The sequence below is a fragment of the Cuculus canorus genome, chromosome 21, assembly GCF_017976375.1.
Source record: "Cuculus canorus isolate bCucCan1 chromosome 21, bCucCan1.pri, whole genome shotgun sequence".
NCBI classification, from domain to species: domain Eukaryota; kingdom Metazoa; phylum Chordata; class Aves; order Cuculiformes; family Cuculidae; genus Cuculus; species Cuculus canorus.
In genome coordinates this window covers 9245917-9296794 of record NC_071421.1, presented here as the reverse complement: position 1 = coordinate 9296794, position 50878 = coordinate 9245917, and the positions used below count along the sequence as shown (strand labels likewise).

The following is a 50878-nucleotide window of genomic DNA, read 5'->3' as shown; positions in this document are numbered from 1 at the left end:
GATGACCTGCTGCGTGTCCTATCCCGGGCACCAAGGTCGGGACTGACAGGCCTGGAGTTCCCCCTCACTTTCCCCCTCACTGACAGGCCTGGAGTTCCCCCTCATTTTTCACAAAATCCTTCTTGTAGTGAGGGCCCCCAAAGCTGAACCCAGGATTCCAGACGTGGCCTCCCCAATGCCCAGTACAGGGACACAATCCCTCCCCTGCTCTTGCTGGACACACACAGAGCTCAGCCCTGCTGGCTGTTCGGAGCACCAGACGGCCTTGGGAATGGCTCCTTTCACTCCTTCTCATTCAGTGCCAACCTCACCTCTTGTTCTGCACTTTCCCCTCACACGGAAAGGCATCACTCACCAGTCGATGTTGGGCAATCTCCTGCACCTCCGCCAGCTGTTCTAGTAGGGAGAAGGTTTTCTCTCTGGAGCTGGGCCACTTGCTCCCGCAGTTTCCCTTGCCTGCCCTCGGGCCGACGCAATTCTCTTTCCATCTCCTCTGATAGAGACAGCTTTGCACTCGAGGGCCTTTTTCCAGCTTCTCGCTTTCCTTTCAGCTTGCTCTCCTGCATGAGACAAGCTCGGGTTGGTTTCCATACCCTCACACAAGCACTCACACACACTGATGCCCTCGCTCACGTCCCCTCAGCAACATTTGTACCTTGGCACTTTACGATGGTAGGGGACTACCGGGGCTGAGGGGGGAACGGGAGGAATCTGGCCCGGCCATCGTGTGTTGCAGCTCTGACGCCTTCTGCCTGCTCAACGGTAAAGAACACAAATTGACAGGACCTTGGAAATGAGCTCAATACAGGAGGTGGGGCAGTATTTTTGGATGGCCAGAAGAGGACCGGCACCGGCCTGACCTCAGAATAGAATGAGTTTTCCAGCCCCCTGCCCTTGGAATTATCCACGGAAAAGTCTGGTTTGCCTTGTGGCTGGAATAGAACCCCCCCAGTGAAGGCTCTAGTGTCAAATCTTTGGCTGTACAAACCTCCATCCCAGAATCACCAGCACCACTCGAAGCACAAGGAGGAACCAGAGCTCCCAGCATTCCCTGGGGCAGGAAGGGACCACAGCTCCCAGCATTCCCTGGGGCAGGAAGGGGTCCACAGCTCCCAGCATCTCTGGCACTGGCAATGACTTCTGAATGGGAAACTCGAGGATTTGCAGCAAAAGAGACTTTATCAGTCTGCCTGACTCTTTGTCGCTGGCAGCCCTTGTTTTCCAGACCCTTCCACAGCTGTGTTCCTCTCTCTAGACATGTTGGAGCCCCTCACAGTCCTTCTTGTAGTGAGGGACCCCAAAACCAACCCAGGATTCCAGGTGCAGCCTCACCAATGCCCAGTGCAGGGACACAATCCCTCTCTGCTCTTGCTGGCCACCCTGTTTCTGATCCAAGCCAGGATGCTGGTGGCCTTCTGGCCGCCTGGGTCACTGCTGGCTCATCTTAAGCCACTCACAACCACCACCCTCAATGTCCTTCTCTGCCAGGCAACTTTCCAGCCACCCTTCCCCAAGCCTGGAGCGTGCACGGGTCGTTGTGTCCCAAGTGAAGCACTCGGCGGCTTGGCCTCGTTGAACCTCATCCCGTTGGTCTCAGCCCATTGATCCAGGCGTGTCCAGATCCCTCTGCAGACCTCCCTACACGCAGCAGGTCGACACTTCCTCCCAGCTTGGTGTCATCTGCCAACTCGCTAAGGGTCCATTCAACCCCCTCATCCAGATCGTGGATAAGGAGATTGAGCAGAACGTGACTGAGCCCTGGGGAGATGATGACCTGCTGCGTGACCTTCCCTGGCACCAAGGTCGGACTGACAGGCCTGGAGTTCCCTGGATCCTCCCTCAGATCCTTCTTGCAAATGGGTGGAACTGCCCCAGTCAGCCAGGACTGCTGGAAGGTGATGGAGAGGGGTTTGGTGAGCCCTTTGCCCAAGGGATGAGCCGCTTCCTAGAGCCCCTCTGGGCATCAGCCTTTACGCTCTTCTGCTGCCGCACACATAAAGGCCAACGCATGCTGGAGCGTTCTCTATAGCCCTGTGACTCTAACGGTGACTCGATTGTCCCCCTCCTTGTGGGAGGAGGAGTCTGTCCATTTCTCCACAAATTTACCTTTATTCTCGCATTCAGCTTTATTATCACAGAGCAAGGGAGGGACCAGAGCTCCCAGTGACCCCGGGCGAGGCAGGGACCCCAGCTCCCCCCGTGCTGGCCCCTCTCTCTCCACTCTCCAGCCCAGCCCGGGTCTTTTCCTTCCGCTCCCTGTGGCCGCACACCCAGCCCAATCCTCCAGCTCCCGGCCCAGCAGGAGGGAGCAGCTCTGGGCTGGGACCCCCCCGACTCCCTGGCCCGGCAGCCCATCCAGCAGAGTCCCTGGGGGAGCCCGGGAAGGGGAGTGCTCTGAGGGCTTTGCTGTCCCCAGGCACGGATCCCTGTGGACTCCCAGGCTGGGGTGGCTGCAGCAGGGACAGTTGATGGCAAAGCACGGAGAAGGGAGCAGGAACGGCGTTGTCACAAGCCTTTGCTGAGTGGTTCCTGCCACTTCAATCACTCTTCTTCAAAGCATTGTGCTGGCGCGGAGCGTCCCTGGAAGGGGATCCTGGACTTCATGTCTCTTTGGCATAAAGAGCTAAACAAGTCCCTAAGGGACAGCGATGGGAAAGCACGGGAGATTGGCGCAGAGAAGGAATTTCCACAGCCTGTCATGTGTTTAATAATTTAATAATTCTTATCTCTGTATAACAACTTTATCTGAAACAATCTCTAATGGTTTGTCTTTAACAATAGACGCTAAAATCTAATACCCCTATGCAACACTGTAATAACATTTTCTAAAAATATAGAACAGATAATTACACCAATTCAATCCCTCCTAAAATTCTTCTTCGCAAGTTTTATCTTGGGCCGTCTATCCCCCAAAGGGGATCCTCCACTTCGTGTGCATTCTATGAGAGAGCTGAGGGTGTCCAGGGAGAGTCCACGGCAGCTGTGGTTCCACGTTCACCTGTGCCCGGAAGAGAGAAAGCGAGATCCAATGTAGATTTCCAGCAGCCCCACCCCACCAGTCCAAGGACAGCTCTCAAGTGTGACCGGACACGGGAAAGACCTGGACATATTGAAGCCCCCCAGGGGAAACAAAGGATGAAAGGGATGCATGCGATGGAAGAAGCAAGATCTTTCGTTCCTTGCTGGAGACAGAGAGAACTTGTCCTGCCACAGCACTCACTCCCGACACCACCTTGGGCAGACAGAGCCTCCCAAGACAATCAGCGCTATTGCACCTCGGGGTTCCTGAGGAACACTGGGCACGGGACGGGATCAGTTCTGCCTGGGAGAAGTGGCTCCTCTTTTGGGTTAGCAACTAATTGGACCGCCTGGTGCTCTGCAGGAGAAGCCTGGATCATCTTTCTCCTGGTTCCACATGGCCACTCTTTGAGTAGCACAGGCAAATCCCAACTGCAGTCCCTAACGCAGCTGCCCTTTGCAGAATCCCACCTGCAGCTGCTTACCTGGCTCCCGTGGCTCAGACTCCTTCCCTGGTGCCCTGTGTCCGAGCGGCCGCTCCTATGAGCTCTCCTCTCTGTGAGCTGCCAGCGTAGCAGGTGCCCTGTGGGAAATGGCAGGAGCTGCCAGAACGGCCATGGCACATCTGGGCACAAAGCTGCTCCCCAGGTGTGACCGTGCCCTCTGGGACTGGAGCACACGGACTTCTGAGCCACCCAAATGTGCTGCTACTCCAGCTTCCCAGCAACCCAGGTGGTAGCTTTGAAGGTGCTTTCCCAGGAGGTGCTGAGGACTGGAGTCTCCTTCCCTCCTCCCATGGCAAACACCAAGTGCAGCTGCACTGCCAGAACGGCAGCAGAAGAGGTTCCTCTTGTCTCCCGGGCTCCTGTTCTGGCCAGATTCCATTACAGGGCAGGGAGGAAGAAGGGAAATGGTTGGGCTTACTTTTTGGATTTCTGTCTACGTTCCATGAGACTTACTTGGGAGCTTTTGAGCTCAGCCTGCACAGATCGCAGCTGCTCAGTGACCTGCTTCAGCGTGCTCAAAATCTGCTCCATCTCAATTGCCAGAGCTCGATCTCTCTCCTTCAGCTGTTTCTCCCTTCTTGCTCTGGCTGAAGCAGGTGACTTAGTAGTGTTACTGCCATCTCTCCTCTTGGTTCCGGCCGCAGCGCCTGCCCCTGTCTGAAGCACAAGATGCAGCTTCAAGGAAGAGGGAGAAGAAGGCAATGTCCACCCCTCTCACAAACCCGGCTCCTCCTGCCCTTTCTCCATACCGGCAGCATCTAAGAGCCCCGGCACCACACGGAGGAGGAGGAGGAAGAGCTGCCATGGATTCCATGCACACAGGTCCAACGCATGCATAAGAGCACTTTGTGGCAGCCGCTTGCAGCTGCCCGGCTTCCTCACAGCCAAGGCAAAGCCGCAGCACTAACGAGGGCAACTGGATGCCCAAGAGAAAAAACCCCAAAGCCATGACCACAACCACAGCCGAACGCGACGCTAAATGCTCATCCAAATGGAACCTAACCTGACCTGCCAGCCTGGGCAAAACCAATCTGCCTTGGGCTGAGGGGCCCCACAGGGCTGTGAAACCGAACACTGAGTTTTCAGGGTTATAGGAGAGCAGGCAGTGACGAGAAAGAAGGTGAAAGCACCCTCCAGGCTCAAAAACCACTGCCACTGATGGTTAAGGTCCCAGCTTCCACAGACAAAGATGTCCCGGAGTTGCTCTGAGACTCTGCTCTTCTCTTTCCTCTTGGAAGAAGAACAGCTTCCAATCTAGAGACAGGCTGATGAAGTCTGCCTACCTTGGCCTCAGTCTTGTCCGACTCCACTCGGTGGCAGGAAAACCGATCGAAGTACTCATCTATGCGTCTGCAACCTTTCAATGCTACTTCCGCAATTAACTGCTTTTTACGAGCCTCCTTGAGGTCTTCCTCCAGCTCTGCCACTTTTCCCTGGGGAAACAAGGGCACAGGAGTACGGACAGGAAGGTCAGAAGCTAGAATCTGCATTTGCCCTTTCAGTTCAAAGAATCATAGAATTGGTTGGAAAAGACCTTTGAGATCATCGAGTCCAACCGCACCTGCCCGCTACTAAACCTGATCCCTAAGCACCTCATCCACCAGCCTTTGAAACGCCTCCAGGGATGGAGGCCCCATTCCCCTCTCTGAAAGCGTTCCAGCACCTCAAAATCATTCTTGTAGTGAGGGCCCCCAAAGCTGAACCCAGGATTCCAGACGCGGCCTCCCCAATGCCCAGTACAGGGACACAATCCCTCCCCTGCTCTTGCTGGACACACACAGAGCTCAGCCCTGCTGGCTGTTCGGAGCACCAGACGGCCTTGGGAATGGCTCCTTTCACTCCTCCATCAGTGCCAACCTCACCTCTTGTTCTGCACTTTCCCCCTCACACGGAAAGGCATCACTCACCAGTCGATGTTGGGCCATCTCCTGCACCTCCGCCAGCTGTTCACGGAGGGAGAGGTTTTCTCTCTGGAGCTGGGCCACTACCTCCCGCAGTTCCCTTGCCTGCCTCGGGCCTGACGCAATTTTCTTTCCATCTTGTCCAATTCAAACATGTTTTCATGTAGGGCTTCACTCAGCATTCTCATTGTACATTTGCTCTCCTGTTGAGACAAGCTCAGGTTGGTTTCCAACCCTCACACAAGCACTCTCACAAACACTGACGTCTCGGTCACGTTCTCTCAGCACCGTTTGTACCTTGACATCTTCTGATGGGCAGTAACTCAATGAGCAGAGGAAGGGATCTGGCTTGGCTGTGGGTATTGGAGCTCTGACGTCTTCCGCCTGTTCAAAGTGAAGAATCTCAGTTGACAGTACCTAGAAAATGAGCTCAAAACAGGAGGTGGGGCAGCTTTTTGGCTGGCCAGAAGAGGACTGGCACCAGCCTGACCTCAGAGGAGAAATGAGTTTTCCAGTCCTCTGTGTTTAGGAGTATTAATGGAAAAGTCTGTTTTCCCTTGCGGGTAGAATAGAACCCTCCAGTGAAGAGTGTAATCCTCTAGTGTAAAATCTTCACTTCAAAGAATTGTATAGTTGGCTGGAAAAGACCTTCGAGATCATTGATCCAAAAATACCGGAGAGCCCCACTGGGCATCAGACTTTGCACTATTTTCTGCCCCACACATGAAGACCAAAACATGCTGAAGCATTCTCTCCACTCTTGTGACACTAAGGGTGACTCGAGATTTCCAGAACTTTCCACAGCAAACCCAGCAAAACCCAGAACCAACGTGAGGAATGGACTCCCACAGACAGAGCTCATCGCTGCTGGCCATTAGAAGCACCAGATGGCCTTGGGAACGGCTTCTTTCCCTCATTCTCAGTCGGTGCTCACCTCACCTCTTGTTCTGCCCTGTCCCCTTCACATGGAAAGGCATCACTCACCAATGGATGTTGGGCACTCTGCACCTCCAGCAGCTTCTCACAGAGGGAATCTTTTTCCCTCCGGAGATGGGACAGTTGCTCCCACAGCTCCTCTGTCTGCCTTCGGTCCTCACGGAGTTCTCCATCCATCTTCTCTAAAGCAGATGTTTTTACACTGAGGGCTTCTTTCAGCTTTCTCACTTTCTCTTCAGCTTTCTTCTCCTGCTGAGACAAGATCGGGTTGGTTTCCAGACCCTCAAATGAGCACTCACGCACACACAGCTCTCGGTCATCTTTAAATTCTCTCTCTACTCTCTATTAATTATCATGGCAAACTCGTTACGCTCTTGGGAGCTTTTGAGCTCAGCCTGCAGAGTCCAGCTGCAGGGCGCTCTGCTCCTTCATGCTCAGGGCTTTCTCCACCTCCAGTTCCAGAGCTGTAATTCTCTGCTCCAGCTGCTTTATCCGAGTAGTGTTACTGGTGATTTTTACATCGGTTGTGGCCAGTGTGGCTGTCCCTAACTGAAGAACAAGATGCAACTTCAAGGAAGAGGGAGAACAAGGCAATGTCCACCCCTCTCACCCCGCACACAGGTCCCATACACGTTTAGGAACACTTTGTGGCAGCCGTTTGCAGCTGCCCGGCTTCCTCACAGCCAAGGCAAAGCTCTCTTCAGAAAATCATAATTCTCACTGGAAACTTTCTGCCACATTTCTGCTATGAGCTGATTTTCAGCAGCATCCCTGATCTCTCCCTCCAGCTCTGCCACTTTTCTCTGGGGAAACAAGGTCACAGGAATATGGACAGGAAGGTCAGAAGCTAAAAATCTGAATTTGCCCTTCCAGATCAAAGAATCGTAGAATCAGTTGGAGAAGACCTTTGAGATCTTTGAGTCCAATCGCACCTCTCCGGTACTAAACCAGATCCCTAAGCACCCCATCCACCAGCCCTTTAATTGCCTCCAGGGATTGTGACTCCACTACCACCCTGGGCAGCCTCTGACAGTGCCCGAGAACCCTTCTGGTGAAGACATTTTTCCTGATGGCCAATCTAAACCTGCCCTGAAACAACTTCAGGCCATTCCTTCTCATCCTATCGCCTGTCACTTGGGAGAAGAGACCAACACCCACCTCACTATCACCTCCTTTCAGGCAGTTGTAGACAGTGATGAGGTCTCCCCTCAACCTTCCTTTCTCCAGGCTCAACAAACCCAGTTCCGCCAGCCCCCTCTCATAACCCTTGTTCTCCAGGCTCTTCCCCATCTCCATTCCCCTCTCTGGATGAGCTTCAGCACCTCACAGTCCTTCTTGTAGTGAGGGACCCCAAAACCGAACCCAGGATTCCAGGTGCAGCCTCACCAATGCCGAGTGCAGGGACACAATCCCTTCTCTGCTCTTGCTGGCCACCCTGTTTCTGATCCAAGCCAGGATGTTGGTGGCCTTCTTGGCCACCTGGGTCACTGCTGGCTCATCTTAAGCCACTCACTACCGACACCCCCAGGTCCTTCTCCGCCAGGCAGCTTTCCAGCCACCCTTCCCCAAGCCTGGAGCGCTGCATGGGTCGTTGTGTCCCAAGAGAAGCACTCGGCGCTTGGCCGTGTTGAACCAAGGTCCATTCAACCCCCTCATCCAGATCATGGATAAGGAGATTGAGCAGAACGTGACTGAGCCCTGGGGAGATGATGACCTGCTGCGTGACCTTCCCCGGCACCAAGGTCGGACTGACAGGCCTGGAGTTCCCTGGATCCTCCCTCAGATCCTTCTTGCAAATGGGTAGACATTTGCCAACCTCCAGTCAGGTGGAACTTCTCCAGTCAGCCAGGGCTGCTGGAAGGTGATGGAGAGGGGTTTGGTGAGCCCTTTGCCCAAGGGTGAGCCGCTTCCTAGAGCCCCTCTGGGCATCAGCCTTTACGCTCTTCTGCTGCCGCACACATAAAGGCCAACGCATGCTGGAGCATTCTCTATATCCCTGTGACTCTAACAGTGACTTGGGACTTCCAGAACCTTCCACAACAAACCCAGCAAAACCCGGAACCAACGTGAGGGATGGACACACAGAGCTCATCCCTGCTGGCCGTTAGAAGCGCCGGAGGGCCTTGGGAACGGCTTCTTTCACTCATTCTCAGTCGGTGCTCACCTCGCCTCTTTTGCTGCACTGTCCTCCTCACAAGGAAAGGCATCACTCACCAATGGATCTCGGGCTTACCTCCAGCAGCTGCTCATGGAGGGAAAGGTTTTCCCTCCGGAGATGGGCCAGTTGCTCCTGCAGCTCCTCTGCCTGCCCTCGGACCTGACGGAGTTCTCTTTCCATCTCCTCTAAAGCAGATTCTTTTACACTGAGGCCTTCTTTCAGCTTTCTCACTTTCCTTTCAGCTTTCTTCTCCTCCTGAGAAAAGATCGCAGACCCTCAAATGAGCGCTCACACACACAGAGCTCTCGGTCATGTTTAAATTCTCTCTCTACTCTCTGTTAATTATCATGGCAAGAGACCAGCATCCACCTTGCTACGACCATCTTTCAGGCCGTTGTAGACAGTGATGAGGTTTCCCCTCAGCCTTCTTTTCTCCAGGCTAAACAAACCCTGTTCCCTCAGCCGTCTCTCATGACCCTTGTTCTCCAGACCCTTCCCCAGCTCCATTCCCCTCTCTGGATGTGTTCCAGCCCCTCAAAGTTCTTCTTGTAGTGAGAGACTCAGGATGGAAAGTGCAGCCTCACCTCTACCCGCTGATTACAGAGGGAAATGTATTCCCTCTGTACCTGGATCAGTTCCTCCCGCAGCCCTTCTGCCTCCTTGATGGCATCTTCTCTCTCTTCATCTTTCTTAACCAGTAGAGCACGCAGCTCTTCTGCCTCCTTTGTGGCCCGACAGAGCTCTATTTCTGCCTCCTCTAAAGCAGATGTCTTTTCACAAAGGGCTTTTTCCAGCTGCTCCACTCTCTCCTTCAGCTTTCTTGGTTTCCTTTTGCCTTTGCTCTCCTGCTGAGACAAGCTTGGGTTGGTTTCCAGCCCCTCAGATGAGCGCTCACAAACACTAAGCTCTCGGTCGTGTTCCCTCAGCTCCTCTAGTGTTAAATCTTTGGGTGCACAAACCTCCAACCCAGAGCTCTGGCTCTCCTTGACGGCTTCTTCCTCTGCCCAGGACTCATGAATGGCTCCTTCCTCCAGGATGTCGGCGAGCTCACCTACATGAAACCACAGATTGTTGGAAGCAGAATGAGCTCCTTCAACCCCTTGATGCCCAGCACGCTTTCGGAATCATCACGTTGCCGTAGACAACCTTATTGTTCCCCATCGCCTTCTCCCTGCAGCAGAGTCCTACCTTGTCTCCACAGAGCGTGTGTCCGCCGCCTGACTCCAGCAGCTCCTGCCCCGTGGGGAGCATTGGATGCCGACACCCCGTGTGCCCGGCAGGGAGCAGCTTCTCCCTTGTCCTCGTGCTTCCTGGGCTCCACATGGCATGCGTTGCAGCTGCACCTGGAGAGACAGAAACACAACCAGTTGGAGCTCTGCCGGTCACCATCCGAACGGCCCAGGATTATCCCCCCTTGCCACAGTGACCTCTGTGGGGCAGGAACACCTCCCGGCACAAAGCTGAGCCCCAGGGCAGGAACAGAGCCCACAGCCCTCCCAGCAGCGCTCGGTACCCAATACCTCTTGGCTGTGTCCCAGCAGTCAGTGTAGCGCTGCCATCCCAGCAGCTTCTCCGGGGCCAAAGCGCCTCTGACGTCCGCACGGTGGTGCTCGTCCTGTCCCTTTGTGCAGTGGTGACAAGTGCAGCTCCTGAAGGACACGGAACCCTCGTGCACCCACCAGCCCCGCAGGAAATGCCTGATCCGCTTCAGGGCTCTCTGGGAATGAGCCCTGAAGCAACTGCCTTCGGCTCGCCTCTCCGCAAGGAGCGGTGGCTGCAGGACTTTTTGGAGCTGAGGAACTGAGCCTCGAGGGACAGCAGGGACTGGGCAGCTGCCTACGGCTGGGCCACCACTGCACCACCAGCAGCAGCTTCACCACCACCTCAGGCACCACCACTGCAAGCTCTACTGGCTGCACCAGTGCCACCAGCTTCACCAGTCCAACATCCACTGGAAGCAAGAGCACCACCAGCTTCACCAGTCTAAGGTCCACTGGTGAAACCTGCACCACCGGCTTCCCCACTTCCAGCTCAACTGGCGGCACCAGAACCACCAGCACCACTAGCGCTGTACCCACTCAGCACCAGCAGTGCCACCCCGCACTGTGTGTTCAGGGTCTGCGCCAGTGCCACAGCTCTGGAAACCCTCTGTGACATCATGAATGGCTGATGATGTCATGAACTGGAGGTGGAGCAGGACTGGGGGCTGGCAGGATGGAGGGGCCACGTGCTCAGAACTTCTCTGCGTGTACGCGGCCCCGTCGCCGAGGGATGCGGCCCCTGGCTCTGGCTCTCCATGAACAGGAACTTCCAGAGGCGATTTCTAAATCGTGTCCAGTGTTGGTACTTCAGGAATCAATGGTGGAAGGGGCACAGCAGGGGAAGCAGCACGGAGCCTCCCGGATGATTTTCTGCAGGAAAGATTGCTGCGCACACAGTGTTTGCATCTTTTCCCTAAAAGCCCTTTCCCAGTAGGGACATTCCAGCAGCCAACAGAGAATCTGAGAGAGCTTCGCAGAACAAACCCATCTCCCGCAACAGCGCTGGGCTGCAGCGCCCTGACCCACACCCCAGCTCCCCTCCTGCTTCCCACTCCCCATGGGGTTGGTGTTTGGGACAGCCTGGACCACTCTGTGTTCCTCCTGGTACACCTACACCCGTGCATGTGCCTTTCCGTGCACCCCAAGGTGTTGGGGGGACTCTGGGGACATCCTGACCCCACGAGGGGAATTTGGGTGGGCCCTGGACCTTTGCCGTGCTCTCGCTGCATGCCCAGAGAGCCCTGGCTGTGCCTTTGGGAGATCCCAGACCCCTGGGACTCCTTCCTAGGGCCGGCATCTCCATGGACCTGTCCAGGAGAGGAAAACCCACAGCCCTGTGTGTCGTTTTTAAGAAGTACATATTTATATCTATTGGCGCACTCTTTCCCTAATTATTTCTGCCCTGTTCCGGCTGGATGTCTGGGAGCTGCAGTCGTGCACCCATGCTGTCCTGCCTCCTGTATCCGTGGTCTCTGCCCTCCCTGCAGGGGAGCAGGATGCGGCCGCAGGAGCTCTGGGCAGCCCCCTCCCACTGGTGGCTGCCACCTCCTTGCTGCAGCTTTGGGGTGGAGGCTGCTGCTTCCCTGGAGCCACCTCTGCCGGAGGCTGCCAGAGGCTGCCGTTCCATCCTGTCCCTCTGCTTTCATGCCCGAGCTGTTCTTTTGTGCCTCGGGGCAAACGGCCTTATCCACGGGCAGCGCTGCTGCTCGGCCTCCCTGTGCGTTGCCGCCATTGCCAGCAGGGAGAGGCACTGGGGTGTCCGAGCTGCCCCCTAAGGGCCCGTCGGCATTCTAAAGGGATGGGGCCGGGCCTTTGCCGTAGGGTTGGACTCTGTTGGCAGCTGGGATGAAGCTGAGGCCCGAGGAATGGCACCCACAAGGGGCCGGATGCTTGCTTGGGTTCCTGGTGGGCTTGAGGGGTGAGCGCCGAGCGCTCTGCCAGAGGCTGAGCTCCGGATTTGGAGCCCCCTTGCCAGCCCCCACTGGAGAGAGCGGATGGGGGTGGGCTGGGAGCTGGGACTCGGGAATGGAAAGAGGGTCCCCAGTGGAGACCCTCTGGGGTAAAGCGTTCCGTGTCCTCTGGCTGCACACAAGGGCTCTTCCCTCCTGGGAGATGCAGTGGGGACCCAGAGGGGCACATGGGGAACGGAGATGGCAGAAGGAGTCCTGTCAGGGTCTGGATGGCTCTGCACGCCCTCCCTGCGCCCCCCCCAGCAGCTGCAGGACCCTGTAGAGAAGGCCGGCCCTGCAGCGGGTCAGCAGCTCCCCCTCTAGTTTGTGTCACCAGGAGACTCCCCAGGAGCGGGATCCTCCCCGTTATCCCGATGGTTAGTAATGATGTGAATCGGGATTGGCTCCACCGTCAGCCGCCAGGAGATGTGACCTTCTCCAGCTGAGCTTTGGTGCGGCCAGTGACCGCCCGCTGGGCTCGGCCCCCTGCTCCCCAGGTCCCCGCAGCGTCCGGGGGCAGCGAGGAACGGCTGCTCCCTCTGGCACTGGGAGCTGAGCGTGATAACACGGCCCCCGAGCCTCGCCCCGCAGGGCCCAGCGCGCAAGGAGCCACCAGCAGGGCAGCGGGGCAGCCCCGGAGCGGGGTCAGGCTCAGCCAAGGGTGCAGAACCGGAGACATCGCACAGGGCCCTTCCCTCTGACCACCTTCCCTGGCCTTGGAGGCCGTCTGCGCTCCTGAGGGTTCCTGTGTGCACAGGAAAGGAGAAGCCACGTCTGTGTTCAAGCCACAGCTCCCAGCAAGCCCGGCGGGGGGGAAGGGGGATCCTGGACATCATTGATGTTTGGTCCTGGGCTGGACGTGTCCTCGGCTGGAGAATCCACAGCAGCTCTGTTCCCACCTTCTCCAGTGCCGGCGACAGAGAACCAATGAGCGAGAACCAATGTCAGGTCTCCAACAGCCTCAGTCTCACCAGTCCATGGACAAATCTCAAGCGTGACCGGACACAGGAAAGACATGGAGGGATTGAAGCCCCCCAGGAGAAACATAGGATGAAAGGGATGCCTGTGATGGAAGAAGCACAGATCCATTGTTCCCGAATGGAGACAGAGAGAACTTATCCTGCCACAGCACTCACTCCCGACACCACCTTGGGCAGACAGAGCCTCCCAAGACAATCAGTGCTATTGCACCTCGGGGCTCTTGAGGAACACCGGGCACGGGACGGGATCAGTTCTGCCAGGGAGAAGTGGCTCCTCTTTTGGGTTACCACGTAACGGGACCAGCCTTGTGCTCTGCAGCAGAAGCCTGGATCATCTTTCTCCTGGTTCCACGTGATCAATGGTCTCAGCCCATTGATCCAGCGTGTCCAGATCCCTCTGCAGAGCCTCCCTACCCGCAGGCAGGTCGACACTTCCTCCCAGCTTGGTGTCATCTGCCAACTCGCTAAGGGTCCATTCAACCCCCTCATCCAGATCATGGATAAGGAGATTGAGCAGAACGTGACTGAGCCCTGGGGAGATGATGACCTGCTGCGTGACCTTCCCCGGCACCAAGGTCGGACTGACAGGCCTGGAGTTCCCTGGATCCTCCCTCAGATCCTTCTTGCAAATGGGTAGACATTTGCCAACCTCCAGTCAGGTGGAACTTCCCCAGTCAGCCAGGACTGCTGGAAGGTGATGGAGAGGGGTTTGGTGAGCCCTTTGCCCAAGGGATGAGCCGCTTCCTAGAGCCCCTCTGGGCATCAGCCTTTACGCTCTTCTGCTGCCGCACACATAAAGGCCAATGCATGCTGGAGTGTTCTCTATATCACTCTGACTCTAACGGTGACTCAAGACTTCCAGAACCTTCCACAACAAACCCAGCAAAACCCAGAACCAATGCGAGGGATTGACTCCCACACACGGATCTCATCCCTGGTGACTGTTCAAAGCCCCAAGCAGCTTTGGGAATGTGTCATTTTACTCATTCTTGGTCAGTGCTCATCTTTCTCTTTTCTTGATCTTTCTTCTGCCTGGATAAAGTGAAAGAAGAGTAAGCTGCTACTCCAGCTTCTCAACAACCCAGGGATTAAATTAGTGTAATTATCTATTCTATATTGTTATAAATATTATTACAATAATATTATTATATTATTAAATGTTATGGTGGTACTCAGCTGGTGTTGAGTGGGTGCCGTGCCAGGGATGCTGCTGTGGTACCAGTGGTGCTGGGGATACTGGTGGAGCCGGTGGGGTCTGGTGCTAGTGCTACTGGTGGTGCTTCAAGTAGCGGAGCTGCTGGTACTGGTCAAGCTGCTGCTGGGGGTACAGGGGGGGCTCAGCCCGTACGCAGCCACCTGGGTCCTGCTGCTCCTTGGGGCTCGGTTCCCCTAGTTGTGGCCAACATCTGGAAGAACCATCCAAGTCCCGTGGCCACCGCTTCCTGCGGAGAGGTGAGGCGAAGCCAGATGGTCCAGGACCCATTCCCAGTGAGCCATGAAGAGGATCTGGTGTTTCCTGCCAGGCCGGAGGGCACAGGAGGGACTCCTGTCCTCCTGGAGCAGCAGTGCCCAGTATGGCCGGTTGGAGGAAGAGGATAAGCTGTTCCCTGTGGATGCCAGTGATGCCCTTGCCCAGGAGCAGCCATTGGCGAAGGAGCAGGACAGCAACTGCCAGGACATGGATAACAGGTACTGAGCGCTGCTGGGAGGGCTGTGGGCTCTGTTCCTGCCCTGGGGCTCAGCTTTGTGCCGGGAGGTGTTCGTGCCCCACAGATGTCACTGTGGCAAGGGGGGATAATCCCGGGCCGTTCGGATGGTGACCGGCAGAGCTCCAACTGGTTGTGTTTCTGTCTCTCCAGGTGCAGCTGCAACGCATGCCATGTGGAGCCCAGGAAGCACGAGGACAAGGGAGAAGCTGCTCCCTGCCAGGCACACGGGATGTCGGCATCCAACGCTCCCCACGGGGCAGGAGCTGCTGGAGTCAGGCAGCAGATACACGCTCTGTGGAGACCAGGTAGGACTCTGCTGCAGGGAGAAAGCGATGGGGAACAATAAGGTTGTCTACAGCAGTGTGATGATTCCGAAAGCGCGCTGGGCATCAAGGGGTTGAAGGAGCTCATTCTGCTTCCAACAATCTGTGGTTTCATGTAGGTGAGCTTGCCGGAGGAAGGAGCCATCCATGAGTCCCGGGCAGAGGAAGGAGCTGTCAAGGAGAGCCAGAGCTCTGGGTTGAAGGTTTGTACACCCAAAGATTTGACACTAGAGTCTTCACTGGGGGGTTCTATTCCACCCACAAGGCAAAACAGACTTTTCCGTGGATAATTCCAAGGGCAGGGGGCTGGAAAACTCATTTCTATTCTGAGGTCAGGCCGGTGCCGGTTCTCTTCTGGCCATCCAAAAATCCTGCCCCACCTCCTGTATTGAGCTCATTTCCTAAGTTCTGTCAATTTGGGTTCTTTCCCTTCGAGCAGGCAGAAGGCGTCGGAGCTGCAACACCGATGGCCGGGCCAGATTCCTCCCGTTCCCCCCTCAGCCCCGGGAGTCCCCGACCATCGGAAAGTGCCAAGGTACAAATGTTGCTGAGGGAACGTGACTGAGTACTCAAAAGCTCTCTGCATGCACAGGGCCCCTTGGCCAAGGGAAACGGCCCTCCCTTGAGGAACTTCCAGAGGCAATTTCTAAAGTGCATCCAGCGTTGGTGCTTCAGGATTCAATGATGGAAGGGGCAGGAAACAGCACAGAGCCTTCCAGCTGATTTTCTGCAGGAAAGATTGCTGCGCACATAGCGTTTCCGTCTTTGTCAGATGGAGCTGCCTTGTCTCGTTCCCAGCCTGGAGCAGCTTCTCCCATGTTTCCCTCTCCTTGGTCTCCACATGCCGTGTGCTGGGGCTGCATCTGGATGCACAGCAAGCACACAGGTGGCAAAGAGAGAAAGCCCAGGGCCCCTCTCCAAGGCTCCTGCCTCCCTGCATGCTCTCGGCAACCCCAGCCCTCCTCTCCTCTCCCAGCTCCTGGCAGAACGCACCTGCGGGGCAGACGGATGGGCTCAGCAGAGCCAGCTCTCACCTGGAATCACAGAATCATAGAATCAAAAGGTTGGAAGAGACCTCTTGTATCATCGAGTCCAACCATTCCTATTTGCCACTAAACCATGTCCTTGAACACTTTGTCTACTTGTCTGTTAAATACTGTTGCTGTTGCTTTGAGGGCTCCCCAAGCATTCCCTGTCCATTTTGAGGTGTCCTTACGCCTTGGTTTGCTTTTTGGTGTGCCCAGTCCCCCCAGACATGCCTTTTGGTGCACACTGCAACCCTGGCCATGCCACTCTGTTCCCCTAACACCCTCAATGTGCCTCTTAGGGTGCACAGCACTTCACAATGTGATTTTCAGTGTCACAGATCCTTGGATATGCCCTTTGGCTCCTGCGCATACCCCACAGTGTGGGTCAGCGGTGCCCAATCTTCACATTGTGAAGTTCAGTGAAACCTCACAGTGTTTGGTGCCCCTAGGTGACCCAGAGCCCTGGCTGCACATTTCGGAGCAGCCCAGACACTGATGTTTATTTCAGAGTGTCCAAATCTCACAGGCTGTGCGTGCCAGGGCATAAATAAGGACATGGAGCTGTTGAAGTGAGTCCAGAGGAGGGTATGGAGATGACGCGAGGGCTGGAGGAAACTGGGGGTTTCCATCTGCTCTGCAGGTGTTGGCACAACTGAGAGGTTCTTCCCACCCAGGGTGGTGGAGCATGGCAACAGCTCCCAAGGAAGCAGTCACGGCACGGAGCCTGACAGGATTCCAGCAGCATTTGGCCAAGGCCCTGAGCCCCACAGTGTGGATATTGGGGTGACCTGTTCATGATCTAAAGGTGCTGGAGAGCGTCTAGAGCAGGGCACGGAGTTGGAGAAGGGTTTAGAGGGGAAGCGTGTGAGGAGCAGCTGAAATCACTGGGTCTGTCCAGTCTGGAGGAGACTGAGGGGAGACCTCATCGTGCTCTGCAGCTTCCTCACAGGGGGAGGAGGAGGAGTAGGCACTGAGCTCTTCTCTCTGACCTGAGGGAACAGCAGGAAGATGCCAGGGGAGGGTTAGGTTGGACATTAGGAGAAGGTTCTTCCCCCAGAGGGTAGTGGAGCTCTGGAACAGCTCCCCAGGGAAGTAGTCACAACCCCAAGCCTGACAATATTCCAGGAGCATTTGGCCAAGGCCCTCATCCCCACAGTGTGAACGTTGGGGTGTCCTGAGCAGGGACAGGAGTTGGACTTCATGTCCCTTCCAACTCAGGACACTGTATTGTTCCATGCACTGAGGTGGAAGGCTGGAACACTGGACCTGGTCCTGCCCAGCTTCCCAAGAGGCCCTGGTGGACAGGAGCCATCCTGGGGGGCAGCGCGGCCCTGGGAGTGCAGGGACAGGGAGAGAGGGAGATGGACGGGAGTGAGATGGAGGGAGAGGGACAGAGAGGGATGAAAGGGAGAGGGATGAAAGGGAGAGAGACAGAGGGAGAGGGATGGAAGAAGAGGGATGGAGAGAGAGGGATGAAAGGCAGAGGGATGGAGGGATAGGGATGAAAGGGTGAGGGATGAAAAGGAGAGGAATGAAAGGGAGAGGGATGAAAAGGAGAGAGATAGAGGGAGAGGGATGAAGGGAGAGGGATGGAGAGAGAGGGATGAAAGGGTGAGGGATGAAAAGGAGAGGAATGAAAGGGAGAGGGATGGAGGGAGAAGGATGAAAGGGAGAGGGATGAAGGGAGAGGGATGGAGAGAGAGGGATGAAAGGGAGAGGGATAGAGGGAGAGGGATGAGAGAGAGATGAAAGGGAGAGAGATGAAAGGGAGAGAGATGGAGAGAGAGGGATGAAAGGGTGAGGGATGAAAGGGTGAGGGATGAAAAGGAGAGGGATGAAAGGGAGAGGGATGGAGGGAGAAGGATGAAAGGGAGAGGGATGGAGAGAGAGGGATGAAAGGGAGAGGGATAGAGGGAGAGGGATGAGAGAGAGATGAAAGGGAGAGAGATGAAAGGGAGAGGGATGGAGAGAGAGGGATGAAAGGGAGAGGGATGGAGGGAAAGGGATGAAAGGGTGAGGGATGAAAAGGAGAGGGATGAAAGGGAGAGGGACAAAAAGGACAGAGATAGAGGGAGAGGGATAGAGGGAGAGGGATGAAATCGAGAGGGATAGAGAGAGAAGGATGGAGGGAAAGGAATCAAAGGGTGAGGGATGAAAAGGAGAGGGATGAAAGGGAGAGGGATGGCAGGGAGGGCAGCCATGGGTCCTGGACGCCGCGCTTCCGGTCCCGCCACTTCCGTCCTTCCACTTCCGGTTCCGGTTCGAGGAGGCCGCGATGGCGGTGCTGGCGGCGAACCCCAACAACCCTGTGGTCTTCTTCGATGTCACCATCGGCGGGCAGGTGTGGGGACCAGACCGAGACCGGGGGTTTGGGGTCCCGGGGAGGAGGAGCAGGAGGGGATTTGGGATCCTGGGGCAGGAGGAGGGGGTTTGGGGTCCCGGAGGGGGAAGAGGGTGGGGTTTGGGGTCCCGGGAAAGGAGGAGGGGGTTTGGGATCCCAGAGGAGAGGGGGTTTGGGGTCCCAGGGAGGAGGAGCAGGAGGGGATTTGGGATCCTGGGGCAGGAGGAGGGGGTTTGGGGTCCTGGATGCAAGGAGGATGGGGTTTGGGATCCCAGGGGAGAGGGGGTTTTGGGTCCCCGGGGGAGAAGGAGGTTTGGAGTCCCGAGGCAGGAGGAGGAGATTTGGCGTCCCCAGGGATGGAGAAGGGGGTTTGGGGCCTGGGGGGAGGAGGAGGAAGTTTGGGGTCCCCAGGGGGAGAGGAAGGGGCTTGGGGTCCCCGGGGGGGAGAGGAGGGGTCCCCAGGGTGGGGGCCCAGCAGCTGAGGGGCTGCGCTGCCCGCAGGAGGTCGGCCGCATGAAAATCGAGCTTTTTGCTGACGTTGTTCCCAAAACGGCCGAGAACTTCAGGTACGGAGCAGCCGGCATTGCAAGAAAGCTGGGGAGGGGCTCTTGATCAGGGAGTACAGGGATGGGGCGAGGAGGAAGGGTATTAGAGTGGAAGGGAGAGCTAAGACCTTAGGAAGAAATTCTTCACAAGGAGGGCAGGGAGGCCCTGGCCCAGGCTGCCCAGAGCAGTCCTGGCTGCCCCATCCCTGGAGGTGTTCAAGGCCAGGTTGAATGAGATTTGATGCCCCCTGATCCAGTGGGAGGTGTCCCTGCCTATGGCAGGTGATGGAACTGGGTGGGCTTTGAGGTCCCTTCCAACCCAAACCATTCCATGACTCCCGTTGCTTTCTGCTCCCTCTGGTCGAGGCCTCCTCGCCTCCCCATTCCCTGGTGCCCACTGAAGGGTGCTCTGCTTGGGCATCCCATTCCTGCAGGAGATGTGGACATTCCCTGGTCCCTGTGACACATGGTATCTGCTCCACATTCACCGTCTCTCCCGAACTCCGTGTTTCCTGCCTGCCCTGCTCAGTTGCAGGAGGGGCAGAGATCTGCTCCACAAAGGGAGTGGGAGCAGGTACTGCCAGTTCCCGCTTCCCAGGGGGAAGGAAGGGAATTCTTGCACTGAGTCCATGTGTGTTGGCTGAATACAGCCCTCTGGCTCCTCACATGTCATATGTGGCTCACGCTCTCCTCTTTTTTGTTTCCCAGGCAGTTTTGCACGGGTGAATTCAGGTGAGTGGGTTACAGTGACCTTTTCTGTAGCCTGCGCAGAGGAGGGGGACTCTGGGGGTGGGGTTCTCACGGTCACGTTACAAGACAAGAGTTACAGAGCTCTGCTCTGGGGAAATGGCCCTGGGCTCAGCTGGGCACAGAGCCGGCAGACCCCCAACCCCCCAGTTCTGCCGCAAACCCCACTCTGGGGATCCCTAAGCCCCCTGTCGTGCCACAAACTCCACCCTGGGGACCCCCACCCCCTGTCCTGCTGCACTCCCACCATAGGGAACCACTCCTTTTGCACCAGACCCCTTGGAGACTGCCAAACCCCACTCCTGTCTCACTGCACACCCCAGGGACCCCCAGTTCCCCCCCTTCTGCTACGCCCCCCACCCTGTGCCCCCCCCAACCCTCCCACCTGCTGCAGCAGACACCCTGGGGTCCCCCCACCCTCTTTTCCTGCCACACTGGACACCCCAGCGACCCTCAAGTGCCCCTCCTGCCACACCCCCCACTCTGAGGTCCCTATGACCCCCTCCTGCTGCACCAGACACCCCGGGAAACCCCTAAATGCTCCTGGTCTAGTGGGAGGTGTCCCTGTCCGTGGCAGGGGGTGGAACTGGACAGGCTTTGAGGTCCCTTCCAACCCATTCCATGATCCGATGATTTTCCTTTCCATTCCCTTGCAGGAAAGATGGTGTCCCCATTGGTTACAAAGGAAGCACTTTCCACAGGTAACTCTGCTTTTGTTGAGGCTGTTAAGCAGCAGTTCCAGGTGTGGTTTTGAGGCCGGCCTCGGAAGCGTTAATGCTCTGGAGGCATTCGTAGCTCATGGCTGATCTCGTCCTCTGTGGATTTGGGGGGTTCTCAGCTGCGTGCTGCATACACCGGGGTCCCTGTGAGGGATTCCCTGTTCCTGGTGTGCTGGGTGGGAAATCATTTCCTGGTGTCTGTCACCTAACGCCTGTCTCTGCTCGAACAGCAGTGGGTCCCAAATTATGTGAGAGAACCCAACCCTTCATATTTATTGTAGGTTTTGGACTGCACCAGTCCTGGCCCCTGGTAACCGCTGCTGTGCTGCGGGACAGAGCAACTTGTTGTCACACTTGGAGCTTATAGAGGCATTTACTTCCTGAGAACTAAGCATTGTTTTGCTTCTTTAGGGTGATAAAGGATTTCATGATCCAAGGAGGTGACTTTGTAAACGTACGTATTTCTGTATTCCTTTTGTGCTTCTCCTACATGGTGCAATGTGCGACTGTTTCCAAGTCTTAAGGAGAAGGGCTTGGGATGCTGGGGTGGGAGAAGCTCAACATGAGCCAGCAACGTGAGCTCACAGCCCAGAAACCAACCGTGTCCTGGGCTGCATCCAAAGCAGTGGGACCAGCAGGGAGGGAGGGGATTCTGTCTCTCTGCTCCACTCTGGTGAGACCCCACCTGGAGCCCTGCATCCAGTTCTGGAGTTCTCAGCACAGGAAGAACATGGAGCTCTTGGAGTGAGTCCAGAGGAGGCCATGGAGATGATCAGAGGGCTGGAGCACCTCCTGTACAAGGCTGGGGTGAGAGAGTTGGGGTTGTTCAGCCTGGAGAAGAGAAGGCTGCAGGGAGACCTTAGAGCAGTTTCCGGTAGTGAAAGGGCTCCAGGGAAGCTGAGGAGAAGCTTTTTTCATGGGCCTGGAGTGATAGGATGTGGGAGAGTAGCTTTAGATTGGAAGGGGGAAGATTGAAATGAGATCTTAGGAAGAAATTCTTCATGATAAGGGTGGAGAGGCCTTGGCCCAGGCTCCCCAGAGAAGTCCTGGCTGCCCCATCCCTGGAGGTGTTCAAGGCCAGGTTGGATGGGGCTTGGAGCAACCTGATCCAGTAGGAGGTGTCCCTGCCCATGGCGGGGTTTTGGAAGTGGGTGGGTTTTGAGGTCCATTCCAACCCACACCATTCCATGGTTCTGTGATTTATGGGATCATTTTCGAGGTACCCAGTAGTAGCTGGAGGTTCCTTGTAGCATTGCTGCCACCTACAAGGTACTTGGAAACAGACATGGAGTCTCGGGCAAACATTCCTGCTCCTTCCCAAAGTATTTTCTCTAAAAGCATGGCAGCACAGCCAGAGCCCTCTCAGACTTGCAGGGATTTGTTCCACCCTGTTTTTCTTCCCTTTTTTCCTGTTCTCCCGGACAAGAAGCCCTGCAAATGTGGAGAGAGGCCTCCAGCGCAGAACCGAGTATCTCATGCAGGCGGGAGTTTAAACCAAGCTAACTTTGTTGGTAGTGAATTGTCTCAGAATAGAAAAAGCTTTGTGACTGCAGGGCTGGTCATACTCTGACCTAGAGGATGAGCCTCTAGTCTGGATGGCTACAGGAACACAGGGTCTCTTCACTGTCCAAGGACTCAGTAAAATCATTTAATTTCTGGATGTTTTTCAAAATAGGAGGAGGGTGATAAAGCTTTTTTTAATGCAAAATGTATAAAACTTCGTTGTGTGAAAGTCACGAAGAGAACAGACTGTGTGGCAAGTGGCTCAGCACACTGGGGTTTAGGGAGCTGCTAATTGTGATGCTGCTCAGATATCTTGGTGGGCTTTATGACTTCCTCCAGAGCTCAACAAGGGTTACAGATTGCACCCGTGTTTGTAATTTATAGATTACACTTGTTACAAAGCCACTTGTGGAGCAAGAGCAGTCACACTGGCCATTGAGGCAGAACATCTGTTCCAGCCTGGAGCTGGCAGTGTGAATAAACCACGGGGAGCAGGGGCTGGGCGAGCAGAGCAAAAGGTGTGGAGCTGCACGTAGTATAGTGGCTGGTTAAGTTTGGCCCAATAAAGAACACGTGTGTTAAGTAGAAAGGCCATGAAAGGAAAGAAGTTGCAGCAAGGCAGAAAAAATGGGGCTGAAGCGACCAAGAAAAGGAAAATCAACATAGAAAGGGAGATTTCTGTAAGAATAGAGAAGTATTACTGTCAGAATGAGAAGAACAGCAAAGCTGGTTAAAGGGCTGGAGAACAAGTCTTGTGAGGAACCTGGGGCTGCTTAGCCTGGAGGAGAGGAGGCTGAGGGGAGACCTCATTGCTCTCTGTAGCTCCTGGAAAGGAAGTTGTGGTGAAGTGGATGCTGGTTTCTTCTCCCAAGTGACAGGCGGTAGGGTGAGAGGAAGTGACCTCAAGGTGTGCCAGGGGAGGCTTAGATTGGACATCAGGAAAAACTTCACCGAAAGAGTTCTCGGGCACTGTCAGGGGCTGCCCAGAGAGGTGGTGGAGTCCCCAACCCTGGAGGGCTTTAAAAGACAGGTAGATGAGGTGCTCAGGGATCTGGTTTAGTAGTGGACAGGTACAGTTGCACTCTATGATCTCAAAGGTCTTTTCCAACCTAGCAATTCTGTGATTCTAATAGTAAATGTAACCAGCTGTGCCAGAGCTATCCGCTTGCATTGATCCTCCAGCTCTCCATGAAGGGTTCCTCACTGCACTGTTAAGGCCATTCTGTTGTGAGATCCCCGCTGAGTCCTTTTGGCATCACACAGGAGTCTCTGCAGCCCCACGGGTTCCCTGCCTTACGAGGGCCACACGTCAGGGTTCTGCAAAGTTATGAGCAGCCAAAGCTTGAGCTCTGCTGCTGGAAAGGGCTGTGCTGCTTTAATGTCCGAGTGTCTTGCAGTCCGAGCACCAGGGCTTGTGCAAAGCAGAAGGTGTCTTGACTTGCTAGAACAAACAGCAGAAACTAGAAACTCCGTATTTTAGCAACTGTCTGTGCTGAACAGAGAGGTTGCCGCCCTGTTTCTAGTAAAGTTGCAGAAAATAAGGTGAAATAAGCACCATCAGCCATCTTTTTCCTCCCAACCACTTCTGCTTTCCTTGTCACTCCAGTCCATTTCTATGTCCGCTGCCTTTTCGCTGGTGAGTTCAGGTGGGTCCATACCACTCCATAGCCTCCATCTCACTCTGGGAGGCTTGGACTCGACCTGTACAATCCCTGTGGCTTTCTGCCGGCACACGGATGGCAGACAACGTGCTGGGTAGTTAGAAATCGGTCGTCGTTCCTCCTCAGATGTGAGTCACAGAATGGTTTGAGTTGGAAGGGACCTCGAAGCCCATTCAGTTCCACTCCCTGCCATGGGCAGGGACACCTCCCACTGGACCAGGTTGCTCCAAGCCACATCCGAGCTGGCCTGGAACACCTCCAGGGGTGGGGCAGCCAGAACTGTTCTGGCAACCTGGGTCAGGGCCTCCCCACCCTCAGCATGAAGAATTTCTTCATAAGGTCTTATCTACACCTTCCCCACTTCCAATTCAAAGCCATTCCCTCTCATCCTATCACTCCATGCCCATGTAAAAATCCCTCCCCACTTTACTGGAGCCCCTTTCTGTATGGAAGTTGCTCTAAGGTCTCCGTGGAGCCTTCTCCAGGCTGGACAACCCCAACTCTCTCAGCCTGGCACCTCGGAGGTGCTCCAGCCCTTGCATCATCTCTGTGGCCTCCTCTGGACTCACTCCAAGAGCTCCATGTCCTTCGTGTGCTGAGGATTCCAGAACTGGACACAGGACTCCAGGTGGAGTCTCATGAGAGATGAGTAGAGGGGGAGAATCTCAGACGTTGGGGGGTGTTTGCTGAGCTGAAGTGTGCCCTTTGCCTTGGGGATTTTACATTTGATCTTTAAATAGAATTGTTTGGTAGCAGTTGCTGCAGAACAGGCGCTTTGGCTTACCGCGCACCTCTCTCACACAGGGGGATGGCACTGGGGTCGCCAGTATTTACAGGGGCCCTTTCGCAGATGAAAACTTCAAGCTGAAACACTCTGCGCCTGGGCTGCTCTCTATGGTGAGTGTGAAATAATGACATGGTGAGACCAGAAAGCTTTTGGTGCTTCCTCTGTGCCCTTTCCTTCAATGTATAAATTATTTGCTGGACCACAGACAACTCCACCATTGGATCCATGGTCGGAAAGATTGGCTTTGTAACTGTAGGTCAGAAGCTGCTCAGGGGTAGGGAAACAGTCCTGATCCTGCAGCGTCCTTTTCCCCCCACCACCTTTTCCTCCCCCTTCCCCCCTCCTTTTCCCCACCCTTTCCCCCCCCATTCCCCCTCCCTTTTCCTCCCCCCTTTTTCCCCCTTCCCTCCCCTTCCCTCCCCTTAACCCCCTTTCCCCCCCTTTCCTCCCCTTCCCTCCCCTTTCCCCCCTTTTTCCCTCCTTTTCCCCCCCTTTCCCCCTCTTTTCTTCCCTTTCACCCCCCTTTTCTCCCCCTTCCACCCCTCAGGAAGAACTGTAAGCGTTGCACGTTGTCTGGTAGGAACAATGCCCTGACTTTTGCCAGGGGAAACAAGCAGAGACGGAGCCTCAGTATTCCTGTCTTCGACTGCTGCTTCCCCAGCTCTTACAGCTGGCCTGCCCTTAAATCCACTAGTTTTGGGCATTCACTGTTTGGATTGTTATTCATCCAGTTCAAAATGTGACCCGGAAAGAGGTGTCAGGACACAGCAAATGTGTGCCGTGTGGGAGAAGGGAACCTGTGCTGGTGGTGACCAGCTTCAGGACCTGCTGGTTGTCAAAAGAGCTTTGAAAATTGCAGTGGACTTCAGTGTCACAGATATGTTTTCTTGGAGAGCACAAGTGCTCTGGGTGTTGCTTTGGGTGTGAATGAAATTCCACACCTGCCTGACACTGTTCCTGTGAGCCAGTGTGATCCTTACCTTTCTCATTCTGATCATCAGCACAGACAGCTGGGGTTTTATTCTGAAGAAACCTTCCAAAGAGCAGAAATCAGCTGCTTTTTTTTCTTCCCTGGTTCCTGGCTTTCAGTTTTCCCCAGGACAATCCTGCAGCAGTGAGTGCTCCTTGCCTAGGATTTCAGCCCTTTCTTAGGACTGGATTTCAACATGCTTTTGTGCTGAACCTGCCTTCCTAGAAGCATAATAAGAAGTTGGTGGCATGGCTTTTGCACACGCTGGCACGACCAGACTGGTGGTGTGCCACGTCCAGCGCTGAGCGCTCTCCTGCAGATGTATATCATTCTTCCTCTGGTTTCTGTGGCCCTAAGCTAAAAATAAGCCAGGCCGGGGGCTTGAGCAGCTGCACTTTCCTATGCGAGATACATCTGCCTTCGGTTTTCGGAAGTCCTAATTCATACGCTTTTTCTGTTTTGCCATTTCAACCCCCAGGCAAACAGCGGTCCCAGCACCAACGGCTGCCAGTTCTTCATTACGTGCTCCAAATGCGACTGGTTGGATGGCAAACACGTGGTGTTCGGTGAGTACTCGCAGCAGTGGCCCTGGCGTCCTGGCCCGTGGACACTCCACAGCCATGGGCTGCTCGTTCTTCCTCCTCGGTGCCAGAGACTGAGATGGAGCAGTGTTGGAACAAAACGCTTTTCCTAGCTTAGCTTTAGTCCAAATCTTGGCTGGTGCGTCACTATATATATCCTTGTGCTGGTACAGATGGGACAGAGAGCTGTGTGATGGGACACTGTGCTTTTCTGCTTTCGGAAAGCAGAACTGAGCTTTCAGGAGCATTTCTAAATTATAGAATCATAGAATCACCAGGTTGGAAAGGACCCACTGTATCATCGAGTCCAACCATTCCTAACACTCCCTTAAACCTTATCCCTAAGCACTTCATCAACCCGTTCCTTATACACCTCCAGGGAAGGCGACTCGACTCCCTCCCTGGGCAGCTGTTCCAGTGCCCGATGACTCTTTCCGTGAAGAATTTTTTTCTGATATCCAGCCTGAACCTCCCCTGGCGGAGCTTCAGGCCATTCCCTCTTGTCCTGTCCTCAGTCCCTTGGGAGAAGAGCCCAGCTCCCTCCTCTCCACAACCTCCTTTCAGGTAGTTGTAGAGAGCAATAAGGTCTCCCCTCAGCCTCCTCTTCTCCAGGCTAAACACCCCCAGCTCTCTCAGCCGCTCCTCGTCAGACGTTCTCCAGCCCCTCAGCAGCTTCGTTGCTCTTCTCTGGACACGCTCCAGAGCCTCAACATCCTTCTTGTGGTGAGGGGCCCAGAACTGAACACAGTACTCAAGGTGCGGTCTCACCAGTGCCGAGTACAGAGGGAGAATAACCTCCCTGAACCTACTGGACACACCATTTCTGATACAAGCGAAGATCCCATTGGCCTTCTTTACCACCTGGTCATGCTTAGTCACTGTCAGCCATTACCCCCCAGGTCCTTCTCCTCCGTGCAGCTCTCCAACCACTCTTCCCCCAGACTGTAGTACTGCACAGGGTTGTTGTGCCCCAAGTGCAAATGTAACTATGTGAGAGCCTATCTGCTGACTCCATGTGCTGCCACTCCAGCTGTAGGATCAAGCCCAGCCTTTGAGCTGCTGTCCTGCTTGCTGCTCCCTCTGATTCTCAAGTAGCACCGATATCATTCATTGCTGTTTTTTTCACCTCCTTACAAAGGCTGTGCTGACAGCAAGGTGGTTCATGCTGAATTGTAGCTGGAACCTCAAAACCTGCATTTCTACACGTGCTGCCCCTGCACTGAGAAACACATTTAATCTGTTCTGAACGAGGAGATGTTCTAAGAGGGATTTTTTTCTTTATTAGTTTAGAGAGCAGCAATGAACCCTGGGGTGCCCAGTAGCTCCACACAGCACAAGACTGTTCGGGAGGAACAAAAATGCCTGAATGTGTGATGAGTTGGGGAAAAAACATCCATATTGAAGACACATACAGACGCAAATATGTCCGTGTTGAAGAAAAGCTTTAAATTGGACAGGGGAAGATTTAGAGTAGATCTTGGGAAGAAATTTTTGATGCTGAGGGTGGGGAGGCCCTGGCCCAGGTTGCCCAGAGCAGTGGTGGCTGCCCCATCCCTGGAGGTGTTCAAGGCCAGGTTGGATGGGGCTTGGAGCCCCTGATCCAGTGGGAGGTGTCCCTGCCCATGGCAGGAGGTGGAACTGGGTGGGCTTTGAGGTCCCTTCCAAGCCAAAGCATTCCATGATTCAGTGGATGAATTTTCTCATTCCAGGTAAAATTGTTGATGGGCTGCTGGTGATGAGAAAAATTGAAGTAAGTTGAATTTGCCTGTTTCTCTGTGAATGTCCATGTTGGGAAGTCACATAGGGCAGTAATGAGGGTCATCCCTTGCTCTCTTGCTGGCTGTTTACAGGATGGCAGGGAACAGCAGTGCTGGTAATTGGAATTAGCAGTTGTCAGTGTTATAAAATAGCAGGAAATCTGTTGAGGCAAAGGCTGCTGGGTAGATTGACTTTGGAATGCTGTGTTCTCATGCCGTAGTCTGTGAGCGGGGATTGTACCCTTGTGGCTTTATTTGCAGTGTTCAGGGAGCTGAGTTGAAAAGCTGTTCCATCAGCAGCTCAGCCGGGAGTGTGAAGCGGATCACGGCTCTGCCGCTGCCTGGGATTACTTAGTGGCTGCTGAATCATCGGCTTTGCTGATCCCCGATCTGTGCGTTTAATGAGGAAAATCAAACTGCTCTTCTGACGGGCTTTCAGAAGCTGAGGATAAACACGCTCAGGGTGGTGGTTGCTCCCAGCGTTGTGGCTTGGTGTCAGGGCAGGGCAATGAGGAGGTTTAACCAACAGCAGGGTGTTCTGCCAGACGGCCAACAAGGACTTCAAGGCACACTCATGGAATGGTGGCCACGAGGGCCTCTGCCATCAGTGAATTCAACAGTGGGGCACAAACAGAGCTGAGAAGTGTTGGGCGCTGAGAAAAGGTGGTGTGCAAGGAGCTCGACAGCGTGATAGAACCTGTGTGTTGCTCTCTCTCTACACCAAAAGCACTGGTGGAAGGGTCACGGTGCTTTCTGTGTTGCGGCAGCGAGGGGCAAGTTAAAGAAAATGAGAGACTGATGAGAAAGCAGGCGAGTCCAGCAGAGCGAGGGGTTCAGAGTGAAGGTTGCTTTGTGACCATCTCATACCTGGATTCTCCTTCTCTACAAAAATGAGATGGCTTTGCTTGTTGCAGCTGTAATTCATAACATTAAAGATTTCAGGCAGAGCAGGCTCGAGTGATGCGGTGCCTGCTGTTCCGAGGGGCTCTGCGGGGTTTGCTCTGTTCCTCTCCTTCCATTCAAAGGAGCGGGGCCTGGGCTGGACCCCAAACCTCTGTGCAGAGACAGTTCACTGGTCAGGTCCATTGCTCTTAACGTGTGTCAGTGCTGCCGTGTTCCTCAGAGCCGTGTTTAGATCTCCCTGTTCCTGACAGCGCAGGCACCTCTCAGCAAGCCTTCACATCTGTCTTGCTCACTGGCTCTGCTTTGTCTTCGTGAGGTTTAACATGTTTTATTTGTTTGTCCCCAGAACGTGCCTACGGGTCCGAATAACAAACCCAAGCTGCCGGTTGTGATCTCTCAATGTGGGGAAATGTAAAGCAGTGAAATGAATGCGGTAAGTCTCTGTTTCACAGGCACCCAGTGCAATTAACCCTGGGCTGCTCTGCTCCTTAATTTTCTCTCGAGTTATTTTCTCATTCATTTGAGGCTGCAGAGCTGACTCAGCTCAGGGAAACACCAGAAACTGTTTCTCTGACAGGGTTAGTGTTTTACCAGCTCAACTCCCTGAACTGGCTTCCCCCTGAGCTACACGAGCAGCCAAGGCAGCGCCAGAGGGATGGGATTTTGCAGGCGCAGTCAGAAGGAAACGGGGTTGTGGGAGCTGAGCTTTGGAGGGCATTAGGCTGCGAGAGAAAGCAGTGAGTGAAAGGAAACTGCAACAAGAATCCAGCTGGTATTGCTCTGGCAGTGTGGGGCAGCGGCTGCTTCGCTATGACCAGCAGGTCCAGGAGCTCTCCGATGGCTACAGAAAGCAGAGGGTGCGTGTGGGGGCAGGCAGGGATCAAGAAAAGAAAAGGAGGCGGAGAGCTCCTCCGTGGAGCCTCTGTGCCACTGGGCTTCCACCACTGGAGGGCGAAGGAATTACTGTGCTGTATATTCCTACCTGAGCTCTGAAAGGCACCATGTCCTCATCCCAAGGGAGGCGTTTCCAGCATTCACTGTTATCCAGGCTTTGTTAAACCAGGAGGCTCAAGATAGAGCTCAGGTTAACGCACAGTTTTCTGTTTCCATTTGTCTGCCTGCTTCACCATAAAAAACACAAGCATTTACACGAAGCTGTCTGGATTTCTGTGTCTTGGGCTACAGCCCGGGCTACAGAAAGCAGCTGTAGGAGCCTCTTGGCTGCTGTTTCAAATTGCAGGAGTCAGGCATAAAATAAATTTTATAAAATAAAAAAGCAAATCCCCACCACTTTTTACCTTCTTTTAAATGAAGAGACATCTGGAATAGACCAGAAAGACACATCCCTGCTTCCATAATAAAGTCTTCCAAATCTGCAGTGCTTTGAACCCATGAGAGCTCCTCCTGTTTGCCAAAGTGACAACAGAGAGCGCAACCATCCTCTCTTTTTCCTGGTGCCAGGTACAGGCTTGTGCTGACAGGGACAGCCCTGCCAACAGCCCCATGCTGACGGGCCAGGTCCTCTTTAGGGTTGTCCTCCTTGTTGATCACCTCCATTTGGAGTCCGTGATCTGCGGCCAACATCCAGCTGGAGACTGGAAGCTTTTCCTTTCTAGGCACAAGGCTGGTGCTGTGTTGCTTCCTTCCCAGCCAGGCCTTAAGGAAGCACCTTTCTGCACAAGTCTGCCTCTCGGCTGCAGAATAGTGTTTGTCTCACCCAGCTTTAGACAGCTGAATCGGTTACCTGCCAGGATCCTTTCAGATTGGCCGGGAGAAGTGGCCACTGTCGGTTTTAAGGCCAGAGGTGGATGCAGCCGCCTGGCACCGAGCTGCAGGGACTCCTGGTTCTTTGCTCCGGGCTGGTGTGTGCAGCAAGGAGCCTTCGCTGTCAAACCACTGCAGCAGCACCCAGTGTCCCCGCACGGTCCTGCTGTGGGATGAGTTGGGAATGACTGTCCAACGTTTCTTCTTCGTTGCAGTGTTCCTTCCCCGGTGGTCAGGCCTGCGCTGGCTCCATAGAGTTCCAGCTCCAGCCAGTTCCCCCGCTGCCCCAGTCCTCTCTGCAGGCCAGACCCATGTGCTTTAGACATTCTCCTGAAGCTATTTAATAGTTGACATCGATTTTTATATGATTTGAAATGTAAATAAAGAATTTTGTTAATACGTGTGCAGTGCATGTCAGTTCACGTGCTTAGGAACGGATTCTTCAGGCAGGAAGGGCTATAGCACCCTCAGCAGCGGGCGTTGTCTCTGGCTGTTTCAGTACTGCGACGGGCGAGGGAAGCAAGCAGTCGACTCAATATGAGTGATAAAGCAAGCTTCGACTTTATTCAAAATCAGCCCGGATTATATACCCTAACATTCAAAAGATGCTTTGTGCTTTGTTATAGCACATAGATGCTTTGTGCTTTGTTATAGTTTATACATGATTAGCTACTAAAACTATTTGTTCTTTATTAATTCATTGTCCCTTGTTAATTCATTATTGCTATGTTGCTACTTCGAGTTCCGTTTATTTTCTTGCAGTTACAATTACAGTTGCAGTTGGGCTCGGTGCTCCATCCTGTTCCTTTGGGAAAGATTCGCTTGTCCTTCAGAAGTTTCTTCTTAGAGATTCCTCCTTGCATGCCTTCTTGTTCTTTTAGTCCATATCCACACTCAGAGTTTAACAAAGTTTCCATTTATACAATACGTGTCTCACAAAGCTTTTCTATTGAATCATGTCCTTTTTCACTTAACCATTTCCCAACACAGTACGGATATCAACTGCACATGGTGTTGAGGACATTGCAAAATGGGAAAGAAGGGGTGTGAGGAGCGGCAGCGCCCCACTCCACCAGCTCCTCCGCATGGCCGGTAAATAAGGCTGCCTGGCAGAGAGGTTCTTGGGAATCTCCAGAACAAGAATCAGGATCGTTAAGGCTGGAAAAGCCCTCTAAGTTCATCCAGTCCAACTGTCAGCCCAACCCCACCATGCCTGCTAAACCAGGTCCCCATGTGCCACGGCCACACGGTTTTTGAACCCCTCCAGGGATGGAGACTCCCCCACTGCCCTGGGCTCTGGGGGGAGCCCTCTGCCAGGGCTTCACCACTGTCAGTAATGAAATTCTTCCTGATAACCAATCTGAACCTCCTCTGGCACAACTTGAGGCCGTTTCCTCTCATCCCATCACTCGTTACTTGGGAGAAGAGACCAATACCCATCTCACCACGGCCTCCTTTTCAGGAGCTGCAGAGAGCGATGACATCTCCCCTTCGACACTGGTATGGCTGAAACACTTCCTGCATGTGTTTCCTGAGCTCTGATGTGAGGGAAGGGTCTGGAGACCAAGGATTATGAGAGGCAGCTGAGGGACCTGCGTTTGTTTAGCCTGGAGAAGAGGAGGCTGAGGGGAGACCTCATCACTGCCTGAAAGGAGGTGGTAGAGAGGTGGGTGTTGGTCTCTTCTACCAAGTGACAGGTGACAGGAAAGGGAATGGCCTCAAGTTGTACCAGGGGAGGTTTAGATTAGATATTGGGAAACATATCTTCACCGAAAAGGTTTTCAAGCACTGGTAGAGGCTGCCCAGGGAAGTGGTGGAGTCTCCATCCCTGGAGAGGCGTAAAAGATGGGTGGGTGAGGTGCTCAGGGATCTGGTTTAGTAGTGGACAGGTACAGTTGGGCTCCATGATCTCAAAGGTCTTTTCTAACCGAGTGATTCCATGGTTCTGTTGTGAACAAGGGTTTGTAAAATCCCCCTGGCACCTTGTGATGTGAGGCCATCAGGCTGTTTTGTGCCACGGCTGTCCAAGGAATTCACATGGGTGCTGCAGGGGTGTGAGAGCCTTGGGCTGGGAAACAGAGAAAGATTGTGCTGTAGGAGTAGAAATCAGGGCTGTGTGGTTACAGAGAGCGCACTGAGGTTGCAGGTGGATGGGAAAACTGCCTTTCTTCTCCCAGAACTGGTTGCAAGCGCACCTCCCTGCTGGGGGACAAGGAAGCCCCCCTCCTGGGCCTGGGTGACAGCGTGAGCTGTCTCATCCAGCAGAGTAAATGAAAAGGAGTTGGGATGAAGTCCATCCTGTTATGTGCAGGTTCTTCATCACACGCATCCCACCCTTCTGTGGGCAGCAGAGGTGTCTGGTATGGGGAGGCACAGTCCCTAGCGCTGATGGACAGGAGGGTGGATCCTACAGGCTTTGGTGTGCTCCATTAGCTCATGGCTGTTTAAAATCTTCGAAGCAGTCTCTGGCTGTCAGGATTTCCAGGTCTCAGTTCCTGGCATTGTAGAGCTGCTGAGGACACTCCTGCTCCCTCCTCTCTGGCCTGAGGCATCTCACCTGCTTGTGCCTGCAGGATATCAAGTGTTGGAGGAAAAACAACCATCCCTTTCCTCTCCATCCTCAAAAAGACTTTGCAGAGGGATCTTTCCTGTGAAAAGAGAACTCCCTCTGGAGTCTCTCACCCTTCGCTGTTCTATTTAAAGATTTATATTAAAAGATTTTTCTTTTAGTTGACTTACTGAGCACCATCCAATGTTGATAGCACAGAATCATGAAATGGATTGGGTTGGAAGGGATCTTAAAGCCCATCCAGTTCCCGTGCTACAGGCAGGGACACCTCCCACTGCATCAGGTTGCACAAAGCCCCATCCAACCTGGCCTCCAGGGATGGGGCAGCCCAGATGGTTTCTGGGCTGTGAGCACACCTTGCCAGCTCATGTTGAGCTGCTCCTCCTCCAGCACCCCAAGTCCTTCTCCTCAGGGCTGCTCCCAATCCATTCTCTGGCCACTCTGGATTTGTGCTGGGATTGCCCTGACCCAGGTGCAGGACCTTGCCCTTGTTCAACTCCATGAACTTGTTCAGTTCCCCAACTCCATGCCCTTGTTCAACTCCCCACCTCCCCAGCCTGTTCCTCTGGCTCAATCCCTCCCCTCCAGAGGGATCTTGCATCTGGATCTGCAGGATCCAGCAGAAATCTTGGCTCTCTTTGAGTCACTGTAAGGTGATGGAGGCAATGAAGAGATGAGAGGTGGTTGTTAAAGGCTCTGCCAAGATGAAAAACCCGGCTTTGCAGAGCACCTGGGTGGGTGGAGGAGCTCAGGGGAAGGCAGGGAAGCTCCAATGGGAAGGGAAGGATGGAATGCTCTGGGAAAGGCTGATTAAGAACAAGATTCCCAAGAGATCACAGAATCTTTTGGGTTGGAAGGGACTTCAAAGCCCATCCAGTTCAACCCCCTGCCACAGGCAGGGACACCTTCCACTGGATCAGGTTGCTCCAAGCCCCATCCAACCTGGCCTTGAACCCCTCCAGGGATGGGGCAGCCCCCACTGCTCTGGGCAACCTGGGCCAGGGCCTCCCCACCCTCACAGCAAAACATTTCTCCCTAAGATCTCATCTCAATCTCCCCTCTTGCAGCTTAAACATCAGCTACTTCAGGTCACTGGGATTAGAAAATACTAAAATATCGATATTCAAGCTCTTTGGGTCATTCCTGCTGGTTTTCCCTACAGGACACCTGGCCTGGCACATGTGATAAGGATGGATAGATGGATGGATGGATGGTCAGTGGAGTGGGGGGATTTACAGAGGTATCAGAGCTACGATGCTCAAAGAGACGTTAGTAGTGGTCCTGACGAGGTACAAGGAGATGGATAAAAACACCATGGAACACAACCAGTCACAGCTCAGAGGTGTGAGAAACGCTGCGCTGCATGCAGAGCAGCTGCAGGCGTCGTGCCGAGGGCAGCAATGCCACAGGGATTTCTTGGTGCTAAAACCACCGTTAGCAAAGAAACGGGCTTTGAAAATTATTTTAATAGTTTTAATTTTAAGAAAAAAAAAGATTATTTTTATTTTCCTGCTTTATTATCTTGGTGGGATTTGCTGCGATCAGGGGTGTCATTTTCCCTTATTTCTGCCTATTTTAAAATGGATGTGAGTTCATGGATTGATAGAATCATGGAATGGTTGGAGTTGGAAGGGACTTTAAAGCCCATATAGTTACACCCCCTGCCATGGGCAGGGACATCCCACTGGATCAGGGGTTCCAAGCCCCATCCAGCCTGGCCTTGGACACCTCCAGGGATGGGGCATCAATGACTTCTCCGGGCAACCTGTTCCAGGGCCTCCCCACCTGAACAGCAAACATTTCTCCCAAAGATCTTATCTCCATCTCCACTCTTTCAGCTGAAAACCCTTTCCCTCATCCTCTCCCTGCAATCCTGATCCAGAGCCCCTCCCCAGCTTTCCTGGAGCCCCTTTCAGCCCTGGAAGCTGCTCTAAGGTCTCCCTGCAGCCTTCTCTTCTCCAGGCTGAACAACCCCAACTCTCTCAGCCTGGCCTCGGGTGGGAGGTGCTCCAGCCCCGGGATCACCTCCGTACCCCGCTCTGGCCCGGCTCCCACAGCTCCCCGTCCCCGCTGCACTGAGGGCTCCCGACCTGGATGCGGGGACGGGGCCTCGCGCGCTTCCCCGCCGGGGCCAGCGCTGCCCAATGAGCGCGCGGGGGCGGGGCCTGGGGGCGGGCGGTGCCGCGCGGAGCGGCCAATGAGAGCGCGCCGCGGGGGGGGGAGCGGCGGGCGGGAGGGCAAGTGGGCGCGCGCCGGGGGCGGGGCCAGCTCTGGGCTCACCCAATGGGATCGCGCGGCGCTGAACGGGCGCGGGGCGCGACCAGTGAGCGCGCGGCGAGGGGGCGGAGCCAGTCCTGGGTTCAGCCAATGGCAGCGGCGGCCGTTTAACGGACGCAGCGCACGGCCAATCGCGCGGAGCGTGGGCGGGGCGCGCGAGGTGGGCTGCCGGTGTGCGCCGCCATTGTGGCCAGTTCGATCGGTATCGGGAGCGGAGAGCGGAGCTCAGCGAGCCCGGAGAAGGGAGCAGCCCCCCCCCCCCGGCCTCAGTCACCATCATCCCGCGGGAGGCGGCGCGCAGCCAGTCACCACCACCGTCCGCACCATGAGCAGCGAGGCCGAGACCCAGCCGCCCGCCGCCCCCGTCCCCGCCGCGGCCCCCGCCGCCGCCCCTGCCGCCGCCGACTCCAAACCTAACGGCGGCGCCGGGAACGGGAGCGGCGGCCTGGCCTCGGCGTCGCCTCCCGCCGGCGGGGACAAGAAGGTCATCGGTGAGAGGGGGAACGTGGGGTAGTGGGGTGGCGGTTGGGCCCCATTTCCTGGCGCTCGCTCCTTCTCCTCCCCCCCCCCCCCCCCCGCTCCACACACACGGCGCGCGCTCCTTCTCCGCCCCTTCACAGCGCCGCTCCCCCCCCCCCCCCGGCGCGCGCTCCCTCCTCCTCCCCCCCACCTTGTGGCGCGCGCTCCCTCCTCCTCCCCCCCTCACGGCGCGCGCCTATTTCCCACCCCAACTCCCCCTGCCGCGCGCTCTCCGCCCCCCCGCCCCGCCTCACAGCGCGCGCTCCTCGCTCCCCCCTCCTCACAGCGCGCGCCTATTGGGCTGCTCCCCCCGCCCCCCGTCCCTTCCGGCGTGCGCGCGCCCGTTGCTCTCCCCCCCCTCCCCTCCGCCGTTCCCCGCGCGCGCCCCCCCCCCCCCCACTTTCCTTCCCCCCCCCCGCCCCGGGCCCCGCGGGTGGGGGTGGGGCGGTGCAAGATGTCCGCCGCGCGGGGCCTTTGTGCGCGCGCCGCCCGCCACGTGCGCGCTGACCGCGCCGCTTCCCTCCTCCTCCCCCCACACCCCCCCAGCAACGAAGGTTTTGGGCACAGTGAAATGGTTCAACGTGAGGAACGGGTACGGCTTCATCAACAGGTGAGCGAGGGCCGGGGGGAGGGGAGGGATTAGCGTGGACGGGGCACGGGGGGAACGGTTTGAGCTGAAAGAGGGGAGACTGAGGTGAGATCTTGGCGAGAAATGCTTTGCTGTGAGGGTGGGGAGGCCCTGGAACAGATTGCCCAGAGCAGTGGTGGCTGCCCCATCCCTGGAGGTGTTCAAGGCCAGGTTGGATGGGGCTTGGAGCCCCTGATCCAGTGGGAGGTGTCCCTGCCCATGGCAGAGGGTGGAACTGGATGGGCTTTGAGATCCCGTCCAACTTAAACCATTCCATGGTACTATTCTATGATTTCAACACAGCAAAATTAATTTCTATCACAAGACCAGAGCACGTGGAGGGGTCTTGGGAAACAAGGGCCTGGAAAATTCGTTTGGTGACAGCCATTGATTAAAAAGATGGATTCAAACACACAGCGCTGTGTAAATACCCGAAGCTGGCACACAGGGAGGCTGTGTGGCATAGGAGGGGTCGTGGATGCTGCTCCAACTGGAGATACTTGTGCTTCTTTAGGGCCTTTTATTCAGGTTTGCCTTAAATGCTGCATTTTTTTAGCAGTCTGTTACCTTATGGCCCTGTTTTAAATGTCTGCTGAGCTCCTTCACTGGTTTTCTGTCTGCAACTTTAACAACTTGACTCTGTGTCTGCCCAGTTTGTCTTTCCCATGTAGGACTTAATGTTCGATGCCAAGTAGTTGTAAGCTTTAGCGTCTCAGGCTGTTGTAAACGTATATAAAGTCATAGGCCGCAAACTCCCTCTAGGGAAGGATTTTTTCCTGTTTCCCTCTGCAGTGGAAACGCTCGGTGATGTGAGTCAAACAGGGAAGCGGGAGCAGCTAGTTGAGACATCTGAATGGCTTCCCCAGTCATTAATTTGGCAGCTGTTTAATCCCTGCGGTTGCCATTATTAATGAGAAACCCAGCGTGATCTCATGTTATCAAGAGATTAGAGCTGCAGCCTGAGAACTGGAGGACATTTCCTCAGCTCTGGAATCTCTGGCTCACTACAAGGGGAACTTTGCAGGAGCTGCTGCCCTTGCTTGTCTTTGCTTCAGCCGGGTCTGCTTGAGACTAACGTTAGCTCTGGAACTAAGATTTAGCTTCGAGTAGGTGCACATCAACATCAGGTATCCTCTGTGCTCAATTAGTGTGTAAAGTGCATTTCTGATCTGAAATATCAGTTTTGAGTTCAGGGCCTCTGTCAGTGGTTCCTCACAGCTGTCAGAATATTAAATAGATGTGCAGCCTGGGACGTGTTGTAACTGGAGCTGCAGGTGGAAAGCTGGCTCTGTGTCACTGGCTCCACTGGCCTTGGCAGTGGTGGCTTGGTCTGCTTCTCTGATGACTTTTTTGATTTGGGAGGTTAAAGGTGTTGGGGGGAGAATCGTGTGCTGTTTGGATGAGACTGGTTAGGCCCTCGGATGGGATTTTCTCTTGAACGTGTCAAGGTTCCTTTGGGAAAGCATTCCCTCCTACTGTCCCACCATCCAGAAGGCAGCAGGCTTGGCGCTTGCTGGAAGACACCGTCAGGAACCACGTGGCAGGCACTGGGCTTCCCTACTGACCTGTTTTTTTTCCTGCCCGTATGTGCCCCTCGAGCTGTGTCTGTGTCACTGAGTCAGTTGGTCTGAACAGCCCATGTCCCCTGAAATGGAAACTGCATCTTCAGAAGGACTTAAAGGACAGGTATCTGGCGCAGTTGCCCAAAATCAAACTTGGGAAAACACGGAGCGTCCTCCCTTGCCAAGCACCGATGATAATGAGCAGTTCCTACCACCAGTTTCCAGTTGAGAGTGAGGGAACAGGCTGAGCTTTTTTATTTTTTATGGAGGCTCTTGGGAAAGGTTTTCAGCTTTTGGAGCATTGGTGAGATATCTCATGTGGTGAAGGGCAAAGCTCAGGCATTGCAGCAGCTTCTGGGTGCTGTGGCGTGGGGCCCTGGAGGTGGGTCAGAGGCTTGGCCTTGCCTGCCTTCTGACTCCCTTGTTCCCAGTGACTTGGGGCTTGCAGGCACCAATTCCATGTGGAAATGAGGTGGCTTTATTTTCAGTGGTGCTGTCTGACATAACAGCCATAGGTTGCGTTGAGGTTTTGGAAGAGTCTTAGTTGTCATCATCACATTCTAAAGCCAGTGGTGAGGAACCTGGCTTTATCTTTAATGCCCAGGAGAATTCCTGATGCTGTTAGCTCCCCAGTTCTGAGCACTCTTTCCCACAAGCCTGCTTTGCTGCGTCCTTAACCAGCCATTCTAGGAAGTAAAAGCCACTGTTCCAGAGACCAAGGGCACTCTCAGTGCAGCCGAGGTATGGTTGGCAGCGTGCAAGCCTGGATGTGTGGCTGTGGGTTTGTTAGGAGTGGCACAAGTGGCACACACAGCACTCAGACCAGCGCGGAGCCTCTGAATTGCAGCACAGGAATTTGACGGGGTTGGTGTTGTGGCTGTCGGGCTTCACTCCACGTGGTGCCTGTGGAAACTGCCGTCGGCGCACTGAAGGATAGATGCTCGTGGATTCTTGTCGACACAGACTTGAGCAAGGGAGAAACCTGAGCTGTTCCCTCTCTGCTGCCTGCTCAGCTCTTGAGGTTGTTCCTTAAATGAAGGAAATGCCAAGGCAGAGATGACACAGCTCTGGAGAAGCCACGCCAAGCTCAGGTGGTGCTGTCTGTGATCTCCCGTGCTGTGGAACTGGCTCCTCCTCTAAACCCCTCAGAGGGTGGGTCGAGGGTGCAGCAGGAGGAAAGATGTTTCACCTGGGCTCCTGGCCAGCTCTGCCATATTGAAGCCTGGCTGTCTTGACAGTTCTCTTTTTTGTCCCCACCCTAAACAACTGAATTTGTATTTTCCTGTGCATTTTATGCATGATTTTCAATTTCCTGTTGTTTTGCAGGAATGACACCAAGGAAGATGTGTTTGTCCATCAGGTAAGAGATCTTTGGCACTGTAAGGGGCTGCTTCTCTGAAACGTGCTCTGCGTGGCCTATGTGAGTAGGACTGAAGTTGGGAAAGAGACTCCCGCCTTCCAAGAGCTGTCACTGGAACACAAACAGCTGTTCCTCGCTCTTGGGTTGCAAACAGAGCCTGCTTGTACTCGGGGGGCTGTGCATATCTGCACACGTCTGTTGTTGGGACACGGGATTCATGGGCAGTGAGGAGAACGGCACCTGTAGGTGCGCGCTGTTGGCTCAGGGATAGCTGTTTGAAGTCCAGTTAAATTGCCCTGTGGATTCATGTAGTTGTTAGTAAGGATATGGAAATAAGGTTAAATGAAAAGGAATTAATTGGGCAGCAATGGGTCTGAAGCGCCAGGAAAGGTTTTTATTTTAGGCAAAACTTCTATGGAATTTATGGCTTCAGGCTTTCAGTGGAAGCCTGCAAACATTTTAATAGATACTTTTTCAATTAAGCAGAGATGTACACTTAAATATCATCTCTGGGGAGTGTGTAAACCGCTGGGAACTGGGCCAGTGAGGCTGCGTAACACACCTGTAGCTCATAGCAGGGAGCAGGTTGGCTTCGGTTTAGTCCCTTGTGCCTGACTTTTACACTTGTGTGATCAGTGGTGGTGTTTTTACCCTGTCTGGGGATCTCCTGTGTGAAGCAGCTCGCAGAGAGCTCTTAGTGGAGTGTGGATTGTTTCTGGCATTTAGGAGTCTGTGGGTTGTTCCTTTTGTTTCGAGTTAAGGATGTACTGCTGGTGTCATAAAGAGTGGGAGGGAAAAGGAACCCCTGGAAAGTGTTTTGACTGGAGTTTTATTTGCCATCTCTCTTGCTCATGCTGTGTCTCAATTACGTGCTATTAAAATGTAGAGGTATTTGTTTATAACCGGCTGTTGTACACTGGGCAGTGGAGAAAGGCCAGGTGGCTCCGCTGTGTTTGTGTGCCGAGGCAGGAATACCTACCCTGAAGGGAAGCGCTGGGACTTGATTGCTTGGTTAGCAAGTAGGGTGACCTGTGAGTCACCTTGGCTGATGCTGGGTTTCAGGCCTTGCTGTAACCTGTTTCTAGAAGCACAGTTTGGCAGTGATCTGGTTTAATGTAATCATTTTCACAATGATACAGTTTCAGGGACCCGATCTGAAAGAAACAGGCATGTTTTAGGAGTCGCGGCTGTGTGTGCTCTTTCCCATCCCCTTTGTCAAGCTTAGGTCTCGTGAAGAGCTGTTGCACTTGGCTGCTGTCATCATAAGGTTTCCGTCTTTCCCCCATATTGCTGCTTTATGGCCTGAGGGTCATGGCCGCGTTTTTCCATAGATTTTGTTCCATTTAGGGGAGAAAATCTAGTCACATTCTGTACTTTTTGTAAAGTTCTACACTTGTATTGCTGTGAGTTATTGTTAAGCGAAACGTGGCTCAGCGCGGTGCATATTGAATAACTCATCTGTCAAAAGTTTAATCAGCTGCTGAACAGGACAGAAAAGTCAGTGCTTTCCAGTAAGGCCATTTGGTGTGCAGGCAGCGACACAAAGGCTCATCTGGGGCTGATGCTTTGTAAGGGCTGACCCCTGGAGTGCCACATGCACCCAGAGTGGAGTTGTGGTGAAGTGACTGCTTTGGCTGAAGCGATGGTGTGGGAAACATCCGAGAAAGGAATCTCTTGGTTTCTGACTGTTGCTGTGTTCCTGTAGCTTGGGACAGGCCCCTTGGCGCGTAGTGCTGGAGGGGTTGGGGCTGGAATTGGAAGTGTATATCTGGGCGTTTCAGGGCAGGTGTGTGTGTGGGTGTAGGAAACGCAGGGAACCCCTAAGTACTGTGGGGTGTTCGGTGCCAAAACTCCAGTTTAGAACACTCTGGTGGGCTTGTTTTGGGGGGTGTTTGTTTTCAAACTGGTTTTCCAGCCAGCAGGCAGCGCACTGACAGAGGCTTCCAGTCAATGGTAAAGCTGTTGCACATTTCAGATAGGCCAGAACTGTGGCAATACAGGTAAATTTTATGTCTTCCTGGATTTTCATGGTTTAACCGCTTGTCAGGCAGACAAGTCTTCAGGATACTAAATACTCAAATCCCTCAATCTTTAAAAAAAAAAAGTCCTCACATATGTTAAGGCATGTTCTGTGCTGTAAATGTAACTGTGCGTTGTTCTGTTGTCAGACTGCCATAAAGAAGAATAACCCCAGGAAGTACCTCCGCAGTGTAGGAGATGGAGAGACCGTGGAGTTTGATGTGGTTGAGGGAGAGAAGGTAAACACAATTCTCCGTGCTGGAGTACGTGCGGAGAACTGGGTCTGCAGGCTCTGGTGTGGTTACTGCCTGCGGTTTGATTTGGTGCCTGATGACACCTGGGAGATGAATGGTTTCTCATTGCTTTACAATGTGGATGTAAATCCTTGCTCAGCGCCAAATTACTTTGTGCTGTAACTGGTTTGTTGCCGACCATTCTCCTGCCTAACGCTGCCTCTGTTCCTCAGGGCGCGGAGGCAGCCAACGTGACAGGACCTGGCGGAGTTCCAGTGCAAGGCAGTAAATACGCAGCAGACCGTAACCATTACAGACGGTACCCACGTCGCAGGGGTCCTCCACGCAACTACCAGCAAAACTACCAGAACAGTGAGAGTGGGGAGAAGAATGAGGGAGCAGAGAACATACCAGAAGGCCAAGCCCAGCAACGCCGTCCTTATCGCAGGCGGCGGTACCCACCTTACTATATGCGTAGGCCCTACGGGCGTCGACCACAATATTCCAACCCTCCCGTGCAGGGAGAGATCGTGGAGGTAATGCTTGGAGCGCAGTGCTGAGCATGCTGGGTTTGGAGCAGGGAAGTGGGACTCAGCTTCTTGGTGCTCTTAGGAGACAGTCAAAGTGGGGTTTGTATGGTTTGGCTATGAGATGAAACATTGGGGCAGATGTTGATAAACTGTAAGTCTTAATGCTACAGCGATTAAAACAAAGCGTGCTCATATCTGTGTAACTTCTGATATGATTAATAGGACGAAGCACTGATGCTAAGGGTGCTCTGGGACCGCTGCACATCACACTGTGTGCCTCAGGCTCAGCCTGGCAGCCCCTCGCAGCTGCCTGCCTCTCAGCTTGGCCACTGTCACCTTTGGGCTTTGTGTGTGGCTTAGGGGGCTGTTGCCTTATCTATTCCAGGGTGCTGACAGCCAGGGTGCAGGAGACCAGGGCAGACCCGTCAGGCAGAACATGTATCGAGGCTATCGACCACGGTTCCGCAGGTACGCTGCAAGCCCAGTTCCATGTTCTAACCTTGCCCTCTGGCAACAGAGGCAGAACATGGCCATGGTCAGATGCTGCATCGTTAAAGCCCAGCTTGACTTTCAGGGGTCCTCCTCGTCAAAGACAGCCTAGAGAGGATGGGAACGAAGAAGATAAAGAGAACCAAGGGGATGAGACTCAAAGTCAGCAGCCTCCTCAACGTCGGTACCGCCGTAACTTTAACTACCGACGCAGACGCCCAGAGAACCCTAAACCACAAGATGGCAAAGAGACGAAGGCAGCCGAACCACCAGCTGAGAACACGTCCGCTCCCGAGGCCGAGCAGGGCGGGGCTGAGTAAATACCGGCTTACCATCTCTACCATCATCCGGGTGCGTGTTTGCAGGTGCTCAGGGATGCGATCCCATGACTGGCTTTTTGGCTTTTGACACTTTCCTTCAATTTTTGCCTTGAAAGGTTGGGTCTGCCATTGCTCCTGTGCGACTGCTGCAGTTGTGAGCATGCTCGCTAGACTGTGAACCAAGCTGTGTGACTTTGCTGTGAGTGTGCTGGTTAGTTGGGAAGACTTAGTTACAGGCTTTAGTTTTCATTGATGAAGGCACTGCCTCTAGAACTCTGCTAGTCTTGGCCTCAGCTGTGCTCAGTAGCTCAGACTCATGGCAGGCTTTGCTCACCTGGGAACAGTAATTCCCACAGCGTGGGGGACTTGAAAGGAGCCGGGAGAAATGGTTTCTGGGTTCTACTCCCTCTGTGTAGGCATCCGCTTCTGTCACTCAGTCCCAGGGGAGATCCGGATACCACTAAGGCCTCTGAGCATTAGTCTCAAACAGTTGATGCAGAATTTGCAGGAGTGTCTCAGTGGCAGCTTCTTACCTAAACAAACAAAGTGCTGGAGAACTGGTAGAGACAATCCATGAAGCATTTGGGGTGTCTGTGGCAGCTTTGCTGCTGGACAATTGCCGAAGGGTTGGTGTTGGAGCATTGGGTTGTAGGGTGAGCTGGCTGGTGGCTTAGTGCTTGGTCAGTGCTCTCTTCTGATGGACAGTTTTGCTAATTTGGGAATTTGTTCATTGCTACGACTCTTGCTGCTTGTTCTGCTTTTTTTCGCGCACCTTATCTGTTCTACCTCTTTTCTCTGGATTCCCTCTCACCAGCATTCCTGCCCCATTCCTATTGTGTCCTTCTTTGCCTAGAGGGCAGGCACGTGGAAAGGTCCATGTAGGCTCTGGTTGGGTGGCAAGGAACGTTCACACACAAATGGGATGAGCAGGGAATGCAATCGTTGGGTATGGAAAGGAGTTTGGTGTCAGCAGCTGCCCTCTCCTGGCTACGAGTGCTTAGGGATGCATTCTCCAAGGGCTGAGATGCTGCTGGTTTTGTTGTGTGGATGGGTTACCTGATGCCTCCTCAAGCCTCACCGTGGTGTCGTGTGAACTTGATGTGAACCTTTGTATATTATCCTGGGGACCATCCTGGTGGTGAACACAAGCTGGAGGAATCCTTAATGTCCTGGGATTCAGAGCAGAGCCAAGGTGAACCTCAGCTGCTCTTCATGTCCGTTGGGAACAGTGGGGAATCAGAGCTGTGGTTTCTGTGGTCTGGAGAGTGGCTCACAGCCTCTGTGCCGCCTGTCAGATCCAAGCGCAGATCTGCCTCTCTGACAGCTTCCGAACCCTTCAGGCATCCTCGTGCCTCTCTGGAGCGGGTGTTGGGGTCTGCGCAGAGCCGAGCTGCGTCCACAGAGCCAGGAGGTGGCAAGGGAAGAGCTGTAGGCAGGATTGCCACTGAGTCAGATCCCTTGTCTCCCCTTTTGGGTTCAAAACCACCTTGTGCTGGTTTTGTGCTGGGTTTTTGCTCTGTCGCCGATGCACTCCAGCTGAATCGCTGCAGCCGATGAGGTTTGTGTGAGGAAGTTCAGCAGGGTGTGAGTTGAGAGCCCCATAGCCACCCTGCTGTGTGGCCCTGCCGCTGCCTGACCGTCCTCTCTGTTCTCTTTTACAGTTTAGTCATCAAAGAAAAGACGTAAGAAATGAAGAAGAGAAGAAAATGAAATTCCAGCAATAAGAAATGAACAGAAGAATTGGAACTGAAGACCTTAAGTGCTTGCTTTTTGCTGTTGACCACATTTCTCGAACTATCTGCATTATCTATGCAGCATGGGGTTTTTATTATTTTTACCTAAAGAGTCTCCTTTTGGAAATGATAAACACGTTTTTTAAAAGCCTGTTTTTTCTCAATATACCTTTAAAAGTTTTTAAATTGTTTCATATCTGGTCAAGTTGAGATTTTTAAGAACCTCATTTTTAATTTGTATTGAAATATACACCTGATTTTTTCAAGTCAAACTGCAAGCATCTGTTAATAAAGGTCTTAAAGAGTTCCCTGATGTGCCCAGTTGTTTTATGCTGCTTAGTGTGAAAGGGTTCGTGTTCATAAAATGGTGAGAGAAGTGGCTGCTTTATTTTGTCAGAGCATGGGGCTGGGATACAATGCAAAAGAATTTAAGTAAAAAAACCCATTAATTAATAATTGGTCCCTGCTGCAGCTGGGTGTCAGCGCAGCGCCCTGCCCAGAGCTGCTCGTGTCCCTGAGGGCGAGAAGGGCTGTGTGGTGGGCGAGGAGAAGCTCAACATGAGCAACTCACAGCCCCGAAACCAACCGTATCCTGGGCTGCATCCAAAGCAATGGGACCGGCAGGGAGGGAGGGGATTCTGCCCCTCTGCTTCGCTCTGGTGAGACCCCACCTGGAGCTCTGCGTCCAGTTCTGGAGTCCTCAGAAGGACATGGAGCTCTTGGAGTAGTGAGTCCAGAGGAGGCCATGGAGATGATCCGAGCGCTGGAGGACCTCCCGTGTGAGGGCAGGTTGAGAGTTGGGGTCGTTCAGCCTGGAGAAGGCTCGGAGGAGACCTTAGAGCAACTTCCAGTACTGAAAGGGGCTGCAGGAAAGCTGCGGAGAGGCTTTGGATCAGAGAGTGCAGGGAGAGGAGGAGGGGAATGGTTTTTGAGCTGAAAGAGGGGAGGTTGAGATGAGATCTTGGGGAGAAATGTTTTAATGTGAGAGTGGGGAGGCCCTGGCCCAGGGTGCTCAGAGCAGTGGTGGCTGCCCCATCCCTGGAGGTGTTCAAGGCCAGGTTGGATGGAGGTTTGGGCCCCTGATCCAGTGGGAGGTGTCCCTGCCAGTTGGACTGGATGGGCTTTGAGATCCCTTCCAACCCAAACCATTCTGTGATTCCATAGGGTGCCTAAAATCTCCACCCCAACCCCCACCATCAGGCACTGGGACTGCGTAGAGCCCTGGTCTGATATGGGTGGTTCACACTTGGTGTGCGGGATGGGGAGTCAAGGAAAGATCTGGTGAAAATGCAGGTTCCTGGCTGGGTTTGGGATCTGGTGCCTGCAACAACCGCCCCGTGGGCTGCACGTCTGTGGCCTTGCTGTCACACCCAGCTCCTCATGGGCTGTGCAGCCTCCGGCGAGCCAAGCACTGGGGACCCCACTGCTGCTGGGAAGCCTTTCCAGGTGGTAACTGCTCCCCATGTCCGGATGGTGACACCGACCCTGTGCTGTGCTTCCCCACACCCCACTCTGGCGCTGAGCACCGGGCGAAGCTGGGGCTGCTCCCCGGCTCCGGAGCATCCTCTGCACCCTCGCGGCTCAGCCTCACCAAGGTATGGATTAGTGGTAACGAAGGTGATTGCCATAGTCCTCCAAGGGGGGGGCTGGTGGTGGCTTTGGGGACCTTTCCTGTCTGTCCCCTAACGAGCGCTGTGCCATGGGAGCGCGTGCTCTTCTCGCTTGAGCTCAGCTGCTGCCCCCCAACACGGGGCTGTTGGGTTTTGCTCCCTGAACAGCTCACACGGCTCCGACTGCTCGTCCTTTCCGTGCTCTCCATCCTTTGGACTGCAGGCACCCTGCAGCTGAGCAGCACAGCATCGGTCGTGCCGCTCTATCTCAGTAACCCAGCTTTGCCGATCGGATTCCTTCGTTTTGTTCAGGTCCCTGGGGAAAAATTATTGGCTTTTCAGAAAAAAAAAAACCCTTTGGTCATTTAATGAATTGGTGACAGCGAACCTCGCTCCCAGGCTGCAGCCGCAGAGCAGCTGCGACGGCGAGGGAAGCAAGCGGACGACTCAGTGTGAGTGATAAAGCAAGCTTCAACTTCATTCAAAATCAGCCCGGATTATATACCCTAACATTCAAAAGATGCTTTGTGCTTTGTGCTTTGTGCTTTATGCCTTAATGCTTTGTTACAACTTATACATGATTAGTTACTTAAAAGTATTTGCTTCAACTTATACATGATTAGTTACTTAAAACTATTTGCTCTTTGTTAATTCATTATCGATTCATTGTCCGTTATTAATTCATTATTACAATATTGCTACTTCGAGTTTCATGTATCTTCTTGCAGGTATGTTACAGTTCAGCACTGAATACATTATTAGTTACTTAAACTATTTGCTCTTTATTAATTCATTGTCTATTGTTAATTCAGTGTCCTTTGTTAATTCATTATTACTATACTGCTACTTTGAGTTGTATCTTTCTTGCAGGTATGTTACAGTTACAGCACTAAATAGTTACTTAAAACTATTTGCTCTTTATTGATTCATTGTCTATTGTTAATTCATTATTGATTCAGTGTCCTTTGTTAATTCATTATTACTATACTGCTACTTCGAGTTTCATGTATCTTCTTGCAGGTATGTTACAGTTACAGCTGGGCTCAGTGCTCCATCCTGTTTCCTTGGGAAAGATTCACTTGTCCTTCAAAAGTTTCTTCTTAGAAATTCCTTCTTGTATGCCTTCTTGTTCTTTCAGTCCGTATCTACACTCAGAATTTAACAAGGTTTCTACTTTACACAATACGTGTCTCACAAAGCCTTTCTATTGAATCATGTCCTTGTTCACTTAACCATTCCTCAATCCATTTTTCAACATTCTCATATCCTTTTTCACTTAACCATTTCCCAACATTTCCCCTTTTTTTTTTTTTCTTTTTGCACAAGCAGAGCATGGTGATTTTTTGTTATACTGCGCATAATACAGTTGTAGCCTATCTTAAATGCAATTACAAACAACAGTATTAAGCCTATCCAACGCAATACCTCTTTAATCACAGAGAGGAGCCAAGGTGATAAAGAGCCAAATATCGATTGTATCCAATTGTCTATTCCCCATCCATTTTCCTGTTTCAGTTGGTGGAAGCCGTGCTGTAATATTTTTATTTTAGCATGTATGGATGTGGAGTGATCAGACAGGTTCAAGCAGCACATTCCTTCAAATTCCTCGCATCCATGGCCTTGTGCCAGGAGCAAGAAATCTATGGCAGCTCTATCTTGTAACACTGCATGATTGACACTTTGTACATCACTTGTGAGCATATCCAGAATTTCCGATGTCACGTTCAATTCGTCTTTTGCCCAACAACCCAATTGTTTTGCTAAATTCATTGCCTTATTAGCTGCAACTCCAGGGAGAATGGCCGCAATTGCTACCTGTTTGAATTCACTCCAAAATGTAGGGTCTCCTATCTGATTGGAGTCTAGCTCATGTACACTACGTTTTCTCCTGCTCGTTTTTTGGCTCCACTGCATGATCAAAGATACATTGGGGTGAAACAGTGGTAGTCTGCCAAGATAATAAGGCCCTCCTTGTGGTTGTGCCGGTATGCCATTCCATGCTCTATCTCCACAAATCAAGAAGATGCCTTTCGGTAGCCTTTTTGGAGTGTCAATTTTGCTAGCATTACATTTATCAAACGTTTGGTCAAAAACACTAAACCAATCTAAATTAGAGTCCAAAGTAGCCCAAGTGCCCCTGTATTTTAACCACGGTCGAGGTGCCACATCACTTACAGGAGTAAAATCAACCCATCCTCCTAAATTGTTTCTTGACAGACTGGCATTAGCGCTCCCAAGAAGGTCTAACTCTTCAGGGGGTGATTGCAAGGTCGTGTTAAGTGACAGTATTAATTGGCACTGCCGATAGGCATCATGAAGTGGTGGAGTTCCATTAATCATTCCATCTAAAACCTTAACTGCAGATAAATTTTGGCACAATGTTTCATTACTCACTAAACCATAAAACTCCTCAGGCTTCCACACTGGCAGACCTATTAAACAAGTTCGAAAAGGATTAGTCACTCCTCCTAGGCTAAGACAAAGCGAAGACTGATTCAATTGATTTGCAAATGTTACCCAAATATTGTCCCTTGGTTGATTAAAACGTGTTATGCCCGAAACTATAGCTACTGATGCTATAAACAGTACAATGTGATCAATTTTTATAAGCATGCTCACTGTTCCCTTTTTCAATTGCTCTATACAATTCTTCTTTTAAGTTCCCTTCGATGGGTCCAAACAGTGAATGTCTTGTAGATGTTACCTCCTTGGAACAACAATAGGTTAAAATTCTTGAATTTAACTGACCCTGAATTCTCTTTACACAGGCGTCAGCGTGAAAACGATAGAAGGCCAATATTTTTTGTTCTGGTGATTCAAACAAGGTTAAAGAGACAGGCAAAGGTAATTTAGTTTGCCTTCGCAGCTCTTTTCGCCAACTATAATAGCCAAATTTAAATTCACAGGTTGGACACCATAGAAGTCTCAAAAACATTTGCCTTATCCAAAATATTTTTTCACACATCCCACATTGTAAAGCTACCCATGCTGTACATTGTGATTTCTTACATCCAAGACAGTCCTGTTTAGCTGGTCCCTCGACTTCAAATGATGCTAACTCTTCTATCCCATCTATAATAGTTTCATAAGATGTAGAATTTTCAATAATGTCATCGATCTCCTTTCGATAGCCTCTTAACCTCTCAATAATAGGTCTTACAATTAACAGTAGTTTGTCATTGACCCTCTGCTTGTCCTCCTCCGTCGGTAGAATCACTCTGTCGATCATTGATTTCTTGAGATACTGCTGCTTTGGTCCATTTACTGGGAATCCATTTAGGTCCTGTGGGAGTAAGTACACACATGTACCCTTTACCCATATATTTTACTTCAGCTGGTCCTTGCCATATTCCTGTTGATGGATCTCTGTACATAACAAACATTGGTGGATTCTTTTGCTCATCACTATCATGACTATGGATCCATGCTGATGGTTCTTTCTGATCTCCAAATATACATAGATGATTTAAGACGAAAAGTGTCTTACTCAATCGTTCCTGAATGTCCTTGACTTCTCTAAACATATCTAAGTACGTTTTTAATACTTGATGAGCTCGTTCTATAATAGCTTGTCCAGTTGGTGAATGTGGTATTCCCGTCTTATGTTGCACCCCCCATGCTTGAAAAAATCTATAAACCTTCAGGCTAATATAGGCTGGCCCATTGTCTGTTTTTATAGTCTGTGGCACACCCATAATTGCAAAACATTGTGTCAAACGTCTGATGACATGAAGAGCTTTTTCTCCTGCTTGAGCTGTAGCCCAAATGAATCTACTATAAGTGTCAACAGTTACATGCACATATTTCAGTTTCCCAAAGGCATTAACATGCGTAACGTCCATTTGCCACACTTCTCCTACTTTTAACCCTCGAGGGTTGACTCCCATTCCTAAACCAGGGCCATGATGGCTACAAATTGGACATGTTCGAACTATTCCTTTAGCTTCTTCCATGGTGATATTAAATTGTCTGTGTAGTCCTCTGGCATTTTGATGAAAAGCAGAATGAGACTCCCTTGCCTTGACAAACTCATTTACTGGTGCGACCATTGAGACTAGTTGATCAGCATGGTGATTTCCTTTTCCTAATCCATCTTGCCACATATGACTTCTTATATGGATAATGCAATATTGATGAGTTCTTTGCTGGATAGCAGACTGTAGTTGTTGAATAAGTTCAAACAGTCTTTTGTTGATAATTTCCTTGATTCTGGCATCTTCTATTCTGCTTACAATTCCTGCCACATACATTGAATCGGTTACTACATTGAGATCTTTCCTCATCCATCGATTGAAGGCCCATACAACTGCAACTAATTCTAGTGTCTGTAATGAATCTCTCTCATCAGCAGTCAATATTTCATGCTTCCAAGTTCCATCTTCAAACCATGTAGCAGCAGCTCCGTCGTGACTTCTTTCCTGCATCTGTATATATAGTGACTGCCTGTTCCAAAGGTCGTTCACTTCGTTTGGGGCGTTTGAACCATTTATTATGAGTTATCCATTTTAGAATAGGTGTCTTCAGGGATTCCAAACTGATGGTGGCTTCATTTTCCAATAGGCTTAACTGTAAAGATGAAGAGTTTTGAATCCACCATTCCAGATCTTGCCTTTTTATAGGTAAATAGATGGTGTGAGGTTCCTTTCCAAAAATTTGTTTAATTCGTAGACGGCCCTTTTGTATGATTTCTGCTAGATTAGCC

General features: G+C 52.9%; 2 protein-coding genes across 5 annotated transcripts; both read left to right on the top strand.

Moving 5' to 3' along the window:
- The first annotated feature begins 18302 nt into the window (after positions 1 to 18302).
- On the top strand, positions 18303 to 33009 carry PPIH (peptidylprolyl isomerase H). Of its 3 annotated transcripts, none has more exons than XM_054086075.1 (10): positions 18303 to 18390; positions 18892 to 18956; positions 19644 to 19667; positions 20339 to 20383; positions 20813 to 20855; positions 24370 to 24462; positions 25801 to 25888; positions 27613 to 27653; positions 28910 to 28996; positions 31090 to 33009. In XM_054086075.1, the coding sequence occupies exons 1-9, from the start codon at positions 18325 to 18327 to the stop codon at positions 28976 to 28978; spliced, it is 534 nt and encodes a 177-aa protein (XP_053942050.1). In that variant the 5' UTR covers positions 18303 to 18324; the 3' UTR covers positions 28979 to 28996; positions 31090 to 33009. The 3 variants fall into 3 exon arrangements, with proteins under 3 accessions (XP_053942050.1, XP_053942049.1, XP_053942051.1); XM_054086074.1 differs by lacking the exon at positions 31090 to 33009 and adding an exon at positions 30543 to 30726; XM_054086076.1 differs by lacking the exons at positions 18892 to 18956; positions 31090 to 33009 and adding an exon at positions 30543 to 30726 and having other exon boundaries at positions 18305 to 18390.
- Positions 33010 to 35368: 2359 nt separating this feature from the next.
- Positions 35369 to 44873, top strand: YBX1 (Y-box binding protein 1). Of its 2 annotated transcripts, none has more exons than XM_054085973.1 (8): positions 35369 to 35664; positions 36239 to 36302; positions 39209 to 39242; positions 41411 to 41500; positions 41728 to 42030; positions 42410 to 42492; positions 42587 to 42864; positions 44495 to 44873. In XM_054085973.1, exons 1-7 carry the CDS (start codon positions 35499 to 35501, stop codon positions 42831 to 42833), a joined length of 987 nt encoding a protein of 328 aa, XP_053941948.1. In that variant the 5' UTR covers positions 35369 to 35498; the 3' UTR covers positions 42834 to 42864; positions 44495 to 44873. The 2 variants fall into 2 exon arrangements, with proteins under 2 accessions (XP_053941948.1, XP_053941949.1); XM_054085974.1 differs by having other exon boundaries at positions 35371 to 35664; positions 42599 to 42864.
- The last annotated feature ends 6005 nt before the right edge of the window (positions 44874 to 50878 follow it).

What these genes read in the sequence shown, in the direction of transcription:
- PPIH (XM_054086075.1), top strand. Translation starts at nt 18,325, where the DNA reads ATGGCGGTGCTGGCGGCGAACCCCAACAACCCTGTGGTCTTCTTCGAT. An exon ending in ATGTCACCATCGGCGGGCAG is followed by an intron (nt 18,391 to 18,891) that starts GTGTGGGGACCA and finishes CGCTGCCCGCAG; the next exon opens with GAGGTCGGCCGCATGAAAAT. An exon ending in TGGTGATGAGAAAAATTGAA is followed by an intron (nt 27,654 to 28,909) that starts GTAAGTTGAATT and finishes GTTTGTCCCCAG; the next exon opens with AACGTGCCTACGGGTCCGAA.
- YBX1 (XM_054085973.1), top strand. Translation starts at nt 35,499, where the DNA reads ATGAGCAGCGAGGCCGAGACCCAGCCGCCCGCCGCCCCCGTCCCCGCC. An exon ending in CGGGGACAAGAAGGTCATCG is followed by an intron (nt 35,665 to 36,238) that starts GTGAGAGGGGGA and finishes ACACCCCCCCAG; the next exon opens with CAACGAAGGTTTTGGGCACA. An exon ending in ATGTGGTTGAGGGAGAGAAG is followed by an intron (nt 41,501 to 41,727) that starts GTAAACACAATT and finishes TCTGTTCCTCAG; the next exon opens with GGCGCGGAGGCAGCCAACGT.